General features: G+C 38.4%; 1 protein-coding gene across 1 annotated transcript; it reads left to right on the forward strand.

Moving 5' to 3' along the window:
* Positions 1-15,614: 15,614 nt before the first annotated feature.
* Positions 15,615-60,742, forward strand: SNX24 (sorting nexin 24). Its single transcript, XM_035892103.1, has 6 exons — positions 15,615-15,692; positions 21,582-21,686; positions 53,223-53,317; positions 54,477-54,509; positions 55,385-55,449; positions 60,170-60,742. Exons 1-6 carry the CDS (start codon positions 15,630-15,632, stop codon positions 60,238-60,240), a joined length of 432 nt encoding a protein of 143 aa, XP_035747996.1. The 5' UTR covers positions 15,615-15,629; the 3' UTR covers positions 60,241-60,742.
* The last annotated feature ends 9,087 nt before the right edge of the window (positions 60,743-69,829 follow it).

Below are 69,829 nucleotides of genomic sequence, written 5' to 3' on the forward strand. Positions count from 1 at the left end.
TTATTTATTAAGCACAGTGTGTTTAATCCATAAATGGATGCTTTGCGGTACCTTAAAAATAAAAAAACCCCAAAGTTTAAAATGCCTACAGATCTTGCAGTGTGAATAGATCATCTTGTAGTTACGTACTGTTGGCTAGGTATGAAAGCTTGTGCTTAACAAGATTTGTATTTTAAACCAGGTTTATTTACTTTTCTGTCTCCACGTGCTTTCCCTTTTCATGTAGTAACTGAACTTTTTTGTTGATAAATATTATTTGGGTATCTTTGCATCTCCTGTAGTGTTTTGAGATTGGACCTTGCTTCAGTTATCGTCTAAACAGATGCTGTGCCTAACAAAGGTTATTTTAATATCTTCGGCATTTTTGGAGACCCTTATTTTTACCCAAAAGTACAGTCCCCCTTACATGCTACACATTTAATATTAGTTTGCTTTGACAGTATAATGCTTTCTTCTTCTGCTTTTTAGGATGTATTCATGGAATTGGGCACATGTCTTGACTGAGTCTTTGTGAGATTTGCATCAATGTGCATCAATTGAGCATAAAACCTGTGATTTTATGACACCATGGACCAATTTCAATAAACATGGAAAAAGAGAGTTTTACTTATGTAAATTTATACAGTTTATTTATTGGATATTAAGTTCATTTTACTTTCAATTGCTGCTGAATTTTCAATATGTTTCACTGAACATAGGTTGATGGTTTGAAGGTTTATGATCTTCTCTTGCTAGATACTTCGCCTTAAATCGTAATTGCATAAGATAGAATTTAAGTAGTAGCTTTCACTGTGTTATATACACTTATTAATCAGTATGTTATCTTAAGTGCGACATTAATACATGTTGGTAATCTGATAAGCTTCTTCATGAATCCAACAACTTCTATGACATAGAGAGAGAGCCAGTTGTTGCTAGTTGGTTTTTGAACATTTGTCAAGGCAGTGTGCTATACTGTTCAGTGATAACAATGAAGAAAATGCTATTAGATCACCAGCAATCTGAGAAATTTCACTCTTATTTGTAGAATCCATAAAAGCTAGTATTATCCTTGCTTGGAATGGAAATAATGAATGTATAAGAAAGCACTGCTGGAGTCACAGAGGAAACTGAGAGAACCACAAAGGTGAGGCATGCTTGGGATTCCCTCTTGGCTCTCTGGAATTGCTGTTTGAGCAAACCAGCATTATTTGTAATTTAGGAAGGATGTTGGCAATTGTGAATAAATTACTGCTTGAACAGTAACTTTTAGACCTGACTTTTTTTCCCTGTACCCGATGGGAAAGATGAAAGGCTCTTAAGAAGAGAAATAGTGTTAAGCTAATGGGACTATCTGTTGTCTCCCATCCCACCCACCTTCTTCAAAATATTGCAACAGGATCTTCACAGAAACAGCAGGTTTGGGATATCATTTGGTAAATCAGAATAAATCTAACTTTTCAAGGTAGTTACTCTGCAAAGCTGAAGGGCAAATTGCTGCTCAGTAACACAAAGCAGTACGCATTTGTGACAGGGGAAAAGTCATGAGTGTATAGCTGGATCTTCTAACTCTTCCAGAAAAACAAACACAGAAAAGGAAGCAATTTTTTTTTTGACTTTTTACTTTTCCTCCTGACTTGGAAGGAGGTTTCATAGGATCAGAAGAGTCATTTAGGTTGGTAGGGACCCATGGAGGTCCAGGCACCCCCTGCCCCACCCCTGCTCAAAGCAGGGCCAACATAGATCAGATTGCGCAGGGTCTTGTCCCATCATGCTTTGACTTTCTCCACTACCTCTCTGGGCCCCTGCTCCAGTGCTTATCTAATGTAGACTTTCTGATGAAACTATTAAATAGGCCAGATTTGGCACTAGATCTGGTGTTAGTCTTATTTTTCTAGAAGAATTGAGTGAGCTTTGCATGCAGTAATTTTCCATTGGTTCTTTTGAAAAAATGGATAGAAGGCAATTTGATAGAAAATGTTGTTTTCAGTGCAAAGAAAGATCTGTGAATAGGTTTATACATTTTACAATATTTATTTCTGTTTCTGTTGGGTAGAATTTTACAAGCTCTTTATTTTGCAGATTGATATGGTGATACATCTTGAGGGAAGACTTTTTTGAAACCCAGTATATTGGGTAATATATACCTAAGGCAGCAACTGTCCAAGAGAATTCAAGTCCTAGGTTTTTTTCTGAAATTATTTTATAACTATTATCTTGTGTCTGTAAACTACAGTAATACTCATATCTTCCTTTAAGACCATTGCAAATCCTGTCAGTCTTTACTGTCAGAAATACTCAGGTTTAGTAGGGCCTTATAATTTCATGTAGAATTAATGGTCAAGGTCTTAAAAAGCTAACGTGATATAGGAGTAAGAAAATGTCACCCTTTTAACATTAGCAGTTTTTTGCCTACACATTTTAATGAATTGGTTTGCTCTATCTTCTGTGCTCTTAAAGGTTAATTAGAGGAGTTTGTTCTACTTAAAAATCCTCCACTTTTTTCATTCAGTATTTGTTAGTAATTGCAATGATTAAGAAGTTTTGAGGAAAAATAACTTTGTTCCTTTTATGTACTTCAAGAATACCTGAAGTATGAATGCTATTTGATGATTTTTCAGTTACGTAGTGTCAACATATGCCAAAAACACTGGCTAGAGCAAAATTCTGCAGTGGCTCATGGTTTTGCAGGTTAATGTCTTTTTTGAGACTTTTCTTCTCTTGTGAGGTAGAGGAGCAAAGAGATATTTTTCACTGAGAGTCTCTTTCCTCAGGTAGAAAAATCAATACTGCATCTTGTGGAATAGCTCTTCTATTTCTTCCTCCACCTCTTTAATACACCCTGGAAGCAGGAGTTGAGAAATGTTGGATCTATGTGTAGAACAACAGTGGTCCCTGCCACAATACAACTTCTCAAGAGAAATCAGCTAGATGCCAGCATGGGCAGTGTGTGGAGGAGCTGACTTTAGGAGATATTTGGGTTTGTGTGTGCACTTGGCCAGGTTTGGTGGTGGGGTTTTTTTGTGTTCTTTTCCCCCACATCTTACGTATGATCCTTATCCAAAAGCCTGCTTCACAAAATAAGGAAGAAGCGAGCAAGTGGCAGGGTTAGTTTCTCATGTCCTGAAATACGGACCTGTAGAACAGTGTGCAAGGTGGGATGTGTTTGCTGTCTGCGTGGGTGTAAGCATGTTGTACATCTCTGCTCTGCATCTGCTGGGTCTCTGGGGGCTTGGGCTTTTAACCTCAGGTCTCTGAATTGTGCACAAGTGGGATGCTCTAAGTAGGTTTTCCTAGCAAAAAGCATGAAGTTGTTCAGCATTGCAGAAGCACTTGGATTTTAGATCTAAAATTTCCAAAGTGACTGTGACATTACCATTTGCCTTAATCTCAAGACCATAGTTTTCTGCACATACAGTTTTCCTGCCTTCTTAAGTGTTTTTTAGTTCTTACATGGAAAGAGCCCCTAAGGACATTGTTCCTTGCTCATTTGTTCCCACAACACTGTCATAGAATCATAGAATTATAGAATGTTTCAGGTTGGAAGGGACCCCTAGAAGTCCCACATGTTGAGCTGAGCAGACACTCAGTGGGGAAAAGTAGCCTCTGACTGACTGCTGCAAGCAAGTGTGTGCAGGGATGCCGAGTTGGTTGTGTGAAAAGCTTAAATGACCCTACAAGTACTTAAATTCACAACCATTGTTTCTTAATGGTTTCCTCTTTTTCTACTTTCTACCCCTGAGCAGGCGACCGGGAATGAAGGGAATATATCATTTGGGAAGGTACTGCCCCAGACATACAACCAGTGTACATGGAGCTTTTAGGTCTAGACCAAGAAATACCTGAGTTTTTATCATCCAGCTGCCCCACCAGCAGTGGAGGGAGGGGAAGGAATACCATGTGTTACCAACGCATTTTCACAGCAAGCAGGTGCAGTGACATGCATTTCTGAGTCATACATGACAAAATCGTGCGTCCCCTTCAAGGTTACAGGAGCTGGAGTACTTCAGACTAAAAGCCCCTTCTCCTGCTCTTCTGGCCTGCTTATTTTAATGGTAACACAGTAGCTTTTCAGGGGTTGTTCCCCTGTGCCATAGCGTGGATTCCTGTCCAGCAGCTCTTTCTTTATGAAAACTTAAAAACATCCCCCAATCTTTTTTCTGCTCCCTAACATCATAGCGGCTCCTGAACCATAGAAAAGTGTGCTGTAGGCCTGAAATTTGTCTTAACTTCCAGTCAGTATGGATGTGCTGTAAAAATAACAGCACCAGCAGTGCTGATGCCATTGGAAAACCTACGTTATGCGCATACTCCATGCAAAGTTTTGTTAGGGGTTAGGCTTTTTTCCACAAGTTTATGGGTTGGCCAAATTTGCCTCCCAGTAGTCTTCCTGGTCTTCTTGTCCTCATCTTGGGGGAATTTGCATGAAATGGTTTGGGTTTTATTTTGGGTTGGGTTTGGGGTTTTTGATTGGGGTTTTGGCACGGGTAAAGTAAAATATATTTTTCTTTAAGTATGTGTTTGGACTGTCTCAGCTGTAACTTTCTAAAAATATTTTCTGTCTGAATCACATACCTGGTATGGAAAATCTAACCCCAAAAATTAAAGGTTGGCATAACTATAAATAACGGAGAACAGTCTTGTAATGGAAAATATTACATTACTCTAATTATTCCTAGCACTGCCATTAACTCCTATAATATATTTTATTAAATTGACTCCATCTCAGGTCCTCTTGAAACATTACTGAGATGTTAATTAAAAATAGCAGTAGTGTGTGTGAGCTGCAGCATGAAACAGGAAGGTGAGGAATCAGCTGATGGAAGGTGAATGTCCCTTCGTTACCCCTTCAGATTTCTTACCTGTGAAAAACGTATGTGAGTGAAAGAAAAAGTAAGTAGGGACAGAGGCTGTACAGGAAGATTGGCAGTCGGAGTTAAGATGGCACCTCATAGACATATAGGATAAGGTAAGTTGCATTTTCTCTACCCTGTAAGTAGAGAAGTGGCACTTCCTGTAAATACATGGAAGAATGAGCTTTAGCTACAACTAAGAACTTAAAGTAAACTAAGCAAAGTTTAGATTATTTTTGCAGGGAGGCACTGGAGACTCACAATAATAGAGCCTTTGTAAAAAAAAAAAATATTTGAAGAAGTTATTTATGGCAGTGTTTTGTGTGATTAGAAATGGCAAAAGTTTTTATATTTAGTACAAAAGGTGAGAACCAGGAAAATGCCAAAATTCGGTAAGGTTTGCATAGGGAAGTGAAGTTTTCCCTAGGTTCATAATAAGGCAAAAAGAAAATTTGAAGCCTCAGAAAGAGGGAAGGAGTGATACCTGTATCACATTGTATCTGTAATGACTTCTTAGTGCTATCTGTCATTTTTTCTTGATAGTACTGTTGAATTTGTCCAACTGAATTTAGAGTCTGTATGTGTTTACATAGGGGACTTGATTGGTATCTGCAGGTGATGAACATCCACAGTTTTCTAGTACAATAAATGAAGATTTCTTTTATACCTAAGAACCAGGACATGAAAAGTGATTCTCAAATTTCAGCTAAAAATTAGTGTATGGATATTGTTTCCTCATAGTGCTGTGTTTAGGAATCTGCTAGTTTTTATTACTGAGGTGTTCAAGTCAAGTTAGTTCTTCAGAAGTCTGTGCTTGGCTGTGTCCTTAATTTTTTTCTTCTTTGAGGAGAAGACACTCACAGATTTCTAGACTTGCTAATGGTACTTTTTGACTCCGATGCTTCTAGTTAACATTCGAAGAGATTGGTGTGTTCTCTTCAGTTCAGGCAACAGTCAGCAATTAAACATTTAGCACAATTGTCAATCATCCATGTCCTGTCGCTTTGTTTGCAGTATGCCTGCATTTAATTCCACATTTCCAGCCTCAGACTTAATTTATAATTTACTCAGAATCTTGTGTTTGGGTTGTGTTGGATACATAATACTTTATCTGGCTGAATACATGTGCAGGCATGTAATTACTCGATGTTTGCCTCACTATCTTCCAAGTGATTGAGAGGCCAGTTGCAAATTAACATAATTCTCACTGAATCAATTTTCATTGTCTTTGAAATGATAAATATTTAATTGTACAACCAGTGTTCTCTGATAGGTCATTCAATCTTGTATCGCAAAATTGCTAATAGGATACTTTGATTATATATATTATCCTGGATATTGGTTTGTATTAGTATTTCTACTTCCTTTGAACCTATACAATATGTTGACATAATTGCACCGGATGTAGTCTCCATAAGCAGTATAGATGTTGCCTTTCTCAGACATGGGTGTTTGAGTCGAATTCTGTGCTTCCTTAGATCTTCCACTAATGCCAATACAGTTCTGCCTGAAGCATTTGCGATTCAGCTACTTGCTGTGTTTTATACTGTAACTCTAACGGAAGCAAATTAGGAAATACTTTTCTCTCTTCCCTGCATTCTTCCCTTGTGTTCAAGTCAAATGTGAATCCTGCATCCTTCTGAACTGCACACCCACCCTGCTCCCTTCTGTGGGATGCCTGCACCATGCTGACTGCAGCTCCCGCAGATGTACCTGGGATAGAGCCAGGCTGGCCCCCTTGGCCTTGAGCCTTGTCCAGAGTTTGCCATGAGTTCTGCAGTTTGTGCTGCCCACGCTGCTGCTACTGTTGTGCTGCCAGCAGTACCTGAACTAGTTTAAATATGGCTCAGGAATACCTGCATTCAACTGTGGCCACCAAGCCAACTACAATGTTAATGCTCTGTTAGTCACAGCATGTAAATTCAGAAGCTTAACAACTTAAATCTTAATTTGGGCACAATATTTTTTTTTTTTGGCACTGTTTGTGGTAGCTGCTCTTGCATTTTTTTCAGTACTTGTGCCGAGTTCGTCGCTTCCCATTCTCTCCACCTTCCTTACATGTAAAGAACCATCTGGTTTTCTGCAATTGGATGTATCAATAACCACATCCTATTTATCGTGATTCAGGTCTTCTCTCAGTCACATCAGGCTTACTCCGGTGAGAAATGAAACTGCCTTATATGTATTTGAGCTTATTTCTTCATCCCACTTTGAATTACCATTCAAAACAGATTAACCTGTCAAGGCAAACCTTTGGTGAGCAGGAGGATGGCATTCTTTGATAAATTGATACGATGACTCTTCTTTTCAGAAATGAGTGCTGATGTTCAAAATAGTGCTGTCAGTTGCATGTAAGAACAACACAGATGGCAGGCAATAGCAGAAGTAATCACGTTTCCATTTTGGAAGGCAGACCAATGCTAATTTAGTGGAAGTTTGGATGAGTAAACTCCTTGAAAGGAAGTGCCTGAAAATGTTGCATGCATCCTGACTGCTCGTCTTTTTTATTAACAGAATAGCATTTGAATCATCTGTTTGGGGGCTGAAGACAGGCTAATCCCAATATTTAAATGTAATATATGAAGGATCACAGACATTTAGAAAAGCAACTTCCTTTGACTACTGGTCTTGAAAAATTGTTTAGATGCACTACTTACATTGACAGGTAAAGAGAAGCAGAGACTTCTCAGATGGATTACTGCAGAGACCCTAATAAGAAAAGATGGAAGGTGGATATACTGTATTTCTTTACCCTTGTATTTACTCACCATGAAGAATGTGGAGCTGATTTTTAATAGTTTGTGTATACTGTAACTTGACTAAATATTGTTGTGATTCGCATTCATATGTGTTTAACCCACCCCTAGCAGAGGAGAAAGCTAAATTCACATACCATGGAGTAGGAGACAGTACAAAGCCAGTTCGTTTGAAGTGTAATGCTCATCACCCTGCTGTGTGTACACTGTTTTAATGTGTTCTTTGATGCCATGTGACATTTTTGTTTGTAAACAAAACACCTGTGCTTTAGAGGTCTTCTAGGTGGCCCAGGTGTTCTGCAGACAGCAAATACAAGTCACAAGTAACACAGACTTAAAGTTTCTAGAAAAAAACTTAGTCTTGTGTCTAGCTTCTTGAAAAAAGGAGTTTCTTGCACCTAGTTGGCTGCAATATGGGGCCACTTTCATTGTGGCTAGGAGTTGTGTCCTGCCTTGAGAAGTGAGAGGACTCTTTACAGCTTCTCCAGATAAAATAGCAAAGGATTTTGTGACAAAATTGAAGAGTCCTTGTATTCCATCAAACTTAAAATTCATCTGTTTCACGTAGATACATTTTTGGCATCAGTTATTTTTTGCAATATTGAGCTTTATCCCAAGGTACTGTTTCTATTGGAAAGTTCAACTTTTCCATGAAAAGGCTCATGGTTGTTCTATTAGTAGAACACTTCTGATAAGAGGCATTGAGATGATCCAGATGGACAAATAGAGCAGAGCAGGCTAATTTTTTTTGTCTGTGTAACTGTAGGCATTAGCATGTGTTAGGAACTTTTTCCTTTTTCAGTAAAAGTTCAACACATTTTTCCTTAAGTTTGAGTCTAAGGAAGTTAGCCAAATAGGTGACCACAGTGACAATGAGATTTTAAAAGGGTGTCATCTGTGTAACAGTTGTGCTCTGCAGAGCTAATAAAGAAAAATATCAAAAGTACTCAGATCTCCTAGCTTTTTGGTTTGGTCACAAATTAGATTTCCATAGTCGGTGTTTCACTGGGAAGGGAGAGGCTTTTTAGCTTGGAAAGCCAAGTAAGTTATTTTTCAGGAAATGACAGAGAAGTTCCTATGGGATTTTATGAACCATGTGTTTGGAAAAGATTGGTTTAAAGAGAGTTGAAAAAATCAGAAAACTACTTACTCTCACATGTCAGCTACTCTCTCATTCAACAGTGACAGCTCCATAGAAGCTTCCCTCGAGCTTCCCATGTTGTAGGATTTACAAAACTGTCTGACTGGGTTGCAGTATAAATTGTTTTGCTACCTCTTCCTCTAAATCCTAGGAAATATGACATACACTTCTCAAAGGCCATCTTCAGAAAGAGTACCCCCGAGTCGTGTGCACGCCTTTTGTTTGTACTTCCTACCAACACTGTGCCATTTTATGAGTGGAGGAGGCCCATAATGGCAAAAGAGCATGGGAGAGGGAATAGCCTTCATTATTTTGTATTGGTGGGAAAGACAAACTGCACGCTGAAAGGTTCTCAAATAAACTGTAGGCTGGTTTAGGTAGGTAGTGGTACCAGTAATACTGGTATGTGTTAGGTAAGAGACAGCTTTTTCTGTAAATAAATAGCTGAAGGTTACATAAAATTAGGAAGGAGACGTTTTAAGTAAGAGCCACGTTTATGAGAACATGTGCTTGTGATTGTTCTTAGGTACACATCTTTTTTTTTTTAGTAATGAAGGTCCAAGTTAGATTGCAGTAACATGAGATTTAATGGAAGGAGTCAGTGAAACAACATACTTGTCCTCTCAATGGGTTAATGTCACAGTAGAAAATCTATTTTTTTTATTATAAAAACAGTAAGGCTGCTTGCCCAAGCCAGGAGAGGTCAGGTAACTGCTTCACACAGGCTGGAGCTGTTAGGAATATTCTTTGGAAATCCTGCAGTGAACATTTCACTTCTCTGACATGGTCTTTCTCCTTCACAGACTCTGGACAAAGCAGCGTCATAACTGCATAATTTCAAGCCTTGGTTTCCATAGTTAATAAAACTATGTACTTTTGTTCTTGTGCTGTAACTTCATGTGGTGCATCATGATGGGGACTAAATGAAACAGTCTGATTTCATATAACAGTCCAACCCAACTTTTCTGAGGACCAGCGCTCCAAAGGACTGCTCTAGCTGAGCTGCCTGTCTGCAACTCCTGCTTTCTGCCTGCTCTTGTGGCCATCAGGAAGCAGGGTTCAGCATATGTGAAGACTGCTACCAGGGAGGACAGATGAGTCTCAGCTCTGTTCCTATTCATCCTCTCCCCCAACACTCCGATTACTCTCAGTTTCTAATACCTAATATTTTGCTTCATTTCCTTTACTGTCTCTCACAGCCACTTTAATCCTGTCTTAGGGCCCCAGCAAAACCAAAAGGATCAAACAGAGCTAGCTCTTCAGGGCTGTTCTCTTTTCTTTACTGTGCCCCAATTTGTTTCCCAGTTCTGCAGTAGGAAGGGGGCCCTTTCCTTACAGAAAAACCATGCAGGAGCTTGTGTAGGGGCTGCTTGTAGTAGGGTGGGAAGAGCAATTGCTACAGGGAGGACTATAAGCAACCTACCTAAGGCACAGAAGGTCTTAAGTGGACATGGTGGGGATAACCCGAAATAAACAGCAGGTGCAAGACAAGGGAGAACTAGAACTGAGGGGAATGTGGTTGGAGAGGAGAGAAGAAGTCAGCCTGTCTTTGTGTCCTTCAGCTGCCCTGTGCCCACTGCAGAACTGAGTTTTGCTGCCCCCCCCTTCCAAAGGATGAAGTAAGAATAAGTTAATTTGTTTTCGTTTGGGGGATAGCGAGATTCAGTTTTATCAAGGCTGCTATGAAGTTTGAGTTGGCTCTGAATACCGTCCTCGTCTCCGCCTCTGCTGTGGAGGACATTCTGAAGTATGGAGCATTGCCATGAGGCACTTACACCCCTGAGATACCGAATTGCTGCTGCAGCTACGTGCAGCTCTGGTACCACCACCACCCAGCAGCTGCTCCTACTGATTCTGTGGACTATCATTTTCCCCCAGATCACTTGGATGGGAATAGGTTTAAAGTCATCTTTTGATCTCTACTATATGTCATGGTCTTGTTCTAGTCATAGCACAACTGAGACAGAAGATATGCCATTGCCTGAACAATAATGAAACACTAAACACATGGAAATCCTATTAGTGTTTCATGGACCGTAGCTGTCATTTCATTTGCTCTGGAATTCCTTCCATACAGCCATAACAAAGGTTTAAGGTTAAGTTACTTGACACTTTGAATGCATTAGCTGTTCTTCAGACAAAAGTCTGTCAAGCATACTGAAGCATCTGAAGGGATGTATTTATTTCTGTAAGTAATATAATAAATTGAATTTGTGTTGGTAAGCTTGGTCTTGAGAGAGAAAAGCACAGTACAAGAATTTTGTGGGATTTTCTTTCCTGGTGAATGTTAGACAAATGTATCTGGTTTTTGTAAACTTCTCTTTTTCTGTTTCTGGTTTTTGTATCTCCTCATTCTAAACAAGGCTGCCCCAAATCTCTTTCTGAACTGTAACTTTTCAGAAGTTTATATACTTTGCAATTAATTTTTCCATGTATAAGATACACAATAGGATAGTATTCATTTACCATCATTATAAACTCTGTAGTTAATGTGATTTCCATGAGGAGATATAAAAGTGCCATCTGTGTATTTCTCATGTAATAGAAAACCAAGCCGAGAAGTTACTATTCTCGTTAGTTTTCCTCCCTACTCCTGGTCGTATTTCTCATTCTTGTCCATGTTTTTCATTAAACTGATCATTCTGGGGGTTTTGAGACAAAGTTACGGGAGCTGCATATTTTCACATCGAATTATCAGATAAAAGTCCTTTTGTATCCAGTGTAAGCATTGGACATAGGTAAGGACTGAAGGAGGGCAGGATCAGTGTTATTTACCACACAGTTCTTGATGTGCAATTACAACACTGGTGCACTTACAGGAAGGCATGGTTGGTTCTTTTATGTCTTCTTCATTCCTATTTTCTTCCATTTGTGCTTTCTGTCTTGGAAATTCACAGTGATAGAGTATCAATTGTTTTGCCTGTATATAATCCAATTTAGTTATTATGTAGTACTGTCCAGTTTCTGCAGCAAGAAATGTAAGTAGTATTCTTCAAAACAGTGAAAAAGAATCATTCAGTTAGAGGTTTGCTAACAATCAGAAATCGATAAATTCAGGAAAATGGCAAAATTAGGCATACTTGCTAACAATAAGAAATGAAGAAAATGCTTTCCAGGATCTGAATATAACCCATATCATTGGAACAAAGTGGAAGCAAATAAGAAAGGGGAAAAAAGTTGTGGTGTTTGGGGGTTTTTTTAAATCATATGTAAGCCTGTTTTGTAATCAGACCTGAAATTTTTTGCTATCTTATTAACAAAAACCCTAGGAATTCTTCTTGAAGAGTTTCCTTCACAGGCTTGATGGTTACAAATTGCAGTGGCAGATCTGCAATTCTGTTAGGCAAAAGATCAACATTATTCATACTGGTATCCAATCCAAAGGTGTTTGTCCCACACGTCATTCATGAGAGTTAAATTCTGTTGGAAAAATGCTTTTGGTGGATAATCATCTTCTGGCTTTGTGCAAACATCATCAATAACTGTTGTGGTAGTAACCAAGAAAGGTGAGTCAATTCTAGTTTCAGAGTACTCATAAAGAGTTTTCTAATTAGTGTCTTCATATCTGTGGTCCCTTGTGTCCTAGTCAGGATGAACAGCAAATCTTCCAGTGCAGTGTTATTTCTGGTATTTCAATGACTATGGGAAAAGCATTTTACTTGTCTTACCCAGTGATTAATTGTTGCATTTTTCATGTCACTTATAAAAAGTCATACGTCTTTTCAGAGTTATCTGTTCGTAGAACATGAACATTTTTACAAGAAAAGTAATTTCCTTGCAGTGTTGCATTTTTTCCCCTATGCTTCTTCCGTCTTTGTTTTGGCACTTCCATCTATGTTCACCAGTTTCCTTACATTGTTCTTCTGTCAGGGCCTGCAATTGCTCAGTTAAATTTGTGTGAGATTTGTCTATAGCTATTTTGAATCCGTGAAGAGATTCTATCTCTCTTAAGCTAATGTATCTTTCTGTCTTTCACACAAAGCCACATCATTATGTGAAATAGTGGCACAGAAACTCACTTCTGTGCTTTTTGTTTGCTCTTGTGAATTGTGATCTGATGAACAGTGAGGAGACAAACCTGGAATTTATGCTGTCTAAATAAAGAGATTTAATAATATGAAGTTCATAAGCATGATACATGTTATTTCACTTACTTGCATTTCTGCTTTGTAAGTTACTTTGTAAATAAATTTAATATTTAATTTGCATTAAATGAAAATATTAACAGATTTTACACTTACTTACCACAAATTGCTTTACATTCTGAAATATAGGTGCCATAGTGAGAGGATTAGAAACGCCTTTTGCAGGGGTTTTTTTCAAACAGTAATTTTCAACTTCATGCTTCTGTTGTCCAGCTCTGTAAATTTTAGATGGATCCAAGGGCTCTGGACAGTAGGAGGCAAAGTGAAAGCTTCTATACTGATACAAACAGTTAAGGGTGTAAAGGTAGCAGATTTGTGGGTTTGGAAATTACATCACTGTGCATGGGAAGCTGTTGTTCTCTCTTCTGACGTCTCCTGTGAAAGCAAGTATATTCTTCAGTGTCATCTTGTTGGCAAAAAATTATGGAAACAGTAATTAAAACTTGGCTAAGATTAAAAAGATTGAAAAAGAGGCTGAATAAATGCTGCATACTTTTTGGTGATCTGAAGCCATTTTGTAATTCCTTAACCAGTCATGAATCACAGAAAAAAATAGATACATGCTTAGTAAAGAAGGTCCACAGAGGGATTTATATTTCTCTTCTTCTCCATATTCCAACTATTCACCTATAGAAAATGACAGGTTTATGGATTTCAGAGGGAAAGACATTTCTCTGAAGCTGCACATACATGACTAAAACCGAGATGGGACTGCACAAGCCAAGCTGTGATTCACAAGAAAGTTACCTGTCAAGGGAGTGCTTACAGCTGAGGCAGGAGCCCCTTAGACTTCTCCAAATTGCTTGGCAAACCCTGTAGCTAACAAGAGTGCTAAACTAGCAGTGGTGCAGAGGCTCTTAGCTGACTGAGGTGTAAGTGGGTGTTACAAGTTGCTTGTAATTGCTGGAGATTTACGATAAAGTTAATTCAAAACTGTTGCAACACCTTAACAAGTGACTCATGGTTACTTTTAACTTAACTGATTTCATATTCTGTTTTCCCTTCTTCCCACCAAGGCATCTTTGAAACTCTCTCAGCGCAGTGGCTTTCCTGTACAATCCAAAGCATTTTGTTCCTTGCAGAACTATTTCTTTCATACAGTGTGTAGAATATAAGATGTAAATAATGCTTTCCTCACATATAATTAGGATGTTAAGTCTCAACTAAAGGAAAAAAGCCTACATTGATTTTTCTTTGCATGTGATTCTCTTTACAACTCTGAACTTACAACATATTCCTAAGGGTGCCTTGGAGTTTTTTCACATGTAGAGGAAAATTGTTTCATAGCCAATAGCTGTTCTCCCAAAATAGTCTAAATAGATAGGGGGAAAAGGGAAAAATCAATGCACCCAAATAAGGTCATCTGCTTGCAGTGATTAGGACACAGAAATAGTCCTTTTCAAAGAGGTAGAATGTAGCACAAGTTATTTTGATGGATTACAATGATCTGAACTAATTTTGGTAATGTAAACATTGGTGTGAAATGACTGCAGTCCCATCCATACTGCCTTCAAACAAAGGGAGACGCGTTTCAGTCTGGATTAAATAAAATGCTATTTGTTTCTAATGTGGTTTGGCTAGCCAGTGAAAACCATAGCATTTTGACCTGTTTGAAAGGCAGGTTCTAGTGGACAATAGGAAATGTTTATCCAGCATGTTTCTGTTTGTTTGCTCTGATCAACGCTAGCTGGGCATGTGACAGAAACCCCTTTTTTTCTGCATTCAGGCATAAACATTGTCTGCAAATTTATTTCAAAGAACTTTTTATTTCACCTAAGTCTTGGGTCTCGATGTAATCTGTCCTGAATTGATATACAGCATATTCTGATTGATATTCTCTCATTGTCCTGGAAAGAATTATTTCCAGTATTTTCTGAGCCAAACAGAAAACAAAGAACTCCTAGATAGACCAGGCACCTTTTTTATATTGCTTTTCTGCTGATCTTGTCTTTTTTTAATAGACCGTGTTTTCTTGAGTACTTCAAAATATTTCTCATCGCTTGCCCTCAGAACTGACCCATTGACCTCAGAATCAAGAAAACGTCATGTTAGTGACTACTAATTAGTGGATCCAGAGCGCTTCTTCTCCTGGCCTTTCAACCTTCCAGTGGCAGCAACAAAAGCTGTCACATGTATCATACAAAGAAAACAAGCATTTACCATGTTTGGGTTTTTTTTTTCCTAGGGTGTAGATAGTAGCACAAGCTCAGTTGAGGCTACAGATGAATTTGTAGGTTAGGAGGAAATTAACCTACGATGTAGTGTTTGCATTTATTTCTCTTTTCCCGTGCATAACATACTGCATGTGTTACCCAGTTCTTACTGAACATGTGTGAGTGTGTTACTATGCAGTATTGTAAGAGGAAAAAAGAATGAAACTTTATGTCTTTTTTCTCTTTTTTTTTTTTCTGTTCTTACCATCCTTTGTTTTAATTTTATTTTTTAACTACTTGAAAATTTATTAAATATTTCTGAAAGGGAATATTTTAATGCTTAGTTTTTAATGTAGAGTATACAGTCAAAGCTTAACTTGTCTTTTTATATGTTTGTTGAACAAACTTGTAAACAGAAGATTCAGCCATACTTCCCATTAATCATTGTTGTAATTCTGCACCTCGTGAGTCATTGTGCCTTTTTTTGGACGACCTGCTGGAATGACCGTGGTAAAACGTGTAGTTGCAGCCATGTCACAGAACTGTACATTAATCTCCTTTTTATTATTTATAATTTTCAGGTCTTTAAAATAGAGGTGCTAATGAGTGGAAGGAAACATTTTGTGGAGAAGAGGTATAGTGAATTCCATGCACTTCATAAAAAGGTAGTGATCTCTTTCTTTACAAGATGTAACTTTGTTTTGCCTTAGTTGTGATCTTTTTCTCTCTCTTGAAATTGTTACTATACATGGTTTATCTTAAATACATCTTGCAATTCATGTCTCTAGAAACGAGTTCCCAACTAACTCAGTTTCTCAGATGTTACTAACTCTCCTTTTCTTTTTGATTATTATTTACATGCTGTACTGTTAAAATGCTGTCTGTAACATATAACAAATAAATACGGTTTTGGTTTTTATCCAATTAGGCAAATAATTTGTTAGTTCTATAAATTGTGTTGCTAACCTGCTATATGTAAAGCTGAGGAAACAACTTGTACACACCAGCAAACTAGACGTGAAAAAGCCTGAGTAGACCATCTCACTCTGCTGCTCTTCATACAATGATTGTGATATAAAATACCTGCTAAGCTTGTCTACTGAATCATCTTACTGATATATAGAAGGGAACTCAGTACTTTGAAGATTGGTTATCCACTAATTGTTCTTTAAATTGTTTTAGTGACTGTTAAAGGAAAAGTATGAGTTCTCCTCTCCAGGCTCAACTGGCTGCTGCTGCCGTACGGTTGTGCAGCTGAAAGGCAAGTTTTAAATTTTTTCTGCCTTATGGAGGCCAAGTATTTTGAAGGAGAATTCTGGAAAAGCATTGGAACCCATTGCCAGTGGTGGGACTGCAATGAAGAGCTTCAGTCCTTCATTCCTAGGAGCTGGGTCAACTGAACATTTGTTGGTTTGTAGCTCTCAGTGGCAGTGGAGTGTGTGCACACTCAACTGTTTTGACTTGTGCTACTTGCCTTCAGCATGGAAAAGTTTCCTCTACAAGTGGCAGAGAGGAGCATGGGAATTTGCAGCTTCTTCTACTGCAGTAATGGAGGAGCTTACCCACACCAGCATGTTTGCTGGTGGTCATGAATCAATTCAGGAATCATCTCATTCAGGGAAAGAAGCATTATCCTGGTGGCAGAGAGGATGGGTTTTGCCAGCCTTATGGCATATGCATTTAAGCAAACTGATCAGTGAAAAGCAACTATTGACCCATCTGGTTGTTGGACCTCAAAAGTCCAAAGAACAAGAATATATTTTGCTTTACTGCACTGTAATTAAAATGTGCTAGTATTTCTTGCCTTTTTGCTTCTTGGCCCAGTTGTGGTATCAGCTGCCACTTTTTAATATTAATTTCCTTGTTTATTGTTTTAATTCAGATAAGTCTCAGATATTTTACCCCTTGTGTTCACATTTACTATGATACCACATGAGCAACAGTGTCAAGAGTCAGTGGTATAACTCACTCTCCCACCACCAAGCCTTGTGTGCTTTATTTTACATATGAAAGTAATGTTGTAATTGAAAGTAAAGCAGGCAAATAGAGATTATACAACTAAGTTAGAAAACATTAAGAAGGGAAGATCAGGATTTATACACAGACCATCTTCTGTAGTTAGAATAGAATAGAATAGACTATTTTCAGTTGCAGGGGACCTACAACGATCATCTAGTCCAACTGCCTGACCTCTTTAGGGCTCACCAAAAGTTGATGTATGTTGCTAAGGGCATTGTCCAAATGCCTTTTAAACACTGACAGACTTGGGGCATTGACCAGCTCTCTAGGAAGCCTGTTCCAGTGTTTGACCACCCTCTTGGTAAAGAAATGCTTCCTAACGTCCAGTCTAAACATCCCCTGGCGCACCTTTGAACCATTCCCACGTGTCCTGAACCCTGAGGAACGCTGCTGGTGACCAGTGGCCAGACAGATGTAGCCCCATTCACTACAACCCTTTGGGCTCAGCCAGTTCTTCACCCATTGGACCGTAGACCTGCTCATCCCACAGTTGAACACCTAGTCCCAGAAGGGTGCTGTGAGGGACAGTATTAGAAGCCTTGCCAAAATCCAGAAAGACTACATCCACTGCCTTGCCTTCATCCCTTAGGCGGGTGACCTTATCATAGAAAGATACTGAATTAGTTAAACAGGACTTTCACTTTGTGAATCCATGTTGACTCTGCCTGATGATTGCATTGTTCTTTAAATCCCTTTCAATAGTACCCAGCATAATCTTCTCCATAATTTTTCCAGGAACTAACATGTCTGGGTTCCTTAGGTCTTCCCTCACACCCTTGTAAACTGGAGTAACACTGGCTAGCTTCCAGTCAGCAGGGACCTACCTCTACAGACTCCCAAGACCTCCAATAGATGATCAGGAGTCCTGCCATAACATGTGCCAGCTCCTCCAGTACTCTGCGGTGAATCCCATCAGGCCCCATGGGCTCGTGAACATTCAACTGTTACAGATGGTCCCTTACAATTTCAGTGTTCACATATGGAAAGTCACTGTTCTCACACTCATGGTCCTCCAGCTCAAGGGACTGGGCAGCCCAAGGTCTATCAATATCACTAAAGACTGAGGCAAAAAAAGCAATGAATGCCTCCACTTTTTCTTCTTCCCTTTGTTGTTGTCTAAGTTCACTATAATTTGTGGAGTTGCACAATTGCTCCGCACAAAAGTAATGAACGACTGCAGTCTCACTCTCAGATTAGTCTCCTTGTACACTGCTTCATCTGCAGTAACTCCCTTTGCAGAGATTTCTCCTTAGAACACCAGAAAAAAACCATAAATTATAGTTCCTTTCTCTCCAGAAATAGCAGCAAAATAAACTAACCTGAAAAACAAGTATTCTAACAAGACACTTTGCACCAGTCTTCAATTTGTCTCATCTTACTCATCTGCTTGCTGTCTGTTTATGTTACTCTGCAAACTTGGTAGTGACTTTTTCTTATTTCTTCCCTGTACAGATATAAAGCACCCAGCATAATTTGGCAACCTCTTTTCTTAAGTCTTACTTTTTGAAATTGTAGTAAAATTTCAGTAAACAAGGTTGAACAGCTCATGCTCTGAACCTTCCTTAGTGCTTTCCGTGTTGTAGAAATCCTGGAGAACGCATTTTCTGGTCATAACAGTATGCAGTTTCACCATTTTTTCTCCTCCCTGCTTTGCATCAGAACAGAAAATCTCAATGCTCTTAAAAAAGTAGTGTGTGTGTTTGAACAATTTCTACAAGAGAAGAATATTTTGAACTTGTATTTCAATTTTTCTTTGTGAACAATTTGTTCACCTCCCACAATGCTGTTTATACGTAGGACCAGGTACCAGTTTGCTTTCGGCATGCCAGTAGGTTATTTATGTTTTGTTCCTCTCTTCCCCATTAATTTAAAACATAAGTTTCACTCTAAATTGCTGCAAGAATATGGCAATTCAAAAGGTATCTTTAGACTTACTGCATATTCAAGGTGCCCTTAGTGCTGGAGATGTCTGTAGTGAGTAGGAGAATCAAAGCTTCTGTAGAGAACAACCAAGATAGAAAATGGGAATAGAGGCTGAAGGAGAGATTGTGTCTTTTGCCAGAGGACGTGCTCCACTGGCATTGTATGGAGGAAGGAGGACTCCATTGCTCATATAGGACATTATTCATTCATCAGGATGCCTATCAATGTTTTGATTAATTTTGGTTTGTTTTGTTTTTTTTTTTAAACAAAGCCATTTCCAAAAACATGGCTGGATTTGTCTCTTTCCTGGGTTCAACCTTTATTACATTCCAGTTGTGTAAATAAGTAAAGCCCCACTTCTTGTGCGATGTGGCTGCAGTGGACAAGGTTTAAAATCTTTTCAAGACTGCAGTGCCGCACCAGGAGTACAAATTATTCCCTTGACAGAAAACATGTACTGCTGTTGGGTTTTTTGAAATAGTTTGCATAGGCCATTATACTTTGACCTGGTTATGAACGACAAACCAGGCCGTTCGGGCTATGCACCATTCACATTACAGTATTGTATTCAAATCTACACAAAAGTTTTGTTATTTTCATATGGAGAGGTTTTTAGAAAGAATTAAATTCTTTCTATGTGTATAACATTGTTAAAAATACAACCATTTATTCACATTTGTTCCCTAATTCCTTTTTATACATTTTTTCCTTGACATTTTTAAATACTGGTAGTTCTTTTTAAGCACCAGAGTGCTGGAATGTGACAGTGTTACACCTACTGCAGTGAAATCTGCAAAAATCTTAAGTTCTATGCATCTTGGTTTGCAAATTGTTTGTAATTTTAGAATTAGCAGTGTACACTGCAAATATTTTCACACTTGGACAAATAATTCTTCACTTGATAATTTGAGCTATCTTTTAGTCTTTCAGGCAATAGAGACTACAGTATGTCAAATAGGTGTTGGGTTAGTGTTATGGACAGGAAGGAATTACAGACAATAATTGTCCTCAGATAAATATTTCTTATGTAGGGCCAGGTCTGAAGCAATATAGCTAACACATATGTAGATTTCCTTAATATTCTTTGACATAGTAATAATTATTTGTTGCAATATATTATTGGATTATTGTAAGCATAAGAAAGTGGGTTTATAATTCATTCTTTGTACATCTGTGTAGCATGTGCTTTATACCTACACACAGTACCTCTGCTTGCACATTTAAGCAATTGTTTGTTGGATGCTTTCTATAACAGGGACACAGAGCACAGAAGGATTGTTAATCATCAGCTGGGGTACCAGCCACAGAGTATTTATCTTGTAAGCAGCTAGGCCTTGGTGAACGCTTGTATTGTTTCAGATTTGTCTCCCCTCATCTGGAGCATTCTCCTCATTTGTTACTGATCTGCAGGTGCTGTCATAGTTCACAACAGCTGTGACCATAGCTTCTTCAACATTCTCAACCAATTCAGAGCTAAAAATGGGGGTTTGTGTTCTGACTTTAATATCAGTCAGTAAAAGTACATTGGTTTCGGGTTTTGTTTTGGTGGGTTGTTTTCCTCACTTCACATTTAATTGTAATTTAGCACTGATAAGAAATAAGGAAGTTGCAAAATGTTTCCAGAGCAATTGAGGTTTCCTTGCTGCAGCATTGTTACGTGTGATTGTAGAGACGTTGATATGTTGGCACTGCTTTTTCCTATAGTGACATCTCAGCAAGCTCAAAGATGAAATGTAAATTCTCAGTCTCCCACGGGTATGCATGTCAAAGTCAATTTTGAGTTTCTTTCTGTGCATTCCTTGTCTCAGATTTACTCAGAGGCAATATCCAACAGAAAGAATGTCTAATGTCATTTTCTATTAATATACGATGGAGTCTATTCCAGTTGTTATTTGTGCTCTGTATTTTTGAGGAAAAAGTTAATATTTTTTTGGTTTTGAAAAAATACGTTGCTTCAGCAAGAGGATTCTTAGTGTTGTCAGAATGTATGTTTATGTCTATCTATATACACCCATGTATGCATATACACTTTTCCGTATATATTTATAAAAGCTTTCCTGTGGGAGTCTTTAGAGGAATAGTTATGGAGCTCTCTTGGAAATATATTCAGTGGCAATCTTGCTGTTTCTCTGTAGAAGATATTAAACACAACTGTCAATCTGTTGGTGCAATTTGAGAGCACAGATATTTTGCTCTCTTGATGGCCAGCTCTCCAGAGAAATGGTTAGATCTCCTCCCTGTACTTGTCCCACTTGTTCATAGTTGCCTAAATCTAGGGTTAGAAATTGTCACGGTGTTTTGTCACCACGGGGAACTCATTTCAGTATGCTCATGTAGTTATTGCTGTTTTGTTTTAAGGCTGTTGGTCACAAGAAATTGTTAGTAGGGTTCCTCTTCAGTGTCCAGGGCAGCTAGATGTGGAGATCTTTAACTGCAACCTGTAGATATGACGTCTGTTGTTACTTCAGTGAGCTGATGCTGAGTAACTTCATCGCTGTTGTCCTTTATGCATGGTTATTTTACCTGTACTGCCTCATCTCTAACATAAGCTTGTTTACTTCAAAGGGATGCTATTATACTTTGTTTCTGTCTGCAATTCTTTTCATTTGCAGCTCAAGAAGTTCATAAGAACTCCAGAGATCCCTTCAAAGCACGTGAGAAACTGGGTCCCCAAGGTTCTGGAGCAGCGACGGCAAGGCTTGGAGTTGTATTTACAGGTGAGGCTTTTCTCAGCACTGTGAAAGTAAAAGCAGCATCCATTTTCAGAGTGGCAGTATCCAAAGCATTTGAAGATAAGGCAGGTAAGAAGTGGGGTGTTTTACTGATAGCAATTTCAGAGGTGGGAAATGAGCTGGAGACATACCAGCAGTGATGATGTTCGCTTAGCAAGACTAGCAGCTAGAAATCCAGACTGTTCTGCATTTTTTTCCTGAATCTGGCAAACGCTGCCGTCTGACTTTGGCAAACCTACTAGTACCTCATTTTCCTGTGCCTGAAGTGGGGAAAATAATGTTATTCTTTCCAAAGTTGTTCTGACTGTGCTAATCAAAAGTGTTGCAGAAGAGATAGAAAGAGACTTCATTTAACTCACCTCCATTTGGACAGAGCAGGGAAGAATCAGCTCATCACATTTGTATCCCTCTACTGTACATACCTGTATCTGAATTGTTCATCTAGTTGAAATAGGCACCTGCCATCCTATTCATCTCAGTTGGTTTGGAAACTTGCATTCGAAGTCCCAGATTCTGCCTATCTGGGTTCTGATTTTGCGACAGACTGTAAACGGAGTCTTCAGGAATGACTGAGATATATAGACATCTAAATATACCAGTCATAAATCCCAGCCTTTTTTAATAAATGGAATTTCTACTCTTACCATGATTGCTTTAAAAATGCCTTGTGGTGTTGTTTCACAGCTGTTTCTCTGGTCTCTCTAAGCCAGATTAAGGTGTTCCTCTAGACATGTTCCCAATTGACTGCACTGTCAGCTGTACTGATGCAAGCACTGTTTTATTCAAGGGGATCATAGAAATTAGCTGAGTCAAAAGATAATTGTTTTGGGAGGAAGGTAAAAGTGAGAGTATTCTATTTTTACTCAGATCAGAGTAGTAAAAATAGTAAAAGTTTCGGAGATCTGATTTATGTCATCATCTACAGTTGCAGTGGCAGAATTGGAAGAATTGTGAACTGCAAGATAATGGACAGTGAGCTGCATTCATAGAAAATAGGTGGTAACCTGCATCACTCAGGAGCCTCCCTGATTCTCAGGAAGGTTTGTGAAAGGAAACTGCTTAAGTAGGAGAACAGAATTATAGTGTGACACGAGACAGTATTACTTCTGACATTAAACGTTTAAAAAGAAATTGCGAAATAAGGAAAAAAACACAGCTCAGATTTTGTTCTGAGTTATAGGGAGCATTTCAGGCAATATAGTTAATTTTTATTTTTTATTTTTAAATATTTAGTGTTGTTAAATTGAAAAAATTAATCCTTTTTCCTTCTTGCTCTATGATATTTATAGCATCTTTGGCATCTAAAAATTAGATTTGTTATGTGGGTGAAAAAACGTAGCTGTTGGAGAGACTTTGTTTTTGAAAAGGAGTAGGGCCCTTTTGGTTCTGATGGCTGTCAGTGGCATGTTTCTCTTTTACAGCCATTTGCTGTGAGTTTGGGTTTTTTTTTCCGATTTTCATACAACTGTCTTTTGGATAGTATCACTACTAAGGCACATTTACCGATTTCTCTTACAAGATTGATTTTGTTATAAAGATACAGGGGTAAATTCGTTAGCACTTTCTAATTGCTGGTAAACTTTAAAAGAACATCTCCCCCTACTGGAAGAGCTAGTCAACTCTTGTTCTTGTACAATCTAGTACATTTAATTAAGTTTTCCCCTCTTCTATCACCATTGGCTATCATAGGAACATGCAGTGGTTTAGGTTGGAAGGGACTTCTGGACATCATCTGATTAAAACACGACAAGCCTCTAAGTTATATCCATACAGATGTACATACTACCTTAAAACAAGAACAAAAATCATTAATATTCTTGTCAAAGTAATTAATTTCCGTTTCTGCTAACAGAAAACAGAACTAAGCATCAGTGGAATTTTAACTTTTAAAATAATGAGAGCGTGAATTTAGACAATTAAGAGTTCATATTAGGGCACAATTATCAGAAGGTTTTTAGTAGTGCCAAGCATTTTCCAAGACACAGCACAGGAACATACAACAACTTCAGAAGACATGATAGGTTTTTAATTTAGCACCATGTGTATAAAATATTGCAAACATATTCTGAGGTGATACTAATGAGAGTTAATCTGTAAGAGCAGTTTGGCTACTACTGCCACTAGTCAGTGGTGGTACTAGTAGCCAGCCGTTTGTGCAGTCATTAACTATTTTTTCAAAACCAACCAGAATTTCATGCAGAGATCGAGCATTACACAGATGTTACATTCAAATAATTTGTTTTATGCAATACATATTCATTTCTAATTACTGCACTTTGCACCTTGAAAACCTGTACAGGCAAGAAGTAATATGCCATGCAGATAGCAGTCAAATACAGACCTGTATCTGACATGGTCTATCTAATCATATTGGCTTCTTAATATATCTTTAATTAAGTAGTCTTCTGTAGTTAAATGCAGATAATAATAATAATGATATCAGAATAGTAGAATCAGTCTGTATCGAGTAGTAAAGAAAGCAAGAAATTCCCCTGTCTGAGCCGGAAGGTGCTGCAGTTGCCAGTACCTTCTACTTCTTTGTGACCTTTTCATGATGAAACCACCCTTGTGAGTCCTTTCAGCCCAGTTTGGTTGTTTCTTGGAGTGGATGGACAGGAACTCAGAAACACTTCATTATATCTTTCTCAAGAACAGCAAAATTATGAACAAACCAAATATTATTAAATTGTGAGACACAAATAGTAATTTTCTTAAGCTTATCAGTATCCAGTGTCAGCTAATATTCATCAGATGGCTTATTTTTCTTTTGTTTTTGAAAGGTTGAGTGGGGATTTTTTCTTGTTATAACAGACCAATTTTCTTAGAACTGTAAAAGAATGATTTATCTGTATTATTTCTAAGTGACTTTCATGTTTTACAACTTTGGCCAGAATTTACAACTTTTGTTTTTAGTACTGTGGAACAATTGACTAGTAAGCACTAGTATGTGTAGTAATTCAACTGCATGTATAATAATAATAATACAGAGCCATTGTGAATACTGAGAACAATCAACTGACTGACAACAGGAAAGAAGCATTATGTTTAGTTTATTAATGAGGAAACAGATGCAAAGATAAGTGAATGACAGAGTGTGGCCCTAAAAATTCAAGCAAATTGGTATGAAGCAATAAGCTCTTGCTCCTCTGCTGATCTGTGGTAACTGTCTGTGTGCATGATCTTAACCTACAGCATACAGGCCTTTAGTTGAGCTGGTTTAGTCTTTGCTAAAGAAGAAAATGCCTGTTACTGACAGTGGAAGAGTATTAAGCCAGCTCTAATTACCTTGTGGTGGGTACCAACTCAGAGTTACCATAAATCAATTAGTGTGTGATACAAATTCTGACTTAATAGTTACTTATTTGTATATCTAAGCTTGTAGCTTTTAATATAGCAGAGATGAGAATCCAGGTGGTTTTGATTTAAAATTTGTAAAATAAAGCATTGGATTGCACTGTTGCTGACAAAACTATCTCTGATGGTAGCATTAGATTGCACCAAGATTTGAACTTAGTTATGATTTGGTTATGGTTAGAAAATGTCTTCTCTTCATATGCTTCCTGAAGAGTCTGGTACTGAGAAAAGGTAGAAGATACAGAGCTGACTTAGCTGGCTGTGTAGGGAGCCTATGATTTGAGAAGGGCTGCCAGCTGGACCTGCATTGAAAGTCTGTGACTCCTGGTAGTATCTTTGTGAGCCTGGAGAAACATGTTTGCTTGAAAATACCAGAAGATAAAGGTAAGTGTGGAAGATGATAGGGCAGATTATTAATCAGCATTGTAGCTTCAGGGTGTTGTTTGTTTGTTTGTTTGTTTTTTAAATCCATTGTATTTAAAGCAGAGACAGATCACTTGAAATGCTCCCTTTTGCACAGTTATTGTTATGTATGAGTTCAGTAAGTCGTGTTGTGGATGGACCAAGGGAACAGGTAGTTGGGGTTTTATTTTGGACACTGAAGACATTGCTGGGATTCCTAAGGGCAACACCGAGGGACTTTATCTACTTATCAAAACAGCTGCAGCTGCGTTGTCAATCTGAACAGTATTTGTTACAAATAGATTTTATATGATGTACTCTTGGAGGAGCAGTTTTTATGGAGCTTATTTCCAGTGAATTGGTAATGGGGAAGAATTTGATCTAGCCACCTGCTCTCTACTGATTTGGAGTTAGGTCATATCCTTGTCCCAGTAAGCTGACACTGGATGTTATTGCCATCCAGTCTCTCTGCCCCAGGGACTTGCCCTTTGACAGGTCTGCCTTTTAAAGTTCAATGGAATAGATATTTTCTAACCCCCTTGGGCAGAAGAAATCTCACCATTTGCTGATATCATCAGTCCAACAAGATAACAGGCATTGTTAACAGAATTCACTGTGAAGTGGCACCCACACCTCAGCATGAGACTCTGTAGCTGCTGCTAGTCTTCACTGAAATGACTTGGATATGGAGAGAGATTTTGGTGGAGGCCCATGTTTTTTATGAGCTTCGGGATACTAACTCATTTCTTGTGGTCTGGGTGACCTGAAGAAATTCTTCTTGTGACTGGCAAGACTTGTAAGATAAAACAGAGAGCTGTAAACGTTCTGAACCGTTCTGTATGTATGTAGGCTCTGTATGTACATGCATCTCTAACCAGAGTTAATATGTAGAGCTAATATTTCTCTCTCGGCTGAGGTCAAGAAAACATACTTGCCTTTTATTTACTCTTGAACTTTTTACAAAGAGAACAGTCCTGATTCCTGGAGATAAGATTGGTTAAAGTGCTGCTTGGCTGTGAGACTTGAAGACTTGATGAACTTCAACATTCCAGCAGTTTCAGGAATCCAAATCTTCAAAATGAATTATGAAGTTTATGAAACTGGACTAGAGATTTGTTTTCCATTTAAGGAAATAATCTGGAGATCTGAGAAGCACTTTGACCTATATTTCAGTATTCTTCAAAATGCAATTCTCTTTAAAAATATTTTAACTACCAATCCTTCCTGAAAAAGATAAATAAAACCATATCTGTTATGATTTTGCTCTTAAGAAAGTAGAATCCAATTCAATACTCCTTAGCTGTCTTAGTTTCCAGCAGGGTGGAGTTAGGAAAACAGTGGATGGAGTGATGAATAATGTGTAGATGCTTTATGAGTAAGTAAATCAGAAATATAAAGGAGAAAATAACCTATTATTGTATTGCGGTTTTTTTAGTCTTTTGGGGGGAGCAGTTCAAGAGCAACTTCAAAAAAATGAAGACAAATGAGCTATTTCTGAAGTTAGTGACTGCAGAAGGAAAACTATCTTACAGAAAATTTGGCCCAATTTGTCATTTCTTTATGGACCATCATAATTTTCTTTAATTACTTCAGTAAGTGTTGATATTAAAATCCTAGTGGTAAGCTTTAAATAAATAAGTAAATAGCCTTTTCTGACTGGACAATGGGTATGAACAAATCAGTAAATCTGGATGGAAGGATTAAATAACCTTCCCTAGCCCCAGAAAAAAACCCTCTGATTTTAGTCATCAATACAAATTGTATTCTAATGGTATTCTTTTGAACTATATTCTTTTAAGTTGATCTAGTTGTGTGCTGTTGCTTCATAAAAGCTTTAGATTCCATTAAAAAAAATCAAATAGTGAAAGGATCTTTTTGTTGATTTGGAAACTGTTGCAGAGCGTTTGAGAGCTAATACAGCATTTCATGTTGCATGAGGATGCATGAGGATAAGAATCTTCTGCTTGCTTTGAATGTCAGTCATTGCTCTGTTTCACTGTCATTCTGGGGAGTGTGATAATTTGATTTCTCAGGGTTTTTTTATCTAATTGTGAAGAAAAAGAGTTTTCCATCACCTAATGGGAAGTTTCATTAGTTCTTCACTGCCTAACTGATTCAATTTCTGTTGGCCTCTTGCTGTTCTAACAAAGAGGAATGCAAACCCAGTCATTTATAACCTTGTCCATCCTCAAGAAGACTGGAGAGGTCTCTGCTCTGTGAAAAGCCATCTAGACTCCTGATGCCAGTCTGCAAGTACTCCACATTGTGCTAGAGCTCTGCCTTTCAATAGACGAATACTTCTCCTCTGTATCCGAAATACTGCTTCAAAGCTCTCTTGGCTGGAATAGGATCAGAAAGTGGGGAAAACAAATCCTTGGTGATACACAGGAATTTTCACTGTTTTCTCATCTCTGTGAAGCAGAGGAAAAAATGTCCCACAGTAGTACATAAAAGTCAGCCTGAGCTCTGCTAGGCAGAACAAAAGCTAGGATTTCATAAAGAGACAGGGAGATCTTGGTTTGTGGGTTGGTTGAAACTGACATAGTTCTCTAGGATCAGAAGAAATCTCTAACTGCTTTCTAAATGAAACAGTTCTTGACATTCCATTATCAGTATTAAAGAAGAAAAAAAAATGTAACGTCTGTAGAGGTAGACATTTTTGAACCAGTGCTGTTGGAGCTGTTTAGAAATATTGAGATGTCTGCATGTGATATGTGTACTTTATGAGACATTCATTTGCTTTTGCCCAGTAAAAATAAATCAACTTGGTTACTATTTAATTCTGGAAGTGTAATGGCAAAATGATCTTAGAACTATTCAATGATTGTTCAGCTATTAAAATTTTATTTCTGTGCAGTTCATATTCATCACATTTATCCACTCTGTCAATTAATATTTATTACAATTGTTCTTCCTTTATATTCTCAGAAATGCATTCTGTATCAAGCATCTACTTATTCTTGTATACCTGTATGTCTTTGCCAAAGGGTGCTGTGAAAGCAAAATTTTAAATTGGTCAAGGGAAGACTGGAAAGGTTCATGGAAGAGCAGTTTATATTAAGCATAGAAGGTCTTCAAGCTGGAAATAACTTTTGAGGATGCTGGAGTATTGAAGGAAAATGTCTCATATGTTAGTCTTGCTCATTTATACTCTTCCTTCATATCCGTTTATAGCTATTTTTGGAGATAGGATACAGTGCTAAATGGACCTTTGGTCTGAACCATTTCAACCTTTCTTATATAGTCCTTAAAGTGATTAAACACATACTTGTGTTTTAGCTTGTTGTTAGATTTGGTTAAACATTAGTGTGTTTTCATTAACTGAGCCCTGCATGTATCACAAACACTATTCTTAAAAGAAAAAAGAGTGAATCATATGGTTGAGAAGACATGGTTGAATCATAATGATATAATGAAGTGGTCAGATGCCACTCTGCAAAGCCTCTTGTAAAGGCTAATGCCTTTTAAGACCAAGTGCTTTACATATGGGATGTAATTGGCTGTATATTTAAAAGCTGAACTCAAGAGGAAGAAATTTTAAGCTATAAAACTTCTGTGCAAACTGCGGGCCTATTTTTGTTCTTCTCCACCTAATTCTGTGCATGCCTGACCTGTTGGTTTTTTTCGCACTAGGCTTCTGTTTAACTATTCCCCTTATCTGAGAGCAGGAGCTGGATAGAATTCACTTTGACTTCCTTCTGCCATTCATTAGCCACCACAAAGATTTTGCAGAGGCAATCCTTCCCTTTGTTCTATGTACACATTCACTATTGGGATCTATTTCTAACTAATTTAAGATGAAATCGGCTTATTTGCAGAAAAAAAAAAATTTCCATCAAGTCCAGAACAGATACTTATCTTCCTGATTGCTGTTTCTGGGAACCAGTTTTGTTTTAAATGCAGGTGAATACATTGGGAAGAATGAGTCTAGCATTAGAAAGTTGCAAGTAAAAGTTGGATTCAATGAAATAAGATTTAACTGTTGTTTTGCTGGAAAGTCTGTTGAATCACCCACATCTATTAATCACATTGAAAATTCTCCCCATTATCCAAAATTATTCAGTGTCTTCCTTCTCTAACTCCATTTAGTCTGCAGTAATCAAGGTTGAACTGTACCTGTAAGGAGCTCTAAAAGCAATGGTATGATAAGTATAAAAAGACAAAATGTTCTTTGTCCTCATTAAAGATTGTGAGCAGAGTGTTAAATAATATTAATGGCTGGGATTGTCAGTACTTAACAGTACTTTCCTAGTACAAGTGATTTTATTGATCGATACAGTCTCAATGTAACAGGGCAGATTATTCTACTGATTTTATCGAAACCTTAACTAAGTTTGTTAGTGTGTACCACATATCTTTAAATAGATCTAGATGATGATGTAGATTAAGAAAAGCAGACCACCATCCATCTTTTTTTGATCGGTTAATAACTTAAATCCATCATTGCTGCAACCAGCTCTTTTAAGATTCTGTTGTGCATACATGTTTCTTTGGTGGTACATAGCTGGTTTCAGATGGCTGTGGATTTTAAAGAAGCGTGCTTGACACATGCAGGATTGCATATTTGTTAAGAGGAAGTTGGAAAGCAAGAGAAAACGGGAAAGCAAAATAATCCTGTAGATAATTTAAAAGAGAGCCATTTATTAAGAGTGTCTGTTTGCAGAGGTGCTTCCTGCAGAAATATTCCAAGCATTTTTCAAGCATTCTTAGGAAAATTATCTGGTTTATGTTTTAAGAGTTACGTTTTTTGCTTTTCAAGTGGTGCTACATTGTGGGTTATGATTCATATTTTTTCCTTCATTTTCAATAATCTGGTTTTGTTGTATGGAATTGTGCTGCATTAACTTCTCATTGCACTCTTTCATGTTAGAGCTGATCAAAGTGAATTTTACTCAGTTAAAAGCAGAATTTACATTAGAAGTCATGACAGGTTTAGAAACCATGTCTAAGTGCTCATTCTCTTTTCATTATACTGTATATCATAACGCTATTGTATCACATACTTTCGCCCAAGTTAAGATGAGCATCAAACTGTACTAATTGTGCATTTATATACAGTGAGAAATAGTCTCTGTCGTGACCTGCATATGCTCAGAATAACTAGGAATTTTAAGAGGACAGAGAAAGACATTAAGTTATTTGCCTAAGATGTCACAGCCTGTTAAAGCAGATTTAGGGATATTAAAACTCAAGTGCTGGCACACTGTTATAGTCACTATGGTCTGCTGATGGCCAATTGTTCTAATAGCCATGATTCCTTCTAGAGCCATACAGAGTGTGAGATGCTTATTTCATTTAACCGTGATGAAAGAAATAATGGTCACATTCCTTATCCTGAAGGCAACTCCCCATTTGACATGAACGCATTACATTTTCTTGTTCCTTAATAAATATTTATTTTGCTTGAGCTTCTGTGGGGGAAGGGGGGGTGTCAAACAATTTTTGTCTGTTGTAATAAAGGAAAGAAGGAGGGAGCTGTAATTCTTGCAAAGAGTCTTTGTTATCACCATCTGAAGTATGGCAGAAGGACTCAGTTTCCCCCATATTTTTAATCAGTCTACAGCATTTTAAACAGATTTTAATTTCCTACTCTGTGTTATTTTACATAACCTAGCTCTTATTTTTAGTGTGCAAATGACTATTGCTTCTTTAAATTGGACTTTCAAGGCAAGTTAAGTCTTATGGGCTTTTTCTTCAAAATTAATCTGTAAAGTTACTTAATGAATTGCCAGTGAAGGGAAAAACTTATTTTCTGGTGAAAGAGTATTTTATTACTGCATGTGTAGTGCAACACACTATGTTCTGTTCTGGTTGTTCAGTAGCACTAAATTGGCATATAGTTTAGACCTAGGTCTGCCTTTATGTAATCCGATAGTATTCTTTTTCCTACACTCTTTATGTGACTGAGGACTAATTATTAATATTCTTTACACATTTATAAACTGCACTGGAGGGCCTGGGAAAAAAGTTCATGAAGAAATGAATAATTCTGTCTTTATAGCAGGATTTGAATTTGCCCATAAGACTCAGGCCACATTTTGAGGTGAGAGGAAGAAAACAAAATTTGAATATATGCTGAATAACTGAATACCATCCATTTTGTGTTTTGGATGAAGAACTGATTCTTGGGGGGACAAAAGTAACAGGATCATGCAAGCAACATTAAATAAATCCTTACACATAAGGAAGCTGAATTAAAGTTTGACTGATGAACTTAACCTGACGATTCTTCACTTTGAAGTGTGCCATAATAATTTTAATGTTTTTATCTAACATTGTTAGCGTAGACAATTCTGAAGGGGGAAAAAAAAAGAAACCAAAAACCAAACCAAACCAAAACAAAAAACTGTGGATCTAATCTCACAGTTTTACGAGAAAGATACTGAATTAAATAAGCAGCAATTCTTGAGCTTCTGCTTTAGAGTTGTTGCAAGAAAAGAGCATAAGAACAGAAAAATTCTTCGCAAGAACAGCTGCTTAAGCAAGAGTAAAAGCTAGTCCATCGATAACTAAGGGGTGAGCAGAGGAGGAGATGACTATCTATCTTCCTCAGATAGGTTATGGTAAGGTGGTCAGTGAGCCTTCTCCTTTGGTCCTGCAGTAAATTGGACTTCTGCATTAGATATAACTCCCTTGTGTATGTTCTCTTTTCTTGGCTTCCATGTCTCCTTTCTGAAGGATATGTTGAAGGATTTCAGAGTGAACTAAGGGGAGAAGGTCCTGTGCTCATGGGTAGCCTAGGAGAATAACAAATGCTTGTTATCTTCTGCTAGCATTGTCTATCTCCACATGCATCAGCACTGCTTGCCTTTATTTTTCTTTTTACCTGCTTATTGCCTCTGTAATCTGAATATAATACGGATTTAGTTAAGTGTAAAAAAGCTCATTTTACTGAAACTGTTGATTGTAGAATGTCTTGACTGAAACAGACTTGAATTTAAGCGCATGTACATTTACAAACAAATATGCATTACTGAGTGATGCCTGAATTTATAATTCTGACATGGATTTTTTTCCTGTTGACATTAAAAACACGGACATTAAAATCAGAAACTTTCATAGAATTTCTTTTTGTGATAAATACTATGACTTATATATAAGAAAATCTTCAAGAAGTATTGATACAAAAATTGAGGTTTATGGTGCATCTTCTTCTTTTTAATTTTTCATAACTATCATCTCTAATATACTTTTTATTCCATAGATGAAAAAAGTTTGTAGCAACAAAGCGTGAAGTAGAAGTAGAACCTTTAATTTCATTAGGCACATTGTAACTGGTGAAGATTAATGTATATATCTCTTGCTAATTCTTTTCAATTACTCAGTTCATATAAATTCCCAAACCTTGTTAATTATGCTGAAGTCAAGTGGTAATTTTTAACAGTGTTTCCACAGCAAGGGAATTTTCCTGGTCTAACCTTGCCCTCCTGTAGAAACTCTCAGCAGATTAGGCATTCTGACTCTAGTCCATTCATTTTCAGCACAAGCCTAATTGCTGCCGACTGCCTGCCACAGGTACCCTGGTTATCGTACATTTAAGGGATGCAGGTTCTTCTGAGAACAAATAAGGAAAGATTAATTGTTTGTTTTGTTTCATCCCAAGAGAAATGTGGGAGCTTAATCAAGAAAAATAATTTCTTCTGTTGATTTGGCTTATTTGTGGAAAGGGATAATTGTATAGAGGCAAGCATAGAGCTATGCATTTTGAAAGAAATTTTGCCATTTACCTACTTGGGAAGCAAAGATACAGCAAAATGAATGTAACACAGCATTGGAATTGATGGGGATGGTTCACATTTCTCATAGTAAGTAATTTGGCTGCTGGGCTTTTATTTGAACCAATATTGCTAGGTGGTATTGTCATTTGTTTTGTCTGCTTCTTTGGAAATCTAATCAAGGAGACAATAGTAGGGGGAAAAACGCTTTTCCAAATTGTCCTTAATTGCTAGAGCACGAAGTGAGCTAAACACTCTGGTATTTCCAATTAAAGAACTTGTTTCCAGCAAGCACCATTAAATCTATCTTTCCCAATCTGATAAATAAGCTATCAAAGAGTGGAACAGATTAATTGAGAGCAATTAGTTCAAAGCTCAGTATAACAGTCAGAGTAAACCAATGTTATCAATGAATGCAAATTTTACGTAAAGCAATAAGAAGCACTGATGCAACAAAATAGAGTTGAGAGTAACCACTAAGCACAAAGCAGAATTTTATCTGTGATACAGAAAATAGTCTTGTTTGTTTCTTCTCACAACAAAAGCACTAAAAGCCATTTCTTTTCAAGACTTCTGGTACAGGAATGTCAAATTGTATTTGACACCTTTGCTATGTACATTTTTCCTTCAACATGCTGCAGGAAATAACAGACATGGGAAAATCACAGATCGTACAATTCAGAGCCAATCACAAGATTTACTCCAATTGCATCTAAAGCTCAAGAAAGCCCTGCTTATAGAATCATAGAATCACTTTGGTTGGAAAAGACCTTTAAGATCATCAAGTCCAACCTTTAACCTACTACATTTGTGTTTGTTACTGTCTGGTAGACACGGTAATTTCTAAGTGTGGTTTGTTTATGTTAATAACCAGTAACCCCTGTGTTTGGTAGAGACTTAAGCCTAGCACATTGGATTTTGAGTCCTCTTTAATACAGGTGGGTGTCCCTAATGATACGTATCTAGACATTTCTGATAGGTGTTCCTTTCTTCCAGCTGTCTGTGCATGACAAATGGTATTGACCGACATGGTGTAAGCATCATTCTGCACATGGGTCCTCTGGATTTATTTCCCTTAACAACAAACCATAGGAAAACTGCCTGGATGTTGCCCTTAGGTGCCAGCCTTTTGCCTTTTGAGAATGAGTGCATCAGCATGAGGAGGAAGCCTCTCTGTCACCTTAGGTATTGAAATAAACTTACAGGCTTTCAGTGTTACTGTGTTCAAAGAAGGTATTGCATGTTGGTTCGGTTGTTGATACTTGTTGTGTATAAGGCTTTGTAGTAATATGCTCCATCAAGAAGAAAGCAGGAGAGGATACATGCAGTCTGTTACACACTAAACAGACTAATTTCTAAGTCAGTTTTTGCAGAACTACCTTGGCTAGGTAAGTTGTATCATTGCTGTGCATGTTGGCATCACTCACGTAAACTGGCAGCACAAATATACCAGCTGCCACAGCTTTTAAAACTGCTCTCTTAGAACACCAGTTTGTGTGGTGCATCCCTGGCCTTTACAGCAGCAATGTGGCTGGAGTCCGCTTTTGTAGAATTACAGTTCTAAAATGGGTGGATAAAAATCTTATTTCTTATGCTGTTGCAACCCACTGGGTATGTCTATTCTAGGAAAATGAAAAGGTCAGTGATAACTTTCCCAATAAAACCTTCTGAGAAAATGTCATTCCAGTTATGCACATCTGACTGGGCCAGTTAATCCTCCATTTTTCAAGCATCTTATTTTTTATTTCTAGAATATCATCATCAGTAGGGAAATATAGCATTCATAACTGTGATAGTATGGTGTCATCAGCTCATGAGCTAGTGATAACAGACATGCTGCAACAGACGTAGCACTTTGAACACAGGTCATTTACAGTATTTTTCTTTATATCCTGGCTGGCAAGTCACTAGGAGATCACAGTTGTATTCTGAGTAACTGGTTTTCTGAGCGTCTTCCCTGTAATGTTGGCTTCTGGAAAATGTTCAAAGTGTCCCCAGAAAATCATAATGAAGTTACATGGGTGAAACTTCTCCCAGTTTCTCCGATGTCAGGGCATCCAGATCTCCAAATGTGCTTTTCAGCATGGGATACAGCTCTCACACCTGGTTCAGTGAGGAAGATTCCTAACGTAACATTTCAAAAGTACTTGTAAAGCAACAGGAGATTATGGAGGAGCAAAGACCATGCACAGGATTCACAATCAACAGTCCTGCAGCCACCAGCATTTAAGCAGCTGTCTCTGCATTATCCCATCAGATGTTTCTCTGTATTTGGACTCATTCAAGGTCAGGCAGTGATACATCCTAATAGTTTTGAACAGCAGCAGTTATCCAACTTTAAATGCTGGAATGATGAGGACATGTACTGCAAGAGTAAGTTACTGTACGACACTAGGGCCTTTTTGTAGTATTGGAAATAAAGGTTAGTAGGTTTTGTGATTAATTTGTGCTCTAATGGTGCAGGAGGCTGTTGACAACTGTGGTCCAATCCAGATACTCAGGAAGAGTATTATTAATGTAAAAGTACAGACAGCATTTCAGTGAAGAGGTCTAGCAGCCAGGCTTAACATCTCAAAAAAAAAAAAAAAAAAGAATCCAAATTGCTCTAGTTCGGTCAGCTATTTTTGCCCAGTTTTACAAAGTGGTGATGTTCACCAAGGAAGTCAGAGGAGGTCCACCATCGGACCATTGATTGACACAGAGATACGGGACAGGTGAAGAAGCTGGGCTTGTTAGTGTGTGGATAGAGACATCTTAATTATTTTCCCTGTAGTATGTTTACCAGCTATAACAAGCATGTTAATAATTTTTATATGTTATCTCAACCACAATGTTATCATTGTTATAATCTATAGCAGATTCTTTCAACTTCATATGTCACTAGCATCTTCCTACCTTTTCTTGTTTTATTTTTTTCCCCTGAAATTTCATTTTGTCCCCTTGTCTTGTTTATTCAATCTACTTATCAGTCATAGTGGTGTTTTCTGATGATCGTGTGTTGAAAGTCGTCTCTGTGTCCAGTCAACAGAGAATACAAGGGGGTTTGAGTTCTACCATAAATACTTTCTGAACTCTTGTCCTGTATCCACATCTGCTTTGATTTTGGGGCACCTCTTCTCCAGATGTACTTGGCACACTGTCTTTTATTTTCTTATCATGAAATCTAGAGTCCGATTAAGCCCTCCGTACCACAGTATTAGAGTACTGTTCTGTCCTTTCATTGAGGCACCAAGAAATGTGACTTAAAATAACAATTTAACCTTAGCTTCATGTGCCAAGGCTTACTTATAGGGTAAACCAGAGTCTTCAGGGACAGAATAACCACTGGGAAGGAAGGGTGCAACACAGCCTTTTTGCAAATTATTCTTGCATGGGAAACCCAGAGACCAAATGTGCCAAAAATGAATAATAGACATAAAGAAGATTGCTGCCTAAAAATGCTGGAATATTTGATTCATGAATTCATGATTCCCAGTTTCAACCTTATTTGAGGACTTTACTGGCCAAAATTAAGTAGTTCTCTGGTTGCTGAGTAAGGAACATCAAGCAAAAGCTAAGTGTGAAGATACCATCAAAAACATGAGATTTATAGAGAGCAGCTTGGTATTCTTGCAGTATTTTAACATCATGATAATTTTTAACAGAAATCCAGATAGCTATGTTACTTCTGTTAGGGGGCTAACTTGCAGTCTTGTCTCTCCTTTCTGGAGAAGTCTTTCAGTTACAAGAATGTGGAGAGTTTTAGGCAAATCAGAACATATCTGCAGAACTGCTATGCTGTGATAAATGCAGCCCAACTGAAGCTTCTTGTCTGCCATCGGCACAGAAGAAGTAAATAAGCATTCGCTGACCAAGTTAGGATGGTCTCTTTTCACAGGTAATTGCATTATTCCTCACCTTTATCAAGGACTCCCTTGCTAGTGAGTTTTGGGAGGGACAAGTGTCAACGAACAGAACCATAATGAAGTATCTGCAATTGAGCAAGGATTACATTGGTCCGTTAATTCTGTAAAAACTTGTCAGTTTGCCACGCAAATAAATGCCTGGAGTGCGTAAAACATGGAGCAGAGTGACCTCTAGAAGAAAAATCAATGGCAATTCATATTTCATATGTCTATAATTGCTTGTGAGAGCATGGCAGCAGTTTGTTTATAGAGCAGCTCGTTCTACCAGGGATTGTTTCCTGACTTTTTCTTCTTTTCAGTGGTGATGCCTCTCATGGACTGTGAATCACAGCCAGATGCAGCAATAGACAAGTTTTATTGGTGGTGATTTCTTATTACTGTTTTCACATTACTGTCTTCAGAATTGCTGCACCGTGCTCAGTTTGAACCAGTGCACTAATCTATAGTCACAAGTAAATTGTGTTCACAACTGTTTCCTTGGAGGAGTCGTGAAGCTGGTTTTCACCTTCTTTTTTAGAAGGCAAGGCTTTATCCTCTGTGAAGTTATCCATTTGCTAGTTTTTTAACCATCAAACTGAATCCATCGTGTGTCCTTCATTTTTAAGCAATTTGTCAGAGAGGCAAGGAATTCTCACATCTGCTAATTTACAGACAGAATTTTGAAAATATCTTTTTCCCCCCCGCTTTGCTTTGCTTTGTTTTTCCGTATTTTTTAAGAAGCTGTTACAAGATTTGTATCCCCACTGAGGACCGAGATGTCATAGGGATAGAGAAAATGCCGCTCACTTTATGGATTACTGTTAGGTCAACAAAACTTTGGCAGCATTGATTAACTTGACAGTGAGTACAGCAGTACATTTATCACTTATGGCTGTGCTGTAGAAAATCTAATAAGAGGCAAACAATTCCCTTTAGAGCAGTAACAGGTTCACTGTGGCTAACAGTGCATGCACTGGAAATTTCTGACTTTAAATTATACCCTTGCTGCTAGTTGGGTCATTGACTCAAAGCTACTGCACTTTCACTACTATGTTCTGTATTATTAATTTGATCAAAATTGTTTTGGCTTCTGTAAATGTGATCAAACTGTGTATTGGAGTTCATATAAACTCATAAGCATTTTTTAAGAAGGCATGCAGAAGGAGCTTGATCCAAGCTTCGTTATGTAGAAGGAGCAGCTGCCTGTTGTACCTACAAATGTTTGGGGTCTTAAAAGGTTATAAAAGAAAAATTTTGAACTGATGCTTACAAATCTGCCTCTAATTCACAGATTTAGATAAAGCCAAAACCCAAACCTACCTTACGTTTAATAAGTTTATTTGGTTGGTCAGAAGGATTTTTTAATATGTGCAAATGTGTGCTTTATTAATTACCAGTAATTACCTTAAGAATTCTATACAAGTTCATTTATAGATATGTTCTGCCAGTTATCTTGGTTTTATAAGAATTACAAGAATTGAACAGTGAACAAGAGATTTTCTGTCTCTCCTGTGTATAAGTGCTGCTGCTTGACTGCAAGTTAGTGTTTGGTTCTAATCTGATTGTGAAATTGTTTTTTTGTTAGGTATTGCTTGGTTTCTCCTTAACAAATTGTTTCTGTTCCACGACCAGTACATTAGGAAGTGTCTTTGCATTGCAAATACAGAGAAAATAAGTATTTTCTGGGTTTTTAAGTCTTTACTTGGTAGTTCTCTTAAATGGAAACCCTGCGTAAAGTATTTTTTTGCAGAAGTGCAGCAAGCTTTTTCTTCAGTTCAAATAACCAAAAGTAAGGAAGGGCTGCATACCTGAATAGTTGCGTTTCAAGGTACAAGCAGGAAAGAACAATGCAGTATTAAGTGCAGATCAGAACATGCAGTGTTCAACTAAATTTATGGCTTTGTCTTTGTGATATAATCTGCAAAATTGCTGTTCAAATGAGAGAGTAGTTAATTTTTTTTAATATTAGGATATATGGCTCACTAGGGTAGAGAGCCTTTGTGAGTAGCAACTGTTATTTCAAGTACTCTGTGTTATTTTAGGAAACTGGTTAAATTGGAGGTTTTGTTCTGCGATATCTGTAAAAATGATGTCGTTTTCTTTGTTGGGAGAGAAGTATTCTACTTGAATCAATTGTCAGGAGGCTTAATGTAATAAGGCAGTTTGTGGTCTGACTAAAAGAAACACTGTGCAAAAGAAATTCCCATAGCAGTTTGTTTTTAACAGAAAAACTGAGTTCACCTGAAACAAATACATTGAAAACTAAGCCTTAATAAGGTAGAGCAGCTTTAGAAGGAAACAGAGTGGGTTGCTGTCCAAAGTATGTCTTGTAATGACTATTATTTAACCAAATATCTGTGTTAATGATAGTGTAGCGCTATCGACAGCATAACAGCAGATTCTTTGCAACAAACGATCAGGCAAGCTGACATAAAGTACCCTTTGCATGGTGATGGGAAAAAAATACAATTAAAATAGTGCTTCCTGTTTCGTTCTCTTTTTTTTTTTAATTTGCAAGATAAAAGTTGTGTTTCTCACTCTCTTAATGCATTTTAGAGACAACAAGATACGTTTCCACACTTTTTCCTGGGTTCATACAATAAAGGAGTTACCCTACTGCCTGCCTTACTGAACAGAGACCTGATATTGATTAACTATCACACTGGCATCAGAACTACTCTTAGGATTCAATTTTTTTGTTGTTTTGCATATTTTATTGATCAAAAGTGGTAAATGAGCATCAAGCGTGCAAGAAGACGATGAATTGTTTACTTGCATAAAATAACCTTTCAATAAGGGAAGATGCATTGCTCACACTTTTGGTGCTGTTCTGCTGCCCGAAGCAGATGGCATTCAGCTGCTATTGATTTGCTCCTATAGTTACAGAGCAGCATGTAACAAGCCATGCTCGTTTCTCTGAAAGAGAGGTGAGGGTTTTTGCCAGGGTAGCGGGAGTGAAAAAGGAAGGATGGGGGCTTGGGGGATTGTTCTGGGGTTGGGTTTTTTGCAAGAAAAAACAGGGAAAACCTCGCAACTTCTGTTAGCTCTGTGCAAACAGAAAGCAGGGTTTGTATGCTTGCAGGGAAAGGGACTGACTTTGTCTACTTCTAGCATTCCTGGTAACATTAATTCCCACTGCAGATTGAATCCATAAGCAAGCAAGTACTTAAGATTGTAAAGAACATCCAGAATTTAGCATCGCAGACTCTACACCACACTTCTTAGCCGCTGTGGTTTTTATTTATACTTGTTTTTTCTTACTTGTGTAAAAACTGTTGGCTCCTTAGCAAGACAAAGTCATACTGCAATATGCTAGGCTTGATTCTGCAAACAGTTAATTACTGATGAGTAAAGAATTTAATAATTTGCTGTCAGATCTTTCCTGTAATGGGAGGGGAGGGGGAGAGAAAAAAAACAGCTTTCTCTGGAAGTTTATTGAAAGGGTATTTAATGCAGAATTTAGGCACCTACAAGATCTTTAATTGTTTGACAGATTTTAGTGAAATGTAGATAAAAGAGTGTTTCAGTAAATAGAGCATAGAAATGGTTGTTCTAAGAGAAAATATGTTAGATCATTTAAAGTCTTCTTTCTGGAAGAGTGGTATGGTGGGTGTTACTGGGAAGCGGGGTGCAGTCCTTGATCAATCTGTTTTAACATAGAAATAACCCATCTGTCATGATCCACAAGTGTGGTAGTATGAAGGTTAACAAACTCAGCCTCTTGATGACAAAACTGGACCAGTTAAATATTTTGACAACACGATTGTCACATATTAAAGTCTTTCTTGCCCACCTTGACTGTTCTGCAGTGACTCTTACTGCTTGGAGTGCCTACTGTTGATTTTTGAACAGTCCTGAGCATCTTTCTGCTCTGATGTCATTTGGGAAAATAAAATAATTTACTCAGTTATGACTGCCCTGCTATCCTCCATGTCATTTATATTGTCTTCCTTTTTAATGAAAATAATCCATGAATTATGACCCCTGGCAAAATATTCTCACAGCATAGTCAATAACTAGTTATCTATCAAAAATTTAATTTAAATGTGCATATTAGTGTCTGTTAAAAAATGTCCTGCTTCATCTGTTCAAACTTCTGTTCTCTGACATTGATTCCAACTTGCTTGTGTAATTTATGAAATGCTCTCTAAGCTTTTTTTTAATATCCATATGGTTAGATGTCACTACATTTCAAACATTTGTTATGCTGCTTCTGTAGCATAAGCAGGCAAGAAGAGATTGTCTGAATCTTTGACTTTAACCTGTTGGTTTCAATCCAGAGTAGAAATTTCTTATGTTTTTCGAAGAGAACAAACCTTGGTGAGTTTTTCAGAAAACAGATGTTTTTGAATCAATGGCTGATGCTATCAGCACAGCATTTACCACATCGTTCTAGGTGATTTAGCCCCACAGGAGAGCAAGACCACAGAAATGTTTTAAACGTAAGAATTATTACAAACAGAAGTTAATTTAATGGGACCTGGAAAAGTGTATGTTTTTAAATGGGCTTTTTTCTCTGTTACAGTGGTTATACGATAAAACCAGTTGCTTTCACAAATTAAAACAAATACATTTATATTATTGTGCTATTCTTGTGGTGTGTATTCATACTGTTAGGACTGACTCCTGTTTACCTCAGCCCCCCTGCCTCTCACATTTTGGAGTTTGTTAGTGGTCAAAACTTACTTTGTGCTTCTTTGCCCTTGTGTAAGCAACCACCTCATTAACTACAGAATTAGGATATCAGAGTAAATTGTTAGTATATTAATAATTAAAAAAAAAAAAGCCAGATTTTTACCTTGCTTTTGCTGTTAAAGGTAAGTAAATGTCTTGCAAATGCAACATGTATTTTATTGTTAAGTTGATTAAAATTCAGTGTAAGCTTCAGAATTTTTAAAACTAAGCTTACCAATTTCCTTGCAGTTACTCTTCCAACTTTGCAAAATACCCTAGAACCCTCATTCAACACCACATTTTGTGCTGGAAGGGCTACCAACACTGAAAACTAAAAAAACCCCAAGACCCCCACCATATAAATCTAAATATATTTGGTCAGCTACGTTACCCCTTCTTTACCTCTGCAAAAATGACACAATGAGTTCATTAACCCCAGGTGCAGCGAATTCCCCGTGCTTTCTACATTCTCTTGTTTGGACTTTGGAGTGGCTACTTGCTGCTTAGTCTAATTAGTTTCAAAGGGAATGTCGAGTCATTTCTCAAGAGTTTACTCTGACCCAAAACCTCTGACAAGAAAATATCAGGGAGACAAAATAAGAAGTTATTGTAGACTTGAATAGCATTTTTGGTTTGTACCTTGTGGAAACAATGCAGATGACAAAATCATCCTCAGATGATTTCTAGATTTTTGAAATGACACTTGCATGAAATTGTCATTCTTGTGGAGACTGAGTCTTATTTTCATAGCTAACTTACTCTGTCTTCATCCTCTTCCCTTGTTCTCAGGAAAACCAGTAAAATGAGTTAGAGCTGTGGGATGTTTCTTATGAAGCAAAAAAGTGAAAATGCTTTTTCAGGACTATTCTTAAATGCTTCAGTGTATTTCTGGGCTTTTTCAGTTCTTTCAAAGCTGTGTTATTTGACCAAAAGCACATTATCCAACCAAAAAATCCAACATCTGCATCTTAACAGAATAGCCTGTGACATTATCCAGGGAGTGGGGGGTTTTGGGGATCAAGAGAAAGTCAGTCAGTCAGTGCTACTTCTCTGTTTCTCTGACTGTGGAGGTATCATTCTGTTGCATTTGGCTCTGGAGAATGGAGTACAGCTTAGTTCCTTAATTGCTGCCTTTTCTTCAGGCTTGCTGATAGCTTTGCTTCTTATAAAAGACTATTTACAAGCATGGTGAGTATAGTCGATAGAAAATACGGCAGTGGAGGAAAAAATAGTAAACATATTCTGTGCAGAAGTACATGACAATTTTTTTCAAACTCTTTGAAATAAACGTAATAACAGGAGAAAAAATATTTTTAATATATTTTAGTATGTCTAGAAAGTAAACATGAAACTACAAACACTGCAGCCATTTTGCAGGTAAAACTATTCTCTGTCAAACAGTGTTTTTAATGAAGTGTGAATTACTTTAATATATCTCACAGCCTGTCTATATGAAACTTCTAGTGAATTGAAATAACAGTCATTTCACTTTTATTTTACATTCAGAAATGTGTTTTCTCTCAGATAATTTGTATTTAATACAGGTAAAACAAGGCAAGCCGTATTTGGTTCTAAGTGATGTTTTAAGTTTTCTTAAAACATTTATTGTGTTCCAGAAAGTCTTTTCTGTTTTATCTTTCTTTTGTCCTAATACTATTTGGCTTTGCAAATCTTTAAGTACTGTGTGAATTTCTAAAACAAAACTTCTCTGAGTTAACAGCAAGAAAGAAGCGTTGGATTATCATCCCTGCATCACCCCTTCTTCTTCACTGCCTGCAAATGCGAATGCTGGCTGCCCACTGGGTCAGCCTCCAGCTCAGTCGTCTGCCCACAGCAGTCCTTCCACAAACAGAAAAAGCTCCCATGTTCTCTCACCAAACCTCCACCTGCGCTAATGCTGGGAGAGGAAGGAGGTAGAGGGGCTGTGGGTGCACAAAAGCCGATAAATTACCTTTCACTGCGGGGTTTTGCTGGTGAGGACTGGCAGGTGGGTGCGGCCTCTTCCAACCACCTGAAGGGCACAAAGGAGGAGTGAAATGGAGGGAGGAGAGCGTGAGTGGGCCATCTCCCAGCCATGCTCCATCTTCCTTCTCTGGAAGAGCCTGTCTGCTACTATGGACTAGTACAATTAACCTGGTAACTCAGCTGGCATAGCATAAAATAATAGTTGGAGCAGATTAGACCAGAGTTTCTTTTGGGAGATTAGCCTGCTTCTGATAGTGCTCAAAAGCAGGTATGTGAAGGAGAACAGAGAGAACATGCTTTGGTAATTCCTCCTTAAGGCAGTCTCCATTTCCATGCATTTTCAGTTCAATTAATTCTTCTTCCATCAATCTATCCAGTCTCTCCTTAAACACACATAAATTTTCAACATCTGCAATGTCCTGTGGCCTGTGGCTCAACTACCTGTTCCATGAACAAGTCCCTCCTCCTGTCTAAAGTCCCTCCATTTTTATAATAATATATAATTACACTTTCTAATAATTTCTTGATTCCTTTTCTAATAGTTTCTAATAAACTTTTGATTTGCTTTTTAATTGCTGCTGGATAGCAAGCTTATCTTTTGAGGGATACATTGTAGCCCCCAGCATTTCACTCAGATTACTAATGGTCAATCTCAAGCCCATCATTGTTATTTTTTTCCAATATGCATCACTCTGGGCTGTGTTCTAACCTCTCTTTCAGGACTTGTAACTACTTACTTATCTTTGCAAGGATCATGACTGCTGGGTTTGTCTTGAAGCATTTGGTGGAGGTCTTTGTAAAAACCTTTTGGAAATGAAAGTACAATCTATCAACAGGGCCGCATTAATCTGTGCTTGTTGATCCTTTCAGGGTTGCAGTAAGTTTTGAAACAGAGTCTCCCTTAACAGCAGCCCTGCAATTCTTTTCAATCCAGACATATTTACCTATGTTCCCACTAATTCTACTCCTTCTTCTAGTTGTTACTAACTTCCCTGGTACAGGCATACTAGTTTATAAATGCCCAGTTTTCTCATGGTACTCTTTTTTTTTTTTTTTTTTTTTTTAATTATGTTTGTCTTTTTTTTTTTAGGCCTCTAGTTCCAAAACAGCCATAAACAATATGGTATACACCAACGCTAGTTCAGAAAATTCATCAGTGGATTCCCTTAGGTTCTTTGAAGGAATACTGTGTGATCTTGCTGACTTGTTACTGTAACAAGTAAATACACTCTTCTGTGTATTTTATGACCTCAATTAGAGACATCCTTTGATGAGGATCATCCCCCCCCCAGAAAAAAAAGGAAACCCTGAAGTATATGCTGAGGGATCAGACTTTAAATCTGGCAGTGAAAAATGCTGATGGCTTAATGATGGCTGTCCATGGCTTGGACAGGCATACTCTTCAGTGGGTAAAAAACTGGCTGGATGGCTGAGCCCAGAGACTTGTGGTGAATGGAGTTAAATCCAGTTGGCAGCCAGTAACAAGTGGTGTCCCCCAGGGCTCAGTATTGGGGCTAGTTCTGTTCAGTATCTTTATCGATGGCCTGGATGAGGGGATTGAGTGCACCCTCAACAAGTTTGCAGATGACACTAAGCTGGGTGGAAATATTGGTCTGCTTGAGGGCATGAAGGCTCTACAGAGGGATCTGGATAGGCTGGATCTATGTGCTGTGGCCAACTGTATGAGGTTTAACAAGGCCAAGTGCCAGGTCCTGCACTTGGGTCACAACAACCCAAGAGTGGGAAGAGTGTCTGGAAAGCTGCCTGGCAGAAAAGGACCTGGGGGTGCTGGTTGACAGCTAGATGAATATGAGCCAGCAGTGTGCCCAGGTGGCCAAGGCGGCCAGCAGCATCCTGGCTTGTATCAGGAATAGTGTGGCCAGCAGGAGCAGAGTGATCATGCCCCTGTACTCAGCACTGGTGAGGCTGCCCCTCAAATACTGTATTCAGTTTTGGACCCCTCACTACAAGAAGGACATTGAGGTGCTGGAGCATGTCCAGAGAAGGGCAGTGAAGCTGTTGAGGGGTCTGGAGCACAAGCCTGATGAGGAGCAGCTGAGGGAACTGGGGTTGTTTAACCTGGAGAAAAGGAGGCTGAGGGGAGACCTTATTGTTTTCTACAACTGCCTGGAAGGAGGCTGTAGCAAGGTGGGGGTAGGTCTCTTCTCCCAAGTAACAAGCAACAGCATAAGAGGAAATGTCCTCAAGTTGCTCCCGGGGAGGTTTAGATTGGATATTTGGAAAAATTTCTTCACCAAAAAGGTTGTCAAGCACTGGAACGGGCTGCCCAGGGAAGTGGTCAAGTCCCCATCCCTGGAGGTATTTAAAAGATTGGTAGATGTGGTGCTTAGAGACATGGTTTAGTGGTGGACTTGGCAGTGTCGAGTTTACAGTTGGACTTGATGATCTTAAAGGTGTTTCCCAACCTAAATGATTCTGAGATTCTAAGAAAGGGTTGACTAAGAAGACAGGAACATGCACTAAACACCGATATTTAGAGGTGTCATGGTTTAACCCCAGCCGGCAACTAGAGTCCCCACAGAGCCACTTGCTCACTCCCCCACAGTGGGAAGGAGGAGAGAATTGGACGGGTAAAAGTAAGAAAACTCAAGGGTTGAGATACAGTTTAAAAGGTAAAGCAAAGGCTGCACACAAAAGCAAAGCAAGGAATTCATTCCGTCCTTCCCACCAGCAGGCAGGTGCTCAGCCATCTCCAGGAAAGCAGGGCTCCATCACATGTAGTGGTTGCTTGGAAAGACAAACACCATCGTTCTGAACATCCCTCCCTTCCTTCTTCTTCCCTCAGCTTTCTAAGCTGAGCATGACGTCATACAATGCGGCATATCCCTTGGGTCAGTTGGGGTCAGCTGTCCTGGCTGTGCCCCCTCCCAGCTTCTTGTGCACCCCCAGCCTCCTCACTGGTGGGGTGGGGTGAGAAGCAGAAAAGGCCTTGACTCTGTGTAAGCCCTGCTCAGCAGTAACAAAACCATCTCTGTGCTATCGATACTGTTTCAAGAACAAATCCAAAACATAGCCCCATACCAGCTACTGTGAAGAAAATAACTCAGTCCCAGCCAAAACCAGCACAAGAGGAACAGTCTTGGGACTCAAGAAACACTTGCAAGTTTGGAAAATCTGGAACTGATACTTTCAGTACCAGCTTTACTTGCCTTAGAGTATGTATTTATGATAGTCTTTAATTACCTGATCAGATATTGTTGTGGGTTTCTGCTTCTTTTTCTCATTCGACCTCCTCCTGGGTGCACAAGGATCAGAGTAGGAGAGTAGCATCAGACTGTCCAAGAAACCAAAAAAACTGCTGGTTTCCAGACTTCCCAGATGTAGTTTCCAACCTGAATGTCAGGGGGTTTTTTCATTACAGTGTATTTGCATTTAGTTCCTTTAGCCTTTCAGAAAACAGTTTTGCAAGTTTAAAGCTCTTCTGCTTTACCTGTTGTTGTGTTGTGTATTGTAAATGCAGTTGCTTTTTCCAAACCTTCATCCCCTGTATTCTTAAGAAGACTTTTCCAAGCAAAACTACCTAATTCCTTTACCATCCTAGATATGTATTTTCTGGATCAACTGATTGATATATATATATATATATATTAGTCTAAGGTATATTGCACCTGTTTGTTAGCATGATTGACATGTTAATGACTTGTTAATTGTCCATTGTCTTAGTGGTCCACTGACTTTTAAAAACCACTTCAATTCAGCCATTTTCAAATAAACGTTTATTTTGGTGTCTGTCTTTGTCATTAATGGATCTGCTTACTCTTTGGATTGCTTTTTCCTGTTACTTATTTTTAAAAGCCTTTCTTGTTCCTACTAACTTTTTTTAATATCATTAACTTGTGCTGCCCTTATACTTCTTTTCCTTTTGCTCTGTTGATTTCTTTATTTCTCATCCAGCTTTGTCTTAACCTCCAGTCCTTTGAGCAGTGTCTCAGGAAATTATATTGACTGCTTCCTTTCATTTTTATTTTTCAAAGGAACTGTAGTCTGTTGCACTTTGTTTCTAATCTTTCAAGGGCTAGTCTCCTATTTTGCTGGAGAGAGATTCACTGTTTGCTTCCACTGTGTTCCCAGTTTTCCGAAAAAAATTCAGTATTGTATTTTTCACATCAGATGGGCTATATTTGTACAGTTAGCTTCAAGTGAATCTGCTCTGCGCTTAGTAGTTAAATATTAGTTGGAACTGTAAATGTGTAATTAACTAGCTTTCTAACTGAAGTATTCACTGCCTTAAAACTTACTTGGTAATATTTTTAACCAAAATGAGTAAAGTGCTTTAAAGATAAGGCTTAAGTAAAAATGTTAATAGCTTATAGACACTGTCATGAATTTCTGCACGCATATTTTCATTGATGATCCAGCAGTCGTATAACCTATTGGGCTTCCCATCCATCTAGTTCATTTATCCTCTGTGTAGCTTGAGAATGCTGCGACAGATGGATTTGTCACTCAGGAGATACCTGGTAACTTTTAAGCTCACCGCAAGTGTAATAAATTGATCTGAAAGTCAGTGCAGGAATTTTTCTACTGTTCTCCAGTCTTGAGGGCCAGAGGTGCAATTCCCCTCTCCACCTTTTTTTTTTTTTTTGCTTTTGTGACTTTACAGTAACTTTCAGATAGTAACTTAAGGATCTTTGTTGAAAGTATTTTGGTATATAATACGTACAGTCAATATCTTGTTCCCTTTCAAGCTCCACTGTGTAGATGGCACTCTTACTGTTGACTTCCCTTTGATATGCAGCCTGGGAGCATTAGCCATCTGGTACTTCACAAGGAGCATTGCTTCTGTGTCATTATATGCATGTTTGCATGCTTCTTGTATCTTTATACAGAGTTTTAAGTATGTTGGAGAACCTCCTGTTGTTCTTACAAAAAGTGAATGATTCTGGTAGTAATGAAAAGTGAAGCATCCTTACTACGACAACTTAAGTGAGAACTTACTTGAAAATAGTTCTTGTTGATAAGCTGTAACAACATAATCACTGAAGAAGGGAATGAGTTTCTTCATAATTGCTCACAATGGGCAATATAAAACATTATTGTATCTGCTATTACTTTAGAAAAAGGAAAGCTTGCTCTTAGAAGTCTGGTTCCTTCGTCTACTTGGGTTTTAGTTAATATGTTCTTTTGGTAACCTTTTTATCATTTCATGGGACCGTGTAAAGCAGTTCAGGAAAAGCAGGTTAATAGAAGAATATAGACTCTAAAGTGTTCTAAAAGATGTGGGTTTTGGTCCCAGTGGAGACTGACACTCCAGCCTACTTACTGTAGCTGGAATGTATTGATTTTCTTCTCCACCCATTTTAGCTGCACCACTGAATTAGGTATTGTGAAGCATCTTTCCCTGTGAAGAGAAGAAAAACTGTCATGAACTTTTTCACCCTAACAGTACAGCATTTCAAACTAAACCCAATTGAATGGAAGAGTCTGTAAGGACTCTTAAAAACCTTGTAACTCAGCTCCCCACTCTCATTTCTCCCCCTCCAACAGCTGTTCCAGCAACCTTGAGAAAGTATGATTGCAAGAAATTAATTTTTAAATCTTTTTTCATTAAAAACAACAACAGTTATAAGAAAAATCTGTGAAAACAATGCCTTCCTGTGTGGCATGATCTCCTAAGGTTAGCAAAGTGGTCTTGTTCAGGTTTTCAGCGAGATGTTCAGTTGCTGTTATAATTGGCTGATGAGTAGGTTTGGACCTAACTAGAATGCCAGTGTTCGATTTCACAGTGTCCTCTGTGAAGATATGTCACCATTTACCCTGGCTTTAGTGACAATTTTCTAAAAAGGAAACTCGTGGGAAATCATTATGCTGTTTATATGTCTCCCTTGTTGGAGAGCATTATCCTGTGATATTTTAGCACTGTTTTCCACTGCATGATGGCATCTAGCTAAGGTTAAGGCAGAACAAGTCCCTCTGCAATTTTGTGACTATATTTTACTTGCTGAAGGAGAAAAGATAACCGACAATTAAGTATTTCAGATGTCACGGAAAGAACATGTGCAACTAATCAATGACATCCTTAGGGAACATGATTTTATGAAACTGATAAGGTAGAAAAATTGGGATTTTTGTGATTTGTGTTACATAATAATAATTGCACCCTTTTGATGAAAAAGACATTTCTGCTGATGTAAACATCAGGCTTTCCCTTGTGGGTTTTTTTTTTCCTGAAGCACGAAGTAGTTCATTAAAGTGTGACAGTAACAGATAAACACCCTTTACGATTTTCTAAGAAAATATGGCGCTTATACTCTTAGTTCAGCTGAAATCAATGAGTTTGAAAAATGTATTTCTGGAGTCACTTCCCAAATCACTTGCCAGAGGTTGTGTTAGGCGTTTTAGTTTTGGGTTTTTTATTTATTTTAGGAAGGAAATACACTTGCTGTTTTTTTTCTTAAATTAGGCTACTTAGCACTCTGGGGCCCATATTTAAAACTCCTTGCTATGATCTTGGTAGAATTCAGATGTATTAGAAATTCACATTACTAACAAACTAATCGTGAGGTTTTGTTTCTTTAAAAATATATATCTTTAAGTTTCTGATTGCAGAGCAAACAAGGTAATAGTCATGTTTGCAAGCCAATGTCATATATTCACGTGAACAAAGGCTACAGTTGAGCACTTTACATCACAAATTATAGGTAGTGGTTTAGATACTTTACCTGCTGGTTCCTTTTCTGCTCAGCTATTATTTAAAGGTCATCAAGTTTGCAGTCAGAAGTCAAAAATCTGTTGTATTATAGGCTGTTCCAGGTAAATTAAGCCAATTATGATAACATTTATTTCTGATTTCAGGATATTTTTTGAACAACTTAAATAGGAAGTTGAGAATGCTTACATTTTTCCCTGGACATTCACTTTGGGCCACCACCAGAGGTAGGAAATGCAGCTAGACTGACACACCTAATCCCATGTGGCTCGCTTTTTTTGTTGTAGTTCCCAGTTTCCCAGGTTTTTTTCTCTTTTCCTTTGGTTTTTACCATGTGTATTAAACAGCTGGATTATGTGCTGGTCCTTTTTTGTACTGAAGCCAAGGAAGTCAAGCCAGAAGATAATTTGCCTTCCTATTAGTATAATTAACTCACACCTTCATTTATTTTTTAATTCCTTAAAATGTATGTCACATTACATTACATCAGTTGAAAAATCCTCCTTTGTTCAATGCAGTCATTCCTCCCTTCATAAAATTCTGGAAATGACAAAATTCCCAGTGAACAGATTCAGCATCCAAAATACAGTGCAGTGCAGAATTGCCTTTGCTTCTCTGCAAATTCTACATTTTCAAGTTTATTGATCACCAAAGCTGAGTTATTGACAGTTAACAAACTATATGGATTAACACACTATAACAGGTGCTCTTTGCTTTTTGTAAAATATGTTTTGTCAGGGCAGGGTTAGCAGGGCTTGGGTTGAGTTGATACATGTCGTGAAAAAACCCTAAAAAATACAATGAGGTATTAATCTGGAGTGTGTGGAAGTAGAAATGAATAGGTTTGTAAGAGCTGTCAGGAGCTTTCCTTTTACACAGTGATGTATCCTTCCCTGACAATCACTGTTCTTGTTCAGCAGCCTCAGCAGGCAGGTCAACTTTTGGAAGAAGCTGTCAAGAGGTCTAAGTATGAGGTTGCACGTAAGCATTGGATGCCCTTAAACACCTTTATACAACTTTTTGGAGTTCTTCATTGCATATAATTAGTAAGATGGTTTTATTTGAGCAAATCATATGCATTGTTATGCAGTTCACACACCCTCTGAATATGCATCCACCTCCACCCCTCCTTCTGTGCATAACCTGAATGCAGAACAGGATAAATTTTGCATCAGCAGAGTGCTGATTTTGCAGGTATGCAAATGAAGTGGCATTTTTTAATGCAGCATCTTCCTATAGAGGTGAACTGAAAGGCTTAACACTTGCCAATGTTTCAGACCTTCCTAGTTGCTACATCCATTAAAAATCTAGAACAGAGAAGTTCAAAAGCTGCATTTTTCCCTGGGTTTTTTTTCAAACGTTAGTGATGGCCTCAGCTGTTGAAGAAACATAGAATCTGAATTTAGATTTGCAAACATAACATAAAAAAGAACCAGTTCTCAAATATCTTTGTTTTCAAATGTGTTTCTCTCTGTAAGTCTATGCACATCTTATTTAATTTTTACACTAACTGGGTTTTCATTGCACAAATAACCAAACCATTTGCTATAAAACCTGCTATAAAATCTAGATGAACTCGAAGTGTGTCTTCCAACCTAATTTTTCTTTGTGATCCTTTTATCCTCTACATACCACTGCATCTCCCTAGTGATATTGTAATGTAAAAGACTACACACAAAGGAGTAAGTTACCTCCTGAATGTAAACAGAACAATGCTTCTTCCCATCACCAGCCTTGTTTCTTCTCCAGGTTTTGTTTCTCCTAACATAGGGTGTGAAAATGAACAGGATGAACTTGGACAGCTCTACTTGTACAAGTCCCTTTTTTTATAAGTCTGTTGAAGTTTCTCCCATGCATACATTCACTCCGGATCCAGGCCTTTATGAAGGAAAGCTCTTTAAGGAAGAGCTTGTGGCTTTTGTTTGCATGTGAAGTACCTGTGTTATCAGAATGTGTGGCAGTATGAACAGCAAATAAATAGGGGCTTAATCTTTTGGGTGAGACATTGGTTGATTTTATCAACTGTTTTGTTTGTCTTGTGAAAATTAAAGATCAACAATTATCTTTGGTCTGCTTCTATGAAACTTATCAGAGATCTGTTGTTTCCTTTAAAAGTCAATCTTTCATGATGAACATGCACCTAAGCATCTCATTTATTTGCTACATATTTTTAAGTGTACTTGTAATTCGTTCACTGAAAATCATAAATCATCCCATCAATGGAAGAACGAAGGAGGATGGGGTCTGGGCATTATGTCATTGCTGTGGAAGAATGTGGCAGGTCTAGCCAGCAGCTTCTTGGTCAGAGCTTTTGTCCTTAGGAGTCACAGCGCACATGTGAGGAGTACGTTGTAAGCTGATCTGTCAAGCCAAGCAAAGAGTTTCCCTTGTTAGCATTTACCAAGGCTTGCATTAATAAAATGGAACAAAATGGAGACTTCCTTTTCCCACTGATGTGCCAGACAGGAGTCTTCTGTGAGGTGAATGCAAAAGCACTGAGCTGTAGCTGCTTTACTTTATGTTTTAAAGAAACAGAATTTTATTCACAAATGAGTGTGCCAACAGCTTAGTTCCAGAATCAGACATCTCTGCTTGACAGGAATCTAGCTTAGCACCAGTGATGGCAGGTGAAAAAGAGTATGGTAGCATAAGCTGAATGTACGTATATGCAATTTTATTAAGAACTGTGGTTTTCCTGTTGAAATGAAGCACTCTGAAATAGGTATTAAAAAAGGGAGAAGAATTGAAAAGTGTTGCAAGTGGGAAATATTTGGGTTGCTTGAATTAATGTGTGCGATATCTAAACTATTAAAAATCTCATGTTTCTATTGTGCCTTTGTTTGGTTTTTTTTTACAGACAGTCATTTTAGAAAATGAAGAGCTCCCTAAAATATTTCTTGATTTCCTGAACGTTCGCCATGTACCTACCTTGCCAAAAGCAGAAAGCTGTGGGTAAGCTCTCATTTACTGAAAAATACATGGAGGCCAAAAGGCCCATATCCACTCAGTGCTGTTGCAATTCCATTGATATAAAATGGCCTTGCAGCCAGCTCTTAACACTGTACAATAAATGGGCATTAGGTTCATGTTAAGTATGTTTATATATCCCGGAAAGGTGGTAAAACAAATCCAGCCTGTTCAAAGACAGAAGTGAGGTTTAATGCAATATTCTTGGAAAGCAAAGGAGAGTTTAGGTGAGAAAACTGTGATTGTCTCATAGATCGTGAGGTATCTACTGAAATGAGTGTTGTAAGATATTCATAAGCACTCACTAAAGTTGCATAGAAAGCTTTTGCCTGTGTTTTATGGTCATAGTATCTGGACAAAATAGAAGTTCATTCTGTGATCATTTTATGATCTCCCTCTGTGTGTCAGAAAACGGGGTCTTTCACCTTTCTGATGACATAGACTCCAATGGCCCCATTGCCCTTCCCCTGGGAAGGGTTCTTTACCAGGGTAGGAGAAGGGAATCTTAGTATGATTATGATGAGTGTCATGACTACAGAAACACCCCAAACAGTTAACTGGAAGCTCTGCTACCATCTGCAGCTGTAAGGTTTGCAGGGAGAATGATTTCTTCTGCTATGCAACCTGATGTAGTTGGGAAGTCCAGCAATGTTACCAGAACTTGCTTCCCAGAAAGCTATGTGTCTCTTTTCCACTTTGCGGGAGGCTGTGTGGATCTGCAGTGGAGAGAAGGTGAGATGAAAAAGAAAAAAGTGGAGATAATTTTGAGGCCTTCTTACACTCAGAGGTGTCTGTGGCCCAGGGTGGTCTCCAGAGTGATTCAGAAGCTAACAGACTTGTAGTTTTCACTTGTAGTTAAAGACATCAGCTAGTGCCCTCAGTGGGACTGTACCCTATTACATCATAGACAGGTAGATAGATATGCATGTGAATCTGTTCAGAGTAAAATGGATGCTGTCATTTCCAAGTAGCAGTGGTTGTAAAATGATGTGATCTCCCACATTCATTTCATCACACTGCATGATGCAGCCACTGACAAGAAAAAGGTTGCTCCCTTTGATGGTTCTTAAAGGATTTGAGTTTGGTTTTTTTATCATAGAGTTAATTTTGTTGTAACCAAAGTTTCCTCCCACTTTACTTGCAGCTCTTTTGATGAAACAGAATCTGAAGAATCAAGGTGAGCTTGATTCCTACTCTTTCTAGGACACCAGGTTAATAAACTACTTGAAATTATTGGTGTTTACCATATTTGTTCCTTGCAGTTGGCAAAATGGCAGTAGTTCAGCATTAAAATTAGATGTTAAGTATTATTTCATCAGCTGTGCAAGATCCATCAATTTGTAGTGTGAATTGAGCATCCTTATGCTTGTATTGAGAAATTCCTTACAAAACCCTAATAGAACACTGCTAGCTCTGAAATATTTCTGGGAGTGTTTTTTACCCATTGAAGTGTATTTTTCCTAGTAAGAAGATTTAGCAGAAGGAATTAAGAGATTTGGATTCTCCCCTAAGTGTTTGATAGAGCTTTGTATGTCTCTGGTTGCACTACTTGGCATGTGTATGTACAGAGCAAGGAGGGGCTGGTGATGGCTGGGGGAGGATGTCTGTACCGTGACCAGGATGGGAGACAGCCCTCTGAGGGGCTTCCAAGGACTTTCTCCCCATGAGTGAGGTGTACAGCAACCGCTTTGGGGGCTGGAAGAATGTGGTGAAATTCTGAGTCTGTCTGCTGCCCTGAAGAGCCTGTAGACCTGGCTGTAAATGATCTTGTAGCTTTCATTACACCAAGTACCAGGGAGCAGAGCAGGGTCAGGAAGTCTCAAAGCCAGCTTCACCTCCAACTTCACGCTGACGGTTTCACTGTGTGGGTGAGGAGCAGCAAGCTTTGCTCCCAGGAGATGGAGCCTGCCCTTTTTGGGCAGTGCTGGTGTGCAGAAAACACACCAGCATGGCTCCTGCACGGCTCAACCACCTCACTTTATCAAAGCTAGTTTGTAGAATATTCTGTTTGCTGTCCCTTGATACTGACATCCCTGTTCTTGACCTTTCCAGCAAACTGTCCCACCAGCCTGTGCTGCTGTTCCTAAGGGATCCATATGTCTTGCCTAAAGCCAACGGTAATCAAACCTGTCATCTGTTAACAGCACTTTACTGATCTGACCCTGCACCGCATAAACCACATTATTATTAATACTGGCCTAGTCAAATGACACTGGTCCAAAATCTAATAACCTGCCAATAAAACAATAGTTCTTGTGTAAGAAGCCATTAAAACACTAAGTGGGGTGGGTGATTTATAAAAGGTTGGAATTTTCTCCCCCAGTTGTTCTCTCAGACAAACCTACTGAGAATTCAAATCACAAGGCGAAGAACATTGCCTTTCTTTTCTTGTTGTTGACCCTTTGGGCTGTTTTGCCTGAAGGATTTGAACTTAGAGGCCCACTCCTTTGTAAGTGCTTTTTCCCTAAACACCAGTCTATCTACTGCAAGCATGATTGTATTTCCATTTGGATTATTACTGTTTCTTATCGCTTATAACCTCTAGAGCTCTTCAGGGGAAAGAAAAAAAAAAGAATGTGATGTGTTTCACAGGACATTTACATTGGCCTTCATCTCTTAATACATGGTTCAAACGAGTGGTTGAAATAGCTTGTTATAAACCCTTTTTTCTTTTTTTTTTTAATGAAAAGTTCTTTGCATTATTAATTCAGAGAACTTACACTCTGTCTTAAATGCATGCAGGAAAAAAAAAGACCATTTTTAGCATTGTGTTCCTCCTGGTTTTGTAATTTTACTTGTTTGAACTGTTACTTCTATTAAATTTTGAATTAAAAATGTAATACACTTTCAAGGGAGAATCTTCTCCCAGAGCTGCAAATTCAGATTTTTTTTTTTTTGTTTTAATGTGGCATTCTGTTTGATTTTACAAAATACCATGTTGAAATCAAGAGTCAGGTTCTTGAGCTGCCTTGTAAATCATGACGTTTTTAAGAGTAAGTTTAGGAAAGAACACTTCTTCGCTTGTAGTTTCTTAGCCAATGAAGTGTACTTCCTTGAGATTTTCTCAAGGTGTATGTAAATACCTGAAGGGAGGGTGTCAAGAAGACAAAGCAAGCCAGGCTTTTTTTAGTGGTGCCCAGTGACAGGACAAGAACATCAGGGCATCAGGGACATCAGGAAACACTTCATCACTCTGAGGATGACCAAGCGCTGGCACAGCTTGCCTGGAATGGTGGTAGAGTCTCCATCCTTGGAGCTACTCAGAAGCCGTCTGGGCATGGTCCGGGCAGCTGGCTGTAGGTGTCCCTGCTTGAGCAGGGGGTTGGACCAGACAACTGCCAGTCATCTCTTCCAGCTGCAACCATTCTGTGATTCTGTTGTTTATTCAAGCTGCTTTTCAAAACCATAGGGACTAAGCTCATATATCAAAATGGGTTAAATAGTCTCTCTTGCCTGCAGTGTCCACTCTTGCTAGTAGTGTGGCCCAACAGTATTGACCCTACGGAGTCTTAGTGAAGTTAAAAGTTGTAGTTCTACAGTGGAACAGTGGCTGCAGAGGTCCTGTCTGACCGAGGTCCACATTGGAAGACACATTACAGGGTCATTTATTTTTTACTTCAACTTAGCACTAGTCTGGTTGTGTGGACTGAATGCCCTTTTGAGGCTGGACTGCAAATCACTAAACTGATGAACCAAAGCGCAGTAAGAGGAGATGGTCACTTCACAAGCTCACTCCTGACTCAAGTGACAACGGAAAAGCAGAGGCACCCACAGAGTTACCTCTGTCTAAAAGTTGGTCCAGATGCTGCCTATACTAATATTTATAGTGGGCAACACTGCATGTCTTAATCTTTACTGTTTAATGCTCCTCTTGATTGCAAACTTGGATTCCTCGAGAGCAGTGTGTAGATTATGAACATCATTTCATTCCATACCATTCCTGAGAGAGGAAGTGGATTTCTTAGACAGTTATCCTGAAAAACGAAGACAGTGCTTAATGTTTCCAGCCCACATGTAAGGTTTTGCTGTAGGAACTTGTATTCAAGATTTTGCAGTTGGTATTTATCTTCCTTCCCTAATGCACACTCCGAGTAAGGCTAAGCTTCCCTTTCTTGAAATCATTAGAAACTTTATAATGAATTTTTAACTACTCTTTTAAGTAGTGCTTTACTTGGATTAAGATAAAAGCCTCTTCTAATGCATGACATGTTTTTAAGTATCAAGTAGGCCTCATTAGTGACATCTGAAACAAAGGACTTTTCAGGCTTTCACCAAGGCATTTTCTGGCCTTGACACACAGTACTTAGAATTTCATACGGCAGGTGAATATACCTTGTATTTGAAGACCCTAAAACATCAAATTCATTTGCAAGTTAGTCTTTAACTTAATGTATTAAAACACAAAGTAGAGTGTGAGTTGCAGTTTAAAAAAGGAAGATGAAAACCAAATTGTAAGTCTGGAGACTCTATTAGTTGACTCAAGTCTAGTTAGAAAGAAACAAGTTTTTACACAACCACCATTGCCTTTAATTCGTCTTTAATTTGCAGCACAGAGAAAAATATAGATGAGCTTTCTAAAATTTTCTCTCTCAGATCAGTTCTGGCTTCGATAAACTCTGATTCCCTTGTAAAAAGAAGCCAAGGCTGTTCAAACCATGACCAAAAGTAAGTGTCCATTAGCAAATTCATTGTATGTACTCTTTGAGGAAGGTGAACTACGATGGTTGTTTGGATCAGAAGGGGAGTTAGTCTTTCCTGGATACCGGAATGCCCATAAAATAGGAAGTTGTGTATTTGTGGGTTTTTAATGACAAAAAATAGTTGTTTCTGGAACACAATCCTCAAAGAACAATTTTTCCCGCTCATTACACTGTCTTTATAAAATACAGTCTTGCCACTGACTGGACCTTAAGCATTGTTGAGTTGCAAGACAACTTTCCAAAAACAAGATTCATGGTTACAAACCTCATATTGATTTTCAGACTCCCTCTTCCATGATGTATCTAACACAGTCTGGTGCATGAGCACATCGCTTTTTGTGTAAGGTGGCCACTTCTCTTTGAGGGGGTGGAAAAAAAAGTTATGTACGATTTTGAAGAAAAATGAAGGAAAAATCTGAAAAGCTGCAAATGGAAAGTGATACCGCCAAAGCTAGAAAATGGAATCTCAGACTTACTGTCACTTGTTTGAAAATTGTTCTGACAATTCTTTAAGCCATGTAAGTATCACAGATCTGTGAGACTTTGCCTGGGTGTATTTATATGTCTAACTTAAATTAATATGCTTGATTTTTTTAAGCAACAAAGCCTCACAATAAATCTGATGCTGTAAAGTTGTATCATTTTTTTAATCAATACTCATTTTCCTATATATACTGTATGTTATAGAAGAACCAGTAAAAACTGGTTTCTGAAACTGCAGCATTTAATTTAGAAGGAAAGCATCAGATTGCCCTTACAAGTGTATTTTTAATAACATTAATGACAACAGCACGGGGTTATTCTACCAGGGTGATTTGGGATAGCTGAGCTTGCAGGACTTGAGGAATCATTATTGGATTCAAAATATTAACAAGTAATTTATAATGATGACTTACTATGAGAGGTTGGGGAGAATTATGCATGTATTGTTTATGGTGGAGGTTGCAGTTTGTTAAAATATCCTAAAAAATCTCTGTTTGAAACATCTTTAAAACACTGGAATCACCTCATTAATACCTGTAACACCTTTAAACTAATTAATAAGGATTTTTTTTTTTCTTACCGAGTCCAAATACACTTTTTGCTGAATGTTTTTACCTCCAAAATTGTCTTAGCAAAAGAATTAGAGGCTAAACCTAATTCCCACCCACATTAGGTGGGAATCTAATTTATCAAGTATCTGAAGATTTTTATGCAAGTTCGTTCTCCCCTTTTTGAATATCCTGTAGGCTGATCGGTGAAGGAAAGATTTTATTAGCGTGGGAAGTTCTGGATCAGACATAGTCTGTTCTTGTAGGCCAACCCACTTCCTAGTGTGCTAGCAATTTTAAGATCGTAAGATGTGATCAGGAATTGTTACTCTTAATGCCCAGTGATTTAAGTACACCCTTCATTAGAAGTGCAGGAGTTTTGAAAAACGTGAAAAATATTTTCACTTTAGTAACATATATCCTGCCATTCCTCTGTGTGGATATATTACTGTGGATCTATTACAGGTAATTCTTTCATGCTAAATTTAACAAGAAAATTAAGTGCCAGTTTCCCCTACATCTGTGGTAAGAAAACAGTGGATTTTTCCCCAACACACACCTTTGGATGTTAGAGGACGACTTTTTGTAACACATGACATTTTATGTTGATTAGACAGCCTGAAATTTTCCTGCCTCAAATAATCATCTCTGATCGTATAGGCATCCTCAAGTCTTCTCGGTCTAAGCATTGCTGTAAACCACAATGGAAAAACAGCTTTGAAGTATTCCCAGTAGCAATCTTGGAATTCCTTCAAGTATATTGAGATTTTGTTAGAAATTGAATTGCCAGTGTAATCCATCTTCCTTGTGAGAAAAGATTCAGATAAAGAGCTGGAGCCTAGCAGCATTAAGTATTAGAACATCCCTTTAAATCAATAAGCTACAAATCTGGCAGCGCATTCATGCAATGCCCAGTGCTACACTAAAGTGGCTTTAGTGCTGAAACAGCATTACTAATCGCACATCCCCAGCACGGATAAACAGTTGAGTGATGCGGTAACCCAAATTATATGAGGCCCTACCTAGTTAAGTTTCACAAAAACATTTATATTGTACTGACATAGATAAGAAAGCAAGGGTTTTTTTCTTTTTTATTTTTTTTTCAGATGACTTTCCAAATGTAGTTATAGAAGGCATTCTGCATGGAATATTTTATCCCCATTTACTGCCCAGGTAGAAGTGATGCGTGGCTAGAAGAAGCTGAAGCAAGTCTCCGAGTCGTGTTTAGTGGAATTAACAGGAATAAATTTCTGTGATGTGAAAATTACGCTCAGAAGCAAGAGGCACAACCTCAGTTTAAGTTCAAGCATTATATCTTTTTAAATAAAATCAATGTCACTACAACTGCTGCTTTTAAAAAAAGAAGATATGGAAACAACAGTATTGAAGTTATTTATACCTTCTATATATTGACATGCTCTAACTATTTAACACTAAAAGCTGAAAGTCATACACTGAATTACACTAACCTTTGAAAAGAATTGAAAGCTTTATTAATTATTTCTGTAATTTCTATCATAAATTACACTAAACCTTTTTGCACCAGGATTTTTCCCAGCACATTACCCATTGCTGGCAGTGGATGGATTAAAAGTGCTGGCACTGAAGAGAGTGTGTGAGAAATTGCCAAAAAAAAAAAAAAAATATTAAAGCAAGAAGAAATTGAAAGCAACTTAAAAGTTATTATTTTGTTAATTTTGCTTAAATTATTTTGACTCTGCTCCTTAATATCAGGTTGGAAAAGAGCAAGTGCAAGTGCATGGGGATTTTCTGTTAGAAAACATGCTTCCACATTCTGAAATAAATAGCGCACTCTCAGGAACTTTTCTAGATTTCAGTTGAAATTATTTTATCTACCAGGAGATTTTACATGGCATTTATGCGTCTCCATTCAGTTATGACATCTAACCCATGTGTATGTTTACTCTTAACGTCAACTTGCAGACTGTATTCCATATCTTAACATTTTATAAGTAAGTCACAGAGCATACAACTCTGTGGGAAGCTAAAGCAAGAACATGATTAAGTAGTAAAATGACAAAACTAAAACTGATACATATATATATACAGTTACATATATATATGTATTTGTTCGGATTTAACTGGAAATTTGTATCTGTGCTACTGGACATTACAAAATAAATTACTAGAACAAGAATGTACTGCTTCAGTGTATTTTTCATGCGTTTCTATTCAAACAAACTGAGCTTGTGTCACCAGAGATGGGTCTCACAAATGGCTCCACACGAAGCATGAGAAAATACTTGGGTGTCTGCTCGTTTAAAACTCTCAGCACCATCCTATCTGAACATGCTAGCCTTACAGAAGCATATGCCTTGGGGGAAAAAAACCAGTGTAATTGAACAGCCAGTAAGTCATCAGGCTCATGAGAAGAAGGGAGCGTTGCGCAAAAGCAGCAGTGGCAAAGCTTGACACGAGCAGAGGTCTGATCCTGGAGACACATGGGCTGCCTCCTGCTGACTATGAAATCCATTTTAAAGCTGCTTGGGGGTGGTGGAAAGGCGGGACTGGTATAAAAGGCAGGCTGCTGGCTGCAGCACTTGTGCAGGTAGCAGGACTCTCTATGCTGTCTGCAGGACCAACCTCCAGGAAAGCTTTCAGAATGCCATTTAGGTGAGGGAGCCTGAGACTTCCTTGTTCTTACTTCCTAATGCTGCTTCCCAGTGCTGCCTTCCAGAGAATATTACTTTAAACAGTTAGTTGAAAGAAAAACTAACAGGGATAGAATGGAAGTCTGATTTTCTAGTATTGGGCAAATTTAGAGACCCTTGACAAGTTCTCCTCCAGCCCTTGTTTTGAAGAGGACAGTAATCCTTTTGTGGGTCTCTGGAAATAAAGCGTCGGTATTTACCCTCCGGAGAGGGTACCCCAGGACTGTGGATGGTGAACAGCAGAAGCACCCCTGCAACTACAAATGACACAGAGCAATACTGCAAGAAAAAGTGTTTGGGCTTTATCATAAATGACATTAGCTAGGTGTTACAAAATTCACTGTGCTGCAAAACAAGGACTCTTGTGTTTTAATCAGTTTCTAACTGATGATCTTTAAAAATAGAGCTGCTCTTTCTCGATTGCAGGATTCCGCCTGAATACTGTGGTTTTTTTGAAAGACAGCAGGGACTTTATCTGACATGTTAAGATTAGAGAAATTTACCATCCCTCCTCTAACCTTACAACCTCATTGCCTGGAAAGCAGCACCTCCCTGCTTATTTTGCAGAATCAACTCAGGTGAGGAAAAAAAGGCCTTTGCGGGGGGAAATAAAAAAGCTCTTCATTAAGTATTTATTTGAAATCAAAGTTTATTTATTCAACACACTTATGTATTTTATTTTTTTTTCTTTTTTTAAAAATGCTGATACTATTAGAGTAGTATTTTCAGTTGAAAAGGCAGAAACAAATATTGCAAAAACTTTCAGAGAACAAAACAACTGTACTTCAAACCCTGAAAAAAAAAGGTACTAAAATTTTTGATGAAAGACTTTTTCTGTAAGAGCTAGGATTTAATTAGGGTTATGCCTTGAATTCCCAGGAGTGACAGCTCCATCAAGTTGTTACAGAAATGGTCATATCTTTTATGCATTTGGCAAATAAGTATTGTCTAAAAATAGCCTCCTGTGTTTTGAGGAGAAAACTCACTGGATAGTTGAGATCAGCCAAAAACAGGCCTTAAAGAAACGTTAAATTTTACTTTCCATTCTGACTGTTGGTCTCACCAGTCACCTACTTCAACTACAAAAGGTTCTTTTACAGCTATTTTGCCACTGTTCACAATCACACAGTCCTGAAGGGGCCGGTCATGTTCATCTGTCTGCTGGAGTTCTATCGAGTGCACCACAGACTGTTAAAAAAACAAAGAAAAAAAGTTCAGTTTAGCCAAGGGAATGCCAGTGGCTCAAGTCTGGCACCAGGTAAACAACCAAGCGCTCCTACCATTACTATTTATTAAGCAACTTCTGAAGAAAGACCTTTAACCAGTTGAGTTCCCACATGCTTTTTTTCCCCCCCCCCACATTAACAGTTGAGCCCCTCTGCAATCCACACACAGTTAACAGAAGCACATGGAAGGCTGTCTGTCCTGTAAAAACCTTCAGCCAAAAAAACATTATAAAGGGGCAACTGAAAACATCCCTTCAGCTGATCAACCAAGCACATACAGGGTCTACCTGTAGCCTATGAGCAGAAAGTGAATCTAAATATCATAAAAGGATGAGCAGTAATTATTTTTCTAATCGTACAGCATAACTCTGCTTCGAGAAATCTTATGAATGCTTTTGCCTTTACTGTTACACACAGATTTTAAGTGTGGTACCATGCCCTCAAGTCCAATAGGTACTGCTAAACTACCAGCCTCACGCTAGGGAACTAATTAGAGTATTTTTAAAGGATAAAATTCAGTTAGGAGGATCGACTGCCTGGCTTTGGCTATCTGTCCATTAATCTAACTGAATGTGGGAGTGGGGGGCAAGTGTTCTGATGGGGTTTTCAAACTCCTCAAAGAACTAGTCAGTGCAGCAGTTCATGTTTCCCCCATTCACTTCAACACACAGATTAAACACAATAATATAAAAGGAAAACCAGACTACTAAAAGTATAATCAGTTGGAAGTACCATTTTACAACTTGAATTGTATTTGGCCTGTGATCAGTTTTGCGCTGTGAACAGTTTGAGGGAATTAACTATATTTTTTTTTTTGAAACAGATCTGAATATACATGTTTGTGTGCTTTACATTCACATGCTTCTAAAACCCCTAACAGTGAAAGTGTCATCCATAACTAGCACACGCTACAAAATTAGATTTTAGCTTGTAGAAATACAATTATTTCATGGCTAACAGCGTTAGTGAAAGGGAGACCTGAACTCATTCCATTTGTAATCTGCAAAGGTGTCAGTGTTGATTTCAGTGGTTAGTGGTCTGAAACACGAGCTGTGAAAGCTAAAGGCACGATTTAAGTTTCCATTTCTGCAGTCACCATTTGCTATTTCAGTTCTAAATCGTCCAGCTCCAGGCTCTTCACAATCGTTTTCTACCATGTACATATTAGATAAACGCTTGATTGTTTTGAACCACAATGATCTAAGTTACGCTAACACAGATATAAGGCAGCAGAATTTGTCCAGATTTTCTTGGATTAATGTTGCCACTACTTTTAGCTTACCATTCCATCAAGGACTTTGCCAAATACTACATGTTTTCCATCTAACCAGGAAGGCTTTGTCACACTGATGAAGAACTGGGATCCATTGGTGTCTGGGCCAGAATTAGCCATGCTAACCCATCCAATTCCGTAGTGTTTGAGCTTGAAGTTCTCATCTGGAAACCTTTCTCCATAGATGCTTCTTCCTATGACACAAAATAAGAAAGCAAATTCAAAAAAAAAAAACAAACCAACAAACCCAAACCTTTTTGTTCACAAATGGGAAAAACAAAGTATAAATTCAGGACTTCAATATTCATTGTTTGAGTAAAAACAGCAACATCATTGTTCCATTGTCAGTGACTCCGTAACTAAATGCATTTTGCGTGTAAAGAAAAAGGTAAGCTAAAATACATATAAGGAGAGAATATTCACAGCTGATGACGCTTTACCCTTTGAATTTAATAAGCAAGCCAGTTACCTTCAAAGTTCTTGCCTGCATACACCACTGAACAACAGTATACTTCATCCTGCTCAACAAATTTAAATTACACAATTATGGCCACTAAAAATAAGGTTGCCATGTTTTGTGACAATTTTAGTCTTTACTTCTACAACTTTTTCTCCCAATAAAAAAATGCTTTACACATGAAGACCAAATGGAAGTTAGCCTGAAAGACTCAGTGTGGATTTGTACAATCACTACGTAAGGATTTTGATGTTTCTAAAGTGGTTCAGAAGAGCAAACATTAGAGTCACGTTTAAACCATCGCTTTGAAAAGAGAAGGCTTGTCTGTCTTATTCCTTATTTGCACAGTGCCTAGCACAATGGGGACACTGCTCCCAACACCACCAGATACTATCCCAGTAAACGATATTAGCAGGCAAACAAACACTGCTTACTGTTTGTTTTTATGCTAAAACTGTGCCTTTGGTATTTTAGCCTCCCTCCCTGCCCCATTCTTTGCTGCAAGGAAAAGGAATGCGTGTTTTGCGTTCTGTCCTAGCGGGGAACTCACTAACATTGTATACAGACAGTTCAAATCATAGCACATGAAGAACATGTGTGTCAAGGAAAAGAAGAAATCGGAAGTCAGAACGCATGCAATGCAAGAGATGCTGTGCCAGGGTTGCCCTCCTTAGTGGTCTGAACTGGTCTTCTGGCGGCTCAGGAGGGAGAGGTGATACACCCAGCCAGAATTCACACCACCAGTAACTTTACGGTTTTAAATGTAGAAAAAAAGGGAATAGGGCATCAGCCTCATTTTCTAGTTTCTCGATCCCTGTTTTGAAATTCCCTCCCACAGCACATCTCAGAAGGTTCCAAAGAACTAGCTGAGCTGAGGGCAGAGAGGACAGCCTACTCCTTCCCTACCTGCCTTCCCTCTACGTGCTTTCACTGTTTCATCACGGATTAGTTTTCTGCTGGATGACTTGAATTGGTTCACGTATACATGCAATCAATGAGTGCCTCAGGGAAGGAGCGCTGCCGCAAAGCCAGAGCAGGGAAAGGGCGGAGACATCCATCTGTTGGAGACAGCGTGTTGTAGGAGCAGCTCAGCTGGTCACGTGGCTCCAGCCCACCACGCAAAGCCATGCGTCTTGAATGGGGACAAGTCACAGACAGAAAAGAGCTATCTGCAAAAATTGAGGACAAAGGAAGCTCTACACATACTTACAATCAGGTAATCCAAATAATTGCAGCTTATGTTCCAAGATGCTTGGAAAAGTATTAGTTGCTCTAAAACAAATGGGTTTTTTGTTTCATTTATGTGAGCTGAAAGAATGAGGGAATATGCTGTTTTGCCCATCTTTTCAGCAGACACTCAAAGAAAGTAAAGGGAACCTGGAAGATACTAAGCATGTTACCTCCTGATCCATCTCCAGCTGTAAAGTCTCCTCCTTGAATCATGAAGTCTTTGATCACACGATGAAATTTACTTCCTTTGTATCCATATCCTCTCTAAGAAAATGAAATAATTCTTTAAATGAATATAACACCCAGTTCTATACAGTCATATGGAAATACGCACATGGTGAATGGCCAGATTTCTCAGAATAGACCACCACCAGAGACAAATACTGGCAAGAAACAAATCAAACTGAGATGCAGGTGAATGCAGCCGGGCTGCACGGCCACAAAGCAAGTATAATTCAGGTGATCAAAGCCATTGTCATTATTTGACTGGTATCTGACCACAGTACCTGGTACATGCATGGCAGGGACAGACTGAGGCGGAGATATCCAACATCTCATAATTAACATCTTGTGAACTAAGCCCCAAGGACCTGAGAAGACACGCACCAGAGCACAGCCTTGGGGACGGCACTCTTGCACAGGCTCCGCTGAATTAAGATCAACAGTTCACAACTGAAACCGCATTAAACAAATATTTGCTTCCCAATCCCAACTTGAGTACACAGTGGAAGAAAATCGCAAACGTACTTCTCCAGTTGCCAGCTCAATGAAGTTCTCCACAGTCTTTGGGACAACTTTTCCAAACAATCCAATTACAATTCTGCCAACATCTTTGTCTCCAATCTTCACATCAAAGAACACCTGAACATTGTTGTGAAGAGAACAAAAGTGATACAAACATGAGTGCAGCAAAAAGGCCAAGCTTTTTAAAGTGTAACGTGGTAAGAAACTGCTTCTGGCTGGTCTATATTAATAGTATCCTTCAATTCCTAAGGGAGCTGTTTAAGAAAAAAAGTCCCTTCAGAGCTACCAAAATCAGATTATGCAGAAAACTGTTTGAGAACTGGTGACAACAAGTTTTGGTTTTTATTGCTTTTAAGGCCTTAGTGAGACTGCTGTATCACAAGTTTGAAGGTAGGGTTCAAGAAGATTTTTCCCAGGCGTGCGTGTCCTTAAAGCTGTACAGAAGAGATGAAATTTGGAAGTAAGGAAAAACGATTATGCTATTCCAGTGCAGTGAGCAGCAAGTAGGTACTATAGTTACTGACACCCCCCACAAACGATAGTTCGCTATCCACTCATAATTTTCACTGATCTAGGCATTACCACGTATGTGATTAAGTATAGGTGAAAGCTTAAATTTCATTAAACTGACAGTGGGAAGCAAACGTGATCGAGAAACAACCAGCCTACATTATTCAGCTGATTGCCTGAAAGCTCCAATGCAGACATTGCTAAAAAGCGCCTTCAAAAACGCAAATGAGTTACAAAGCATTTTAATATAGTTCAGAACACATGAATGCATATTTGAGTACGCAAAAATGTTCCAACAATTACTGAAAATAGGAACAGCTGTCAGGAAATGAGGCATTTTGAAGTTCTGAAAAAGTTACATAAAGACTATTACAACTTCTAGGAAACAGCAATGTGTATTCCTGTGATGTGGTATTTGCTGTTCCTCGTGGCGCTCGACCAAATATTGCTTCTCTGCAATGGTAAGGAATTAGTCCAATAATGATAATAAATGACCACAGTCTCTCCAATGTGAATGCCTCTTTCACGCTCTCCTACTAAACATTTCTACCGTTTCTTGATCTTCCATGTGGTTTTGACTGCTGAACTCTTGGCTAACGCTATAAAAGCTCTATAAAGAAAATAAAATTCCTTTTGATACACCTCATTCATTTCTTTGGCACTTGGCACTAAATAACATGCTGCTTAGATGTGTGGCTCCCAAAGTATTAACAGCACACTTTCACTAACTTCTTAACATTTTTGTAAACACACCTCCGAATTTTGCCACCAGGGTTATCTAGGTGAGGGGTACTGCCTGCCTACATTTTCTAAACACACCTTATTTTGCCTGGAAATGCTGTCCTAGTAGAAGGACTGCCTGAAATACATCAGCACATATAAGTAACACAGCCGAGGCTACCAGCAATGACCCCAGAGAGCAGTGACACGGAACACTCCCACAGAGCGCATGGAGACAAGTCCATCGTATCTTGCAAACCTAACCCAGGCAGGCGGCTCCATTCGTGGCAGCAAACCCAGCACTTCCAGCAAGCGTTGCTTCGACTTACTCTGCGTTCGTGAACAAACAGTAAATTCCTGGCTTCCTGTCAGCACTCCACATACCTGTGCCACAGGCTTGGTGATTTTTGGCAAGCTCTGCGCTTCCTAATTATGCACCACATAACGTGTCTGTACATATTTCTGGCCAGGAAATCAAATACGGAAATATTTGGTAACCCTAGATGCCATTTTTGCATAGAGAAGCCATGTTCTCTTAAGCATATTACCTCAAGTTCTCTGGAAAGTAAATAAGCGTGTAGGCACTGGTGAGCTGGTCAACACAGGAGTCTTAAATCTCAAAAAACATCTGGCCAGATTCTTCACCAAAAACTCTTAAATAAAATAAATATTATAAATTTTCAGTCTTATTTATGTAAATATTTAAACTTATTTACCATTTGCAGTAAGTATTTGAAGACTGAAATGAAAAAAAGCAAGAGCGGCTGGTTCTCATTAACATATTCATGTATAATTTACACAAGATGGCGCATATCAAAATGAAAAAACGGCCAAGAGTATTCAATTACTGGGGAGGGAGAGCGGGGGGGAAAAGTTGACTGTGAAAGAAAGATCTCATGATTCCTAGAGACTACTTAATATAATGACAAATCAAGTCCTGATAAATGCAAACTACCGCATGTGGAAGAGGACTATACGGGCACAGCAGGGGGCCCTAAATTGACTACCACTCGGAAAAGACAACTGGAGTCACCCTGAGCAGCTTGACAAAAAGCTTGGCTCTGGGCTTGTGAATGTCAGAGAAGGAAAATTAATATTAGAGATAATTAAAAATGGCCAAGGACAAGGGATGGACGTAATTATGCCATGGTAAACATCTGTGCTGTGTTCACACCCCAAGTGCTGCATGTAATTCTGGCTTCTCTGTCACGGAGTAATAAACCAACCTCAAACCGGTAGAGGAAAGGGCAGCACAGATGCTCGAAGGTCTGGAATACCTTTTATCTGAAGAAAGATTAAATGAAACTCTGCAAGCTGGAAGAGAGAAAACCGGTGTGATTTGCTGAGCTCTGTAAAGTTGTGACTGGCTTGGACAAGGAAAATCGGCAACTGCAATTCTCCATGTCCCACAACGTAAGACTCAGAAAAGGGCCTAAAATGAAATCCCAGCCAGAAGGTCTGAAGAAGCAAAGTACTTTATGCATAATTAAACTGGAATATATTGCCAGATGATGATTTGGAGGCCAAAGCATATGAGATTTACCCCCGGAAAAAAAGTCAAATTCACGGACCCGAAGACTGTGGCAACGAAGCTGCAGACAGTTGTCGACAACGGTGGCAACGAAGTTCAGAGACACAGGCATGGCCTGCGGCTTAGGAAGCTGGGGCTATGCCAGAGGAAGCAGCTCTGGCCCGGCCACACTTTCGTGCGTGCACTCACCTCTCACCAAGAGCACGGCACTCACTCTGGAGCCTCGGTGGAAAGGTACTTGGGGGCAGAAACCTCCAATCCCTACTTCTAGCCTAGATACCCCACCTCCCGCAACCCGCAAAAGCTTTTTGGGAAGAGACGCTGGTGCGTTGCGACGGGCAGGCGCATCCCCGCGCGGCTGCCAGGCGGCACGGCCCGTGGATCCGTCTCTCGGGCGGTGCCC

The sequence above is a fragment of the Egretta garzetta genome, unplaced genomic scaffold (assembly GCF_000687185.1).
Source record: "Egretta garzetta isolate BGI_Z169 unplaced genomic scaffold, ASM68718v1 scaffold473, whole genome shotgun sequence".
NCBI lineage: Eukaryota > Metazoa > Chordata > Aves > Pelecaniformes > Ardeidae > Egretta > Egretta garzetta.

Bases quoted from the DNA above. Each gene is read 5' to 3' on its own strand.
- SNX24 (XM_035892103.1), top strand. From the start codon at position 15,630: ATGAGTGGAAGGAAACATTTTGTGGAGAAGAGGTATAGTGAATTCCAT. The intron at 15,693-21,581 runs GTAGTGATCTCT...TTTCATTTGCAG, and splicing joins TCCATGCACTTCATAAAAAG to CTCAAGAAGTTCATAAGAAC. The intron at 53,318-54,476 runs GTAAGCTCTCAT...CTTTACTTGCAG, and splicing joins CCAAAAGCAGAAAGCTGTGG to CTCTTTTGATGAAACAGAAT.